The sequence below is a fragment of the Eurytemora carolleeae genome, unplaced genomic scaffold (assembly GCF_000591075.1).
Source record: "Eurytemora carolleeae unplaced genomic scaffold, Eaff_2.0 scaffold58, whole genome shotgun sequence".
Lineage (NCBI taxonomy): Eukaryota > Metazoa > Arthropoda > Copepoda > Calanoida > Temoridae > Eurytemora > Eurytemora carolleeae.
Window position 1 is genome coordinate 219,002 of NW_019396025.1, and position 72,089 is coordinate 291,090.

Here is a 72,089-nt window from a genome sequence, read left to right on the forward strand (position 1 = left end):
TTTTTTACTTCCTCTGTAAGCTGATTTTTAAAACAAAGAAACAAAATTCCTATAGAAAATTCTTTGTTTAGTTAATACTCAGACTTTCTGCACATCCAAATTCCAAGCATTTATTACGTAAATTTCTTTGCGGATTTTAAGAAAATTAGAATGTGAAATTCAGTTATATACTTTTTGTTTGTCATTATATTGTATTTCTATTATCATAAAACAGCTGTTATGTCAATTTAAATTGATATCAAACGGACAATTGGAAAAATTATATAAAATGCAAAACATAATTCTGAATTATTGACAAATGTTGACAAATCAATGAGAAATGAGCCAGTTTTCAATAAAATTAAATATTAAATTTAACATGATTCATGAAAAAAATTATTGAAAATTTTGCAACAGAATTCAAATTTTCCAGCTTCCCGGTTTCTCTATCTACAGATGTACTTAAATTGTACAAATAAATTAAAAAGAATTAATGTCACATTCTTCATCATTTATTTTATACTGCAGACATTTCAAAATTAAATTGAGCTACGTCGCTAAACAACCTATTTCCGGTTCAAATTTGAACCACCGATTCAAAGTTAAGGATTCAGGAAGGATATGAATCGGTGATTTATATTTGAACCTGCGATAGGCAATTCAGCAAATTCAATAAATAATAAATAAAGACCTTTTATTACTTTCTTTTTCTTACAGTTAATGTTCCTTGGAACTGCAAAGTTGATTCTTTCTTTAGAAAATTATCTAGTAATAATTCAAAGTCTCATGTCATAGAAATGGAAATAGGACGCAAAATTTAAATCTTTTATGTTTTCAATAATAACTCCTAAAATTGAAGAGTTGTTAAAAAGAATAAAACTGTTTTGAAATTTTAACATGACAAAGTAAATTTGGTTTTCTCATTCTTGTGCATAAAATCAAAACTAGAAGCGCTACGAGGTCACAAAGTTGTTCCAGTGATGTCACATAAATTATATTTTATCCTATTGCAATGTATACTGTAAATATTGTCTGTCACACTGAACAGTAAATACGAAAAGGCAATATATTTTAGCCCATGCGGAGAAATAAGTGTTATACAATTCTCACAGAGTTTTCGATGGGTAGATCTGATGCATGAGCATTAGGATTTCTGCAGTGTGGCACTATCTGTGTCATTTCTGGGGTTGTATTTATGTATTCATATTAAATCTGTAAACTGGAAAATTAAGTAATTAAAATAGAAATTACAATGTTCTTGTAACTTTGTAATTATTTATGGGACCAAGTGCACCAACAAAACACTTTTGATGACATCAATACCATTTTTTAAAATCCACTCCAAATTATGAAATCTGACCTTTTAGTTAGAACAAGATTGTTAGGAGTTATTACAAGATTGGTTGGAGTTAGAACAAGATTGTTTGGAGTTATGACAAGATTGGAATTATGACAAGATGGTTTTGAGTTATGACAAGATTGTTTGGAGTTAGGACAAGATTGAAATTATCACTTTTGCATTGCGGCTTGGTTGGCGGTTATATGTTATTAATGGACCCTTGCATGGGTCCAGTGCCAAGGGGCACTGGACCCATGCATTAAGGGGGTCCAGTGCCCCTTTTCGGTGGCACTTTTATTTATTATTATAGAAAATTTATCCTTTTATTTTTAATTTCTAATTATGCGAATTCTTTGCACAACCGGATTTTAATTTTGTTTGTACAGGTGATCTGCTCCAGCCACTTCAGAGTTCCATCAGTCCGGACCTTTTGAAGAAAAAGAAAATATGGTCTGTCATCGGCTTATAATTATTAAAATTTAAACTTAAACTGGCTTTATTTTATCTTTAGTAATGTTTCGGTCTATTTGAAATACTCCAACTGGTTGTACTTTTATTATTAACAATTTTTAAATCCAATTGATTACTAAGAAGAACCTAGGATGATCATTTTAGGAAAGAATTTTGAGGAGCAAGTTTTTTGTGAATATGACTGCTTTAATGGGGACTTCTTATTACACCAGTTGTGAGTCTTAAAGAGCCAGGAGCTGCTGACCATAGCAGTAATGAATGGGATGTGGGGTTCAATCTGGTCCTGTCCACATTTAGGACTTTGTCCTAGGAACTAATTACTTTAGTAATGGTTTTAACAATGAGCTATTATAAAAAAGATGGTTTGAAGTTAGAGCAAGATTGTTTGGAGTTTTGACAAGACTGTTAGGAGTTATGACAAGATTGTTTGAAGTTATGACAAGATTGTTTGGAGTTAGGACAAGATTGTTTGGAGTTATGACAAGACTGTTTTGAGTTATGACAAGATTGTTTGGAGTTAGAACAAGATTGGAGTTATGACAAGATTGTTTGAAGTTTGAACAAGATTGTTTGGAGTTAGGACAAGATTGCTTGGAGTTAGAACAAGATTGTTTGGAGTTATGAAAAGATTGTTTAGAGTTAGAACAAGATTGGAGTTATGACAAGATGGTTTGGAGTTAAGACAAGATTGTTTGAAGTTAGAACACGAATGTTTGGAGTTAGGACAAGGTTGTTTGGAGTAAAAACAAGAATGTTTGGAGTTAGAACAAGATTGTTTGGAGTTAGAACAAAATTGTTTGGAGTTAGAAAAAAATTGTTTGGAGTTAGAACAAGATTGTTTGGAGTTATGACAAGATTGTTTGGGGTTAGAATAAGATTGGAGTTATGACAAGATGGTTTGGAGTTAAGACAAGATGGTTTGGAGTTAAGACAAGAATGTTTGGAGTTGACAAGATTGTTTGGAGTTAGAACAAGATTGTTAGGAGTTATGACAAGATTGGTTGGAGTTAGAACAAGATTGTTTGGAGTTATGACAAGATTTTTGGAGTTATGACAGGATTGGAATTATGACAAGATGGTTTAGAGTTATAACAAGATTGTTTGGAGTTAGGACAAGATTGGAACTATAAAAAAGATGGTTTGGAGTTAGAGCAAGATTGTTTGAAGTTATGACAAGATTGTTTGGAGTTAGGACAAGATTGTTTGGAGTTATGACAAGACTGTTTTGAGTTATGACAAGATTGTTTGGAGTTATGACAAGATTGGTTGGATTTAGAACAAGATTGATTGGAGTTATGACAAGATTGGAATTATGACAAGATGGTTTGGAGTTAGAGCAAGATTGTTTGGAGTTATGACAAGACTGTTTGGAGTTATGACAAGATTGTTTGGAGTTATGACAAGATTGTTTGGAGTTATGACAAGATTTTTGGAGTTATGACAAGATTTTTTGGAGTTATGACAAGATTGTTTTGAGTTAGGACAAGATTGTTTTGAGTTATGACAAGACTGATTGGAGTTATGGCAAGATTGTTTGGAGTTAGAACAAGATTGAAGTTATGACAAGATGGTTTGGAGCCACAGCTTGATGGAGATATAGGAAGGATTGTTTGGAGTTAGGAAAGATATTTTGGAACTCAAAACAACCAACCCTGGTTAGGCGGGTCCAAACTGCATAGTAAATTGTGATTGCTTATTTGTAATATCTCATGCTTTGTAGTTGAATAAAAATATGAAAAAAAATATGAAATAGGAATTAGAAAAAGCCATTTTGGAGCTAGAGAAATGTTGGTCGTAATTTTGACGGGATTGTGAGGCGTTTTAAGAAGTTTAAGATATTTGACTTGTGGTTGGCCAGGACAGAGTTGTTTGGAATTTAAAACAAGGTAGTTTGGAATTAGATTGAGTATGGACTTGAGTTTGAATGAATTCTGTGTTTCATTAAGAATTAGAAATGTGTGTCAAGTGTGCTGCTTAACTTGAATATTCTAATCTATAAAGACTGCCTGACGAGCGGGGAAGGCAGGCGGCTATTAGCCACACCATTTTCCCCTTCCATGCCACGTATTAAATTGTTTGTCTTCCGCAGCCATAAGCCACGACCGTTCGGTCTTCCATGCCATAACATTTCCAATGATGTAAACTCTTCTATATAAAATGTAAGACAGTTTATCAACTGAACACACAATTCATGATCTTTGATTAACTTCTAAAATTTCTTAAAGGCTGCATCTTCCGCGTAATGCGGCTGGATTTTTGAAAATCGCAAATTCAATGCACTAAATTTATCATTTGAAAACGTAAAAATTGCCGGTAAACTCAAATGGCATGGCATGGAAGACCGCACGGTTGTGGCTTATGACTGACGGAAGACAAACAATTTAATATGTGGCATGGAAGGTAAACACGTTGTGGCTTATGCCCGCCTACCTTCCCTCCCTCGTCTGACTTGCCGAATCCAAGCATCTTTCTAAGCATCTGATGCAAATATTTATTTAGTTTAGAATTTGTCTGGTATGACGTAAACGTACTTTTACATCATTTCCAACTAAACGTCGTGATAACAAGTTAAATCAACTCTAGGTTTAGGATCAAAGTCTTTACCCCCCCCCCCTGTCTTAGTTTGGGCTACAGTTCTTTTTTAAGGGGGTGTGGGGCGATATTTGGAAACATATAAGGAAATGCTTGTTAAAAATCAAAAAGAAATCACGTAAATCTATCAGTTTTCCCAAAACTTGTATGAATAGTCAGTGTATCCCTGTTCTGAAGAATTGGGATCAAACAACTTTTAGTGAACCTTATTTTTCAATAGGATTTCGCATAGCTATTTTTTTACATCAATGTTAGTTGCTGTCAATTATAAACCAGTGAAGTAACCGAGCCACGTTCTGTCAATATTCCAGAAAGCTGTGACTTTCCATCACAGATTGACCCTTTAAACATAATTTTTTGTCGGTATATACATTATATGCATGTTATCACATGTTATCGACGTTTAACACTTTTTTCTCCTTTTTGCAAACCCGTTTTTTTCACCTCAATAATTTTCTTTATTTTCTTTTTTCTTTCTTTTTCATTTCTCCAGGTGCCTGTTTAGATGCGGGCCTGATTTTATTATATAAAATATGATATGTCTGAAGTTTTATTGTTACGGCCATTTTATAGTGCGTGAATAAAGTAATGCATCCTCCGACTTAATTTTATCTCTTTTCAAAACCTTTTTAAAAACAAATATAACTTTACTGTTAGTGACTTAATCTAAAAGACGACCCATTCATTCCTTTTCTGAACTCTATCACCCTGGTCTCCTGTATCAACCCTTTCATAAACCCTAACTTCCTGGTACCCCTAAACCAATCCTGACCCTACCCCCTGGTCCTCTGAACCAACTCTGAACTTAAACCCCTGACTCCATTGAACCAACCTTGAACCCTACCCCCTGGTCCCTCTGAACCAGAACCCCACCCCCTGGTCCTACTGAACAATACCCTATTGCCCCTTGAGTCCCTGCCCCTTGCTCTGCTCAGAAACCCGTCCGACCCCACGGACTTAAACCCCTGCTGGGAACTGGTTAAACAAAACAATATTTTCAAATTGAAATGCAACACAGATATCCTTTTTAAATATATCCCCAGGACAGGGGGAGGGACAGGAGGGGAGGGGTAGGGACAGGAGGGGAGGAATGAATAAGAGGGGTGGGGACTGCAGAGCTAGGGGATAAATACATTAGCCCAACCGTCAGGCACTTTTTGCCCAGTTCTCTTCTGGGTCTGTAGGAGGTATACAAGGGGGGAACCTTTTGTTGCTTTTTTCACATCTAGTCAACGGTTCAAGTCAAGCAGGGAGGGTTGGAGGACTGAGAGGGGAGGGGATGGGGGGGAAATGTACGTGGGATAAAATGGAAGTAGATAATAGATATTAAAAAATAAAGAAAGAGTAAATATTAGAAAAATGAACAAATTATAAAGTTTCTTCAACGATGTCATGAATGGGTGTTCAAAATTACCGCAGACAATTGTAAACTGAACTAACTCTAATTGCAGGTTTAGAACTGATTGCAAACTTAAACTCCAATATTCTTGGTTTAGGTTTAAGTTACTGTTCACAAAATCCGGATAAAAACGAGGGTTTTCTCTTATGTTTGTTACTCCTTTCTTGGGGAAAAGATATAATGTTTTGCACAGTCATAAAAGTAAAACACTTGAAATAAACATTTTCTATTTCTGTTTTTAGGTTTACTTTTCTCGGGAATAATTTTTATTTTTTACAACCTTTTGAATTTTGAATTTTAGTAACTTTTGAAATCAATTAATTTCTACCTTAAAGGGAGTGTTAGCGCAATTTCAAGTGATACTCCGTGCAAAGATGGCAATGTCCGATTTTCAAGAGTACACTTTAAAAGTTATGTCTGATTTATAAATCAAGTATGAATTATATATCAATGTTTTAGTTTCGTTAAACTGTATATTTTCATTTGTGGCTCTGTGACAGCGCATTTATTGTTAACAAGAACCAATAAAGAAACTCACAAAAATAATCATTTTTCGAGTCAGAAAAACGACGGTATCTCCCACATTTTTGACGAAGAGGTTTCAAGGGAACCATTGTAAATCGTAAATTGCCATCTTTGCATGGAGGGTCAATTGAAAACACAATTACAATCCCTTTAAAATTAATGTGCATTCTCCTTCCTCCCGAAAACAAAATAATCTCACAAAAAGGAGATGATTAATTTGGTGTACTGTCCCTTTATTCGATAATACTCTGTATGTAAACTGTACAACTTGCCCAACTGTACAATATATCAAAGTTTACATGAGCCCGAAACTTAAGAGGTATCGTCATAAAACCCAGTATTGAAAACCCGGTTTCATGGTTAGGCAGTTTTGTACATATCATTATTTCTGTTCAGAAATTTTTATTCTATTTGGTTCTTTTTGAGTTTCCTAGTTTCTTAAATAAAAATCTACACAAATTTGTATGTTTTCTAGTTTCTTAAATAAGAAACGAAACTCAACAACACTGTCTTAAATTTCTGGTTCAATGGAAAATAAGATTTTCTTTTCTTTAGATTTTAAAGATGACAGAGTAATTCAATATTTCGATAATTTGGATTTTATCTTAAAAATTAAATTTGGGAGAAAGCTCTTAGTATTTTAGTTGAACCCAGAGTTCTAAGAACTTAATATTTATCATTAAAATAATAAAACAAGACATTCGTATATATATATGTTGCGTATAGCCGGCCAACTGGCTGGACCGATTTTTTTTTTTTTTTTTTTTTTGGGGGGGGGGGGGTGTTATAGGCCAACAAAAATTTGAATTTTTTTTCCAAATTATTTTTCAATTTTATTTCCACACGCAACGCCGGGCCCTTCAGCTAGTTTTTAATAAAAATTGTTTGAAATTGTTTTAATAATCAAGCGTATGTTTAATTTTCATTTTATTATAATATTTAAATGCTCTTTTGATCCAAATTTTAAACCACTCGACTCAGATAGTATGAAACTTAAGTAAAAATTATTATTTTACTATTTAATATTTAGATTTGAATATGTTTTCACTTTGTTTAATTATAAATTTACCCTCATTTTTTTCGTAATTGTTCAAAATACCAGAAAAAATAAAAATTTATTTAATCAGTACATATGATCATCAATATTTCGAATTTTTTAAAAACAGTGTTACCACAAAAATGAAATATTGATGTCAACCTAATAATATTTGAATTATAAGATCTGTTGTATGTGTAATATGGTCTTTTGCTTAAAATAAATCCTTTAACGGTGTAATAATGCTTCAGAAGTATGTATTTAATGATTTGTCAAAGCATGATCAACAAGTTTAAAGTTGTAGTTAAAAAAGGAAGATGGGAACTAAATCCAAGAGTGTGTGTGTGTTGAGCAGGTGTCAGTTTAAAGTTCCCCTAGTTTCACATCATGTATTATACAGGGTGTCCCAATAAACATGTGAATTCAGTGACGGATTCGATATCGTCTTTTTAAACAATTCTTTGATTTAGTACAGTGATACCCACTGAGAAAGCTGTAATCTGTTAGAGTTTCGTCTGCTATGTTCACCTTTTGTTTGTTTATGTTTTGACTGCATAAGGGGGTACTTAGTAATACAAGAAAATTGTAGTACATAAACAGATTAAACTTGTCCGTCTTCACTGTTCATCTTGCGGAGACATAGACACATCTTTACAGTCTTTTACCTTTTTCATAAAATAAACTTTAGCAGACATAATAATATTATGGCTTTTGAAATTAGGTATTACAATGCTAATTCATAACAAATACGATATCGAATTCGTCACTGAATTCCCATGTTTTTATGGACACCCTGTATATATGCTATCAGCTGTTTTTAAGTACTAACAACATTACAAAAAATCTTTATGCATTTAAACTTTTTGATATTTTTGTTATCAGGAATTTTACACAGTGAAAAAAAGGTGGCGACATTTATTTTTGACAAGCAACAGTATGCTGCAGCGAAATTTGACAAAAAAACAGCATGCTGCAGCTAAAGTTTACAAATAACACATGTTGCAGTTAAAATTGACTAATAGCATGCTGCAGCTAAAGTTGACAAACAACAGCATGCTGCAGCTAAAATTGACAAACAACAGCATGCTGCAGCGAAAGTTCACAGCAACAGCATGCTGAAGCTAAATTAAAGTTGACAAACAAAAGCATGCTGCAGCTAAAGTTGACAAACAAAAACATGCTGCAGCTAAAGTTGACAAACAGCAGTATGCTGCAGCTAAAGTTGACAAACAGCAGCATGCTGCAGCTAAAGTTCACAAACAACAGCATGCTGCAGTTAAAGTTGACAAGCAATAGCATGCTGCAGCGAAATTTGACAAACAACAGCATGCTGCAGCTAAAGTTGACAAATAACACATGCTGCAGCTAAAATTGACAAACAACAGCATGCTGCAGCGAAAGTTCACAACAACAGCATGCTGAAGCAAAAGCTGACAAACAACAGCATGCTGCAGCTAAAGTTGACAAACAACAGGATGCTGCAGCAAAAGTTGACAAACAATAGCATGCTGCAGCTAAAGTTGACAAACAACTGCATGCTGCAGCAAAAGCTGACAAACAACAGCATGCTATAGCAAACCACTCAATGTACTGCAGCTAAAGCAGAAAAAGCATGCTGTACAGTTTGTGTAACAGAACAGATAAAAAACTTTAATGAAATATCAATTTTGATGCATTTTTTCAAATAAATATCTACCCACGTAACCCTCTTTAACTATTACTCCGTAAAAAAGCTTTTATTTACAAAAATTACTCTTCCGCGAAATCTCTTTTGCTCAGAAAACATTTACATATGAAAGCATAATATACGGACATCAAATTCTCATATACAGTGATTAAAAAGTTTATGTGTTAAAGATTTTGTGTGCTTCTTTTCTCATGTTGTAAACTTACCTTAAATAATCAGAATAATTTTTATGTAAAAAAACCTAAATTTGACGTCAAAAATTCAAATACCTACAAGTTTAAACATTTTCTAATTCTGTTTGATTTAAGTAACTTTTCAAAGGTTAAAATTTTTATCATCTTGCAGTTTAGTGAACGATGAAAATTAAATTTTTTTGGCTACAATATGCAAAATAGGAAACATAATTATTTTTCCCTTTCCGCTCATTTTGCAGAGTCCCTTCCCGTTCTCTCTACCCTACTTTCCTGCTTTCGATTTATCGTAAAACACTATTTGTATTTGTTTTGTTTAACTTATTTGTTTAACTTATTCTATTCTTATGACTTTGCATAACTTTTGAAAACTTGCTGAAGAACAAATGCAAAATATATTTTTCTTTAAAACTTTGTCAAATTTATAAATAAGATAAACATTAAGTGAACAGGTTAAGGACTTAAATAAGAACATTTACTGATATAGCGCCGATTGAAGGATTCACAACTCTAATTGGATAATGAGAAAGATAGAAAGATAGAAAGATAGATATAACCGCCATACTATTTCTATTGGTTCAGAATAGTCAACCAACCAACCCTGATTGGATCAGGCGCTAATGGCATACATGAGTGACTAGTCACCGTAGTAAAATTCGATTCCGATAATTTATTTCTTGTTTTCTTCCCGCGGTGTGTTAAATTAAAAACTTTTCTTACAAAGTTAAAATTGAATGATAAACGATCTCTCATTCGTCAATTGTTTAGAGGTTAGACCAATAAGAAATCAGTTAATCAGCGTTAGTTAATACATATCAATGTTTACAAATATACTGAATTAAACTTCCAAATTCAATGGTTTTTATTTAACTATTGATCTAAAGCTCAACTTAATGTCATTCAAAAGTTTTATGCTTAAAAATATCAACACTCAATTAAGTTTGATAGCGTTTGATCCATTGTGAGAAGGATGCCATTATAAAAATGCCAAAATGTCGTGATTTTTATTTTCTCATTTATTGATTTATTTGACGGATTCTCATTGTACAAAATAATATTCTTTTTAGCTTTTTATCTTAATTCAATAGAACTGGTTATTATAAACAAGGGAGTACATGAAACAGCTTTAACTAACTAAACCTTAATTATAAATAATTAATAATATTTTTAAGGGTCTTTGTTACAATATCATAGCCGTGGCATTCTGATTTTCCAGACGTAAGCAATATTTTAAGCTTAGGTTAAATGACGTATAAGCGTAGGTTAAATGACGTACCTTCATCTCTCACAAATGAGTTTTAAAATGAAAACATAAAGAAAAGATTAACGGCGCCTTTTTAAATTTTAAATTTAATTCGTTTAAGAAAAGGTCTGTAGATGGGGGAGCCACGAGGTCATCAAGTTATACCAGTAATGTGGTATAAATTTGACTTCTCCCTCCCTCGCTAGTTTACAGCATTAAAAACTTTAATATCATTTTTTTAAGCGAATTAATATTCAAAATAAACATTTTTTACTCTAATCCTTGTAATACATATCAACAGAGTTATTTGAATTTTTTTTAGTTTAATTACAAAACAGTGAATTCATATCATTAATTCTATAAATAGAATTGTTTTATGTAGGTCTGCTTAAAAGTCCCTCTGTAACTTGAAATGAACAGGATTGAAGGTCACATGTTTTATGCTTATATATTTCAAAATGTTTTTGAAAAATGCTTTTTTTTACAATTTGGGAATTTTTGATTTTCATATTTTTTACAAATTTTTTCATGGGTATCTTTAATCACTTTATTTAACTGTGTTGCATTTGCTGCATTTTAGCCCCCCCCCCCCCGGCCCTGAAAGGCTATTACGCAGTTCTGAACATAGCTGATAAAGCATTTTTTTATTTCTCATTAAGTTCTTTATACTGGATGTACGCAGAAATTAGTTTTTTCCTTGATCTGATTCAACTGCATTAAGATTCATGTAAAAAATATTTAATGTTAAAGGGAGTGCTCGCGAAAAATGAATGAGGTTATAGGCTTGCGGCGAAAAATAAGCGCTTTTGATCGCTACTAATCTTACTTCCATAAGGAGAAAATTGTTTAAAACGACTCATGCTGAAGAATGTAGCTTCCATACAAATTCAGAAAGTTGCAACACTCAACTCGGATCGTAAAATAATCAATTTAATTCCAAACAAATCATTTAGATATTACAAACAATAGTCATTGATTATTCGTATATAGTTAAAATCTCATAATAATTTTGATTTAAAAAAAAAAAATATTTCGCTTGCGCTGGATTTTCGAACATTACTGGAAAATATGAAAATGTCGTCTTCATTATAAAAAAACCTGAAAACAGGAATAAATGTTTTCAAAAGTAATTATCAGATCCTAAAAAATAACAAAAAAATATTATGAAATATCAACTATATACGAAAGCGTATAAAAAATATCAATGATTATTGGTAATTTTTAGTTGTTCTATTCAGTTCACTTTCTATATTGTTATTAACAATTATTCAACGATTGATTGATTGATTGATTATCGTTTATTTCTTTATACCTTATAATTTATTCAAATATTTAAAAAATGGAAGAGGTTGCAGCAATTATTGATAATTTTTATCTTAAACAACGCTAATTCAAACATGGTTATGAACAAGGTGTATTGTATACAAACAGTCAAAATAAAATCCAAATGTTGCAATTTTCAGAATGAATTGCATTTTCTCCTTAATTTTTACATCAAACTGCAGAGTAATGTTTAATTTGAAAGCGACAAAAATGTCTAAACCAGATGTATTGGTGGTTGAAACCACAATGTAAACAATAAATATTAGAATATCAGTATCTTTTATGAAAGTTTTTAAGTTTTCCTAACTTAAATTTTATTTTTTGGTATATGTATTATTTGTTTACTTTACTTTACTTACATAATTACTCAATCATTGTCATCTCTAACCTTTGTAAAAAAAGTATGCATTTTTCAGAATTACACGGAGGGCTTTGTTAAAATAGCTTTAAGCTATATCCAGGCTTACTTACAAAATAATTGCATTATTTCGTTGGAACTTTTGTAGCATCATGATTCTTGAACACTTGACCTCGATATCCATTGTGGGCACCATTAAATTTGATGATAAAAGTGTAATTGACGTGCGATACCGAATAAGAGTTAAAGTAATCCGTAAATCTGAACAAGATGGAAATAAATTCCAGTTTTTTGATTTTTTAAGGGAAAAAAATCGATTTTTTTCCTTTTTTACCCTTCGGGTAGCCATGGGTTTCCTCAAAAAATGTCAGCCGATTCGGTCTAGCCGTTTGGCCAGCTATACCTGGCACATATATATGCTTTATTATATAGATAGATAGATAGATAGATAGATAGATAGATAGATAGGTGAACAGATCACGGGCAGCCGTAGTACATTTTATTTCCGAGCCGGGTCAGCCTTTCCGTTCCCATGCAGTTTGTACTGTACCTAGTTCTATGGACAGGACTAGCCGGTGCAACAAGGTTGACGTGGTCAGACTTTATGATTCATAAAGGTTGAATTTACTTTTACTAAAGGGGCAGAGGTGAGTGAGATAAATAAAACAAAAAATAAAATCTCAGCAAAGGAATAAAGTGCCTGAAACTAGGATTTTCGAATCAGACTATCAATTCTGTTGGAGCAAATAATCTTATTTTGAAAATCAAAGGTGTACATCATCAGGTTACAAAGATATAGCGATAGGAAAAACTCAATTTCTTTGTAAAAACGTGAAAACTGCAGTCAAAAATAATTTTCCACATTAAACCATGTGTTTGCATTTCATAAAAAAACAATATCTGAGTTTGACATATTTGCATTCATGGAAAAAATGCACTTATACTTCTCCAAACGATCAAGTAAACATTTTATCTATCTTACTGTGCACGATAAACTCTGTAAAATGCAATTCAATGGTTGCACTTTTCTTAACATAAATAAGTCTAGAATAGCTTAGCACTGCAGTTCATATATCAATGTTAATGCATTTTTTAATTATGGAGTGCAAATAATGCATTCTTAAAGAATACATCGAAAACTGCGTAGGATAAAGACCAACTCTGCATTATACCGGTTTTTTGGTATCGTAAATTTGTTTAAATCGTAAATTCTTTCAGGAATTTTTTATAAAAGTAATTTTTCTTGACATTTAAATACCATTATTTTATATCGTAAATGTTGTGTGATCTAACAAGGTCCTTGTCAGAGATAATTGCATGAGTTGCACTGATATAAAAAGAAATTCTGAAATGTCATTTAAAAGTATCTTTAAAATCATTTTTAGTACAGGGGCCCGCCCATTACCTTTACCGATCCGGTTAAAAGTAGAGTCTTAACTTTAAAACTTATATTTCACACATTCAATGTAGATTTTTTGTATTTGCTATATTATACTTTTTGTCGGGCGATGTATTCTAAATATTTCAGTAAAAATGTCTCTTACGCCATTGTTGACGTATTTTGAATGAGAGATTAAAATATGACTCAAAATATTCCGATTCAGACAGGATTTACTCCGATACAGACAGGATTTACTCCGATACAGACAGGATTGACTCCGATATACAGATAGGATTTACTCCGATACAGACAGGATTTACTCCGATACAGAAAGGATTTACTCCGATACAGACAGGATTTACTCCGATATACAGACAGGATTTACTCCGATACAGACAGGATTTACTCCGATATACAGATAGGATTTACTCCGATACAGACAGGATTTACTCCGATGCAGAAAGGATTTACTCCGATACAAACAGGATTTACTCCGATATACAGATAGGATTTACTCCGATACAGACAGGATTTACTCCGATACAGACAGGATTTACTCCGAGACAGACAGGATTTACTCCGATGCAGAGTTTTACACCATCACGTCTGTAAACCACAGGGATCCAAAGGTTGCTGTCTCGCAAAAATTAATGAGAATTTTGTAAAGTAATCCTTTAAAACTAAGGTTAAATCAAGTGCTTATATATCCAAAATAAACATGTCCAGGGCTACAAAAGAGTAAAAGTGAGTCAGTCGGACCAATACACCACTTTAAACGGTGGAACTATCTGATCCTCCCGTTTAGGTGGTTTTATACCATCTAATCCTCCCGATTAGATGGTTTTATATCATCTAATCCTCCCGATTAGATGGTTTTATACTATCTAATCCTCCCATTTAGATGGTTTTATACTATCTAATCCTCCCGATTAGATGGTTTTATACTCTCTAATCCTCCCGATTAGATGGTTTTATACTATCTAATCCTCCCGATTAGATGGTTTTATACTATCTAATCCTCCCGATTAGATGGTTTTATATCTAATCCTCCCATTTAGATGGTTTTATACTCTCTAATCCTCCCGATTAGATGGTTTTATACTATCTAATCCTCCCGTGTAGATGGTTTTATTCTATCTAATCCTCCCGTTTACATGGTTTTATACTATTCAATCCTCCGTTTATATGGTTCTTTTGTATAAATATACCTCCCGTTTACATGGTTCCACGTTGCCATCTAATCCTCCCGTTGATATAGTTCTATGGTGCTACATAATCCTCCCGTTTATATGGTTCCATATTGCTGTATAATCTTCTCGTTTATATGGTTCCATAATGCTACATAATTCTCCCGTTTATATGGTTCCATGTTGCTGTATAATCTTCCCGTTTATATGGTTCCATAATGCTACTCCTCCCGTTTATATGGTTCCATATTGCTGTATAATCTTCTCGTTTATATGGTTCCATAATGCTACATAATTCTCCCGTTTATATGGTTCCATGTTGCTGTATAATCTTCCCGTTTATATGGTTCCATAATGCTACATAATTCTCTCGTTTATATGGTTCCATATTGCTATCTAATCCTCCCATTTATATGGTTCCATGTTGCTACATAATTCTCTAGTTTATACACGTTAGTTCCATGGTAGAAGTAAATATTTCCATTTACTTATAGCGCCGATTGAAGGATTCATTACTCTAATTGGATAATGAGATAGAACGATAGATGATACCGTCATACTATTTCTATTGGTTCAGAGTATACAACAAACACATGCCTGAACCCTGATTGGATCACGCGCTAATGGACCCGGCATACAGGAGTGTATAGGGTTCCATGTTGTTACATAGTTCTCTAGTTTATATGGTTCCATATTGCTAAATAATCCTCCCGTTTATATGGTTCCATGTTGCATGCTTTATGATCCTCCCGTTTATATGGTTCCATGTTGCATGCTTTATAATCCTCCCTTTAATATAGTTCCATTTTGCTAAATAATCCTCTAGTTTATATGATTCCATGTTGTTAAATAATCCTCTAGTTTATATGTTGTTAAATTATTCTCTAGTTTTTATGGTTCCATGTTACTATATCGTCTCCCGTTAATATATTTTTTTCTTTTTTTCTAGATAGACAGATAGACGCATATACAGATAGACACATATTCAGATGGACACATAAACAGATAGACGCATAGGCAGATAGACACATAGACATATAGACGCACAGACATAAAGACGCACAGACATAAAGACGCATAGATAGATAAACACATAGACAGATAGACACATAGATAGAAAATAGATAGAAAATAGAATTTTAAGAAGGAAAATATAGTTGATAATTTATTTATATTTTTTAAAATGTCATTTCTCAATTTCAAAATGTCAATTGCAGTTGGCACTATTCACTGTTATACATAATAATCGTTAGAAATCAAAAGTATCCTCGTCGAAAAATCATTCTTAATTTGAAAGGCTGTATAGCAAAAATATTAATATTATTATGATAATTAAATAAAAATTTCAAAATGTATGTAAATGTTTATCTTATTTGTCCAGAGGTCAGAACTTGTGTGTAGAGTATCGTTGATCTTGAAACTTGATCTCAATATCCAAGTTGGGCAGTTTTAAATTTTGTGATCAATGCTTGATCCCTCAATTAATGTTTATTAAAGAGGAATTAAATTAATCCGTTGATCTGCATAAGATAGACATCAAAGCTTGATCCCGAGATTCACAATACAACAGTTCTGACTTAAATACTTAGCGTCCCAAATCATATTAGATTATCTCCAATCTTTAACACCAAAATAAACCCTAAATAAATTCTTATATAAGCCTTATGTTATTTTTTAAAATGATTCATTCTAATGAAATTTCTAATTAGTCCCGAAAATCGTAATTTAGATCCGCTCTCGGTCTAATATGATGTGGGACACCCTGTACATTAAGGTTTAATGTTCATAAGATTGGAGTCTTGGAGGTAACTTTTCAAATATTTAGATATAAAACAGATCAATATCAATATACTTAAATTGTCGACTCTACAACTACGCAGTTTTTTTTTGGATAAAAGCAATCGATTATTCCGGCTCTCATGAACATATTTCGGTCCCTAAGAACATATTCCGGCCCTCAGGAACATATTTCGGTCCCTAAGAACATATTCCGGCCCTCAGGAACATATTCCGGCACTCAGGAACATTTTCGGCCCTCAGGAACATATTCCGGCACCCAGGAACATATTCCGGCACCTCAAGAACATATTCCGGCCCTCTGGAACATATTCCGGCCCTCTCAAGAACATATTCCGGCCCTCAAGAACATAGTCTGGCCCTCAGGAATATATTTCGACCCTCAGGAACATATTCCGGCCCTCTCAAGAACATATTCCGGCCCTCAAGAACATATTCCGGCCCTCAGGAACATATTCCGGCCCTTAAGAACATGTTACGACCATTAAGAACATATTCAGGCCCTCAAGAACATAGTCTGGCCCTCAGGAATATATTCCGACCCTCAGGAACATATTCCGGCCCTCAAGAACATATTCTGGACCTCAGAAACATATTCCGGGCCTCAGGAACATATTCCGGCCCTCAAGAACATAGTCTGGCCCTCAGGAATATATTCCGACCCTCAGGAACATATTCCGGCCCTCAAGAACATAGTCTGGCCCTCAGGAACATATTACGACCCTCAGGAACATATTCCGGCCCTCAAGAACATATTCCGGCCCTTAAGAACATGTTACGACCATTAAGAACATATTCAGGCCATCAAGAACATAGTCTGGCCCTCAGGAATATATTCCGACCCTCAGGAACATATTCCGGCCCTCAAGAACATAATCTGGACCTCAGAAACATATTCCGGCCCTCAGGAACATATTCCGACCTTCAGGAACATATTTTGGCACTCAAGAACATTTCCTGCCCTCAGGAACATATTCCGGCCCTCAAGATCATAGTCTGGCCCTCAGGAACAAATTCCGGCTCTCAGAAACATATTCCGGCACTCAGGAACATTTCCGGCCACAAGGAACATATTCCGGCACTCAGAAATATATTCCGTCCCATTAAAACATATTACGGCCCTGAAGAACATAGTCTGGCCCTCAGGAATATATTTCGGTCCTCAGGAACATATTCCGGCCCCCAAGAACATATTCCGGCCCTCAGGAACATATACCAGCCCTCAAGAACATATTCTGGCACTAAGAAACATATTCTGGCACTAAGAAACATATTCCGGCCCTCAGAAACATATTCCGGCCCTTAAGAACATATTCCGGCCCTCAGGAATTTTTCCGAAACCCAAGAACATATTCCTGCCCTCAGGAACATAATTCCGGCGCCCAAGAACATATTCCAGCCCTCAGGAACATATTCTGGCCCTTAGGAACACTTATTCTGACCCTCAGGAACAATTATTCCAGCCGTCAGGAACATATTCCAGCCCTCAGGAACATATTCCTGTAAAATATGCTTTGTTGTCCTCCTGATCGACTCCTAAAATCGATGTTTACGCTTGTTATCTAGAAAAGGATTACCAATCCCTTTATATATATTACTGGTTCACGCGCGAACCACGAACATTTTGTTTGCCCCCCCCCCCTAAACATTTCTAGGGGGACAAGAAAAATGTGTATTATACTCAAACATTAAAAAATCTAACGTTACAAACCGGATATTAAGTAAGTTAACACATCTGATATGAAATAAAAAAAGAAATCGATTCTGGTTAATATAAATCACAATATTACTTAATTTACAATTTACATATACATAAATATATATTCATTATTCATCCATAAATCAAATATGTACATTGTACTCAGACACTGACAAGAAATGCCTTTCATTAAAAAATCATGACTTTAAATGCAAAATATTTTTTTTAATATGACACATCACACAATATTTGCGGTGAACATGTAGTTGTACTACAAGTATTAAAGCTTTATCATAATAAGTGGCAGAACTTATAGTGAAAATATCTAAAAATACTCAATAAACCCCCTTTCCCAGGAATTCATGAATTGCTAAATTGCAAAACAGGCTTTCCCCCATCCCTACAGGGGGGCAAGCCTTCTTAAGAGAGGGGCATGCCCCCCTTAATCAGGCTAGGGGGGCCTTGCCCCCTTGCCCCCCCCCTAGTTGCGCGCCTGCAGGTCCGTTGCAAAATTAAAACTAGATGAATAATTTAGCAAAAAAAAATGTTTTTCACATTTTTTAAATACCGCAAGCCAGGAGGACATGAATCATGTGATATCATTTTTATTCAAATAACTAAACATATATTTGTAATATCTACCATATCTAGCTTGTCCGAAATATATATTTCTAGGCTCTTCTGTTTCAATTGTAAACATTTTCTCTTTGTGTACAGTGTAAAATTATAAAAAAAATTCTTAGATTTTTTAAATTTAATAACAATCAAATTTTGCTGGAGGCAAATTCTTTAAATTTTGATTAAACCTTCCCTAAAGTTACGTGATGTACAACAGTACTACACAAAATTTGGTCCCGATCGGTTCAGCCGTTTTGACGTTTATTGAATACAAACAGACAGACAGACACCCAGAGCCCAAAACTTAAGACAGGGTATTGTTATGAAAACCAGTTTTAAAACCCGGGTTTTACGAATGGGGTTAGGCAGTTTTGTGGATATCAATATTTTTGTTTATGAAATATTTTTTTATTTATTTTCTTTATATTCTCCATTTTTGTTGAATCTCTTAAATCAAAATCTATAAAATATTAAGACCCCAAAAAGGAAACTCGAGAGTTTCGTTCAATGATACTCTTTTAAATTTTGGGCTCAGACAAGCAAAGTATATACATAGATTATTATTATTTTACTTCGTTGTACTGTGTGAACCGTGAGTAAAATTTAAATAAAGGGTGTGCCCAAATAGATTATCAAGTACAATAGGTGGCAACAGAGAAATGGATCAATTATACATGACGTCACAAGTGTCAATTATAACAAGGAAAACGAAATTTTCTCACATAATTTGACATGTTTTTCAAGATTAAATAAAAAAAATGTAAAAACAAAAAATAAATAACACAAAAAATTGCACCTTTTTTCACTCTATAAGGTTTTTATTCTAAAACTATCACTATTATTAATAATTTTGTCGGACACAAAAACTGAGTTGACACTTGTGATGTAAGAATACAGCTGTACTGAGAGTGTACAAATACTACGTTGTCATCTATTGTACTTAACAATCTATCTTTCACATAAAAAATCAATTAAATATTCTGGTTATAGAAAACTATTATGTGAATTATGAAAATTTTAAAAATGAATTGCTTTAATCCTCCTCGGATACTAAAGTAACACTGATGTACGCAGAGAATACGCAACAGCGATTAACTTTCCTAGCCTTATTACCTTGGGTGTGCCTAAACAATGTCTGCAGTACGGGGTGCTCAAAGAACACAGAATACAGGGCGTGGCAAATATGAACTTATCTTCGGCTAAAATGCTGCCAAGGTATTGTTGATATGTTTGAACTCAGGGGCGTATTTAGGAATTTCTCCGGGGGGGGGGCTGTTTTTTATGGGGAGGGTTTCATTTCATTCCCCATTGTAGCCCAAAAACCCTCTGGAAACCATTGATTTCGCTGAACCACGGGGGCTGAGGCCCAATGACCCCTCCCGTGAATACGCCTCTGCTGTGTGCACTGTATACTGTGTGCGTGCACAGAAACAATGAATTTATAAAAATGATTTCAGACCGTGGTTTTTAATCCCATGTATTTTTACGCGCGGATAGTCATGTCTCTTGTTTACAGCATACAAAAATACGCAACATTGTCTTTAAAGTACTTAATATCCTGATCTACTTACCGTTATGCAAACTTGTGCTTGAAAAGTTAAAGCAGCTATTAATTCAAAAGGGGGGGGGGGCTGCCCAGGTAGTATGTTTTTGCAGTGCCACTCCCATTTTTGACACTATTACCTTTATTTTTTTATTTAAAGAGAAAAAGTAATGTAAAGAATGTTTTTCAAAATTTTTCTTTTTAATTTCATATTAGATTGGGTACGGTCGAAAGGCGACCAGTTGATGTTAAAAAATCTAAAAATAGCCCATAAGTTTCTTGTTAATTAAACTAAAGATCTAAACTTTGTGCAGTACAGTGACAGAACAAAATATGGCACTGTAACATATTTTTTTTGAGTTAACAAGCACTCTATTAATTATCTCCTCCGTGCATTTAATCTTGTAGCTCTGGGCTTCAGGAAACTTGAAGTGCAATTGCAAAACCAACATATTCAAATAAACTTGTTTTTTCTCAAGTTAAAAAATGCATTTCAAAATTAAGTGCATTGAATAGAAATTAAAGCTCATACCATTTTTTTAAACTCTTGTCATGCCCGGGCCCCTGGACAAATAGAACTCTTATCATGCTCGGGCCCCTGGACAAATAGAACTCTTATCATGCCCGGGCCCCTGGACAAATAGAACTCTTATCATTCCCGGGCCCCTAGACAAATAGAACTCTTATCATTCCCGGTCCCCTGGACAAATGGCTTTAAATTGACTGTAACTTGTAAACCTATAATTTCAAGTGACCCTTCAGGCAAAGATGGCATTACCCGATTCACAATAATACCCTTTAAAGCTTTACTCTTGAGTAATAACAATACAGATAAAACACTAGATGTCGTCATTCAATATTAATGTGGAAGATATTGTCGTTTTTCTAGGTTCAAAAGTGTTGAACTCTGATAATGTTTTTCTGCACTAGAAATGCGCAAGGCTAAATACACTTTTGTAGAGAACCCGAAATTAGAAATAATAAACACTGATATCTAATTCATACTTGACCAGTAAAGCCATAGATTAATAACAATACAGTTAGAACACAAGATGTCGTCTTTTCAAGATTTAATATATGAATTGCCTCTACAAAAGTCTTGCGCATTTCTGGCGCAGAAAAACATTATCAGAGTTCAACACTTTTGAACCTAGAAAAACGACAATGTCTTCTACATTATTATATATATGTTACTTCTCATGAGTATTATAATATATATTTCATTTAAGTCCTTTTCTGGCAATCAAGGACAGAGGGACTTAGATGAGAAAAACTATTATGGATTATGAACCTAGAGATAGTCAAGTTTACTGCCAGGAACAACAATTACTACCTAGGACTACACAGACATACGATTAAGGGATTTTATATTGGACAAATATGACTAGTGGATGAATTACAAAAAAATGACATAGACTGTAATAGGGGACTTTATATACATAGTCAACATGACAAAGAACAAGCACAAGAACAAGCCATGGATATTACAAGAATTTGGTATATCTTTGAGCACAGAGCCAACCCTTCAACAATTAAAAAAAGCTTTTTTTTAACTCAACTCCTGAAAACAGCGCTTTCTTTTTGAAAATTTGTTTAGCCCCCTTTCCTCTTTACCCCCACACCAAAAAAAACCATCCAAATTCTAAACACTAAATCGCCCCCCCCCCCTCACAAAAAGTGCTATTTGCGCCACTGAAACTTGTGAATGGTACATTACCATCTTTGAATGGAGGGTCACTTGAAATAACGCTTACATCCCCTTTAAACTGTACATTTTATTTCGAGAAAAATACACTGCACTACACAGTATGAAACGTGCAAAACCTAGTTTTGCCAACAATTTGGGTAATTGCAATTGTATTTCTTTTTGTACTTCTGGTAGAACAATCTTTAAAAACACACGAATATTTTCAATAGCGCTGAGGGATACATGTAGAAACCTCAGAAAAGAAAATTAAGTTTTCCAAACCAGATTTTATCAATTTATACTGTTTTAAGTTTCAGTCTCTACTCTCTAAGCACAATAAAACAGTACACAAGTACTCAGCACAAACGTACTTATAGTTTATTTTCAGTGATAAAGTCATAACCAAATCAAAGGTCAAATTTTGATGCAAGACAAGTTAGATAATCTATTTTTTTCAAAAAAATAGTTTTTGCTGTAATATTCAAATAATACAGAGGGTCCCATTTAAACTTTAGACAAAGCAAAACAAAACCCATGAACTCTTCACTCTTCAGGAACTAATACTCTTTATCTCTAAGTTACTTTTTCAGAGGACGCATGATTGGAAATAATCAATTTTTAATTCTAAAAACTAAATATTTGTCGTATGAAATCGTTTTTGTACAATCAATCTCCAAAATGCATTATGATACAAAACTTTATGTTCAATAGAACATTTTGTTTCAAGGGAACTACAGAGTTTCCTTAATTTAGCTTATTTTCTAATCTTCATGTCTTAGCATCCTTATATGTCATGATCTTTTGATATTTTAAACTACTATAAACTACTATAAACAAATTATTAAAGTTTTGAAATATTAAAAGGATCACCAGTTTATAAAAGATGTAGGGATTAGAAAATTAGAGTTTGTAGCGAAAGTTAAGTTCCTTTTTTGTTTGAAACCTGATTTGGTCTTGCAAATTTGTTTTGTAGATTTCAGATTAATAAGATGGTTACTAAGCGATACCTTGCAGCTTTAGGGAAGACGATATTTATAAGTTACTTTGCATCCTTAACCCTCTCTTACAGCTTTATTTACAAGTGTATCTCTTAAACAACTTATATACTGACAATATGGTCAGAAAAAAGTGAAAACCCTAATGTTAAGAAAAGATTTGTTCTTTTGATGTTTCAAGAATATTTTGTACAATATCCATGTGTAAGCTAACATGGATATTTTGTACAATATCCATGTGTAAGCTAACATGGATATTTTGTACAATATCCATGTGTAAGCTAACATGGATATTTTGTACAATATCCATGTGTAAGCTAACATGGATATTTTGTACAATATCCATGTGTAAGCTAACATGGATATTTTGTACAATATCCATGTGTAAGCTAACATGGATATTTTGTACAATATCCATGTGTAAGCTAACATGGATATTTTGTACAATATCCATGTGTAAGCTAACATGGATATTTTGTACAATATCCATGTGTAAGCTAACNGGGGGGGGGCAAAAAACGTATGCTAGGACGGACGCTTTTTTCTCCTAAAGTTAAACCCAAAACTGTCTTCTCTCAGGAATTATAATTCTATCTGTACTTGGAGTATTGATCGTCAGGAAAATTTCAAATGAAAAATAAATTTGTTGTCTTCATTTTTTTTGTATAAACACATAATTTTTTTAAAAAATTTAATATATATCTTGTTTTTTAATAGTTAAGAATTGTTGTGCATTATCTTTCTCAAACAGGATTTTAAAGAGATGTAAAGAAAACAAAACTTATATCAGCTCTTTCTTTTGTTCACTTTTAACTTTTATTCAATTTTGATGGAATTTATCACACCTAATATTTCCCGTTGAAGGGTGATTAAGTGACTTTATCGCCCTACAACAAAGTGAAAAAGTATTTTTTTACCCTGCTATTCAAATTTCAAATTTCATACTCAATTTTTCTCTTTGTAGGGTGATAAAGTTACTTAATCACCCTACAACAGGGTGATTAAGTAACTTTATCTACCTGCTTTCAAATAATTTGAGTAAAATTGAATAAAAAAATTTATGTTTTTGAAATGGGTATCATGCGTGCAAAAAAGTTTTTGCTGAAATTTTTAACTTTTCTAGTTTGTTTTCGATCAAAATAAACGAACGTAGTGCGGTATGAAAATACTTTTATTTTGATCTTAAGCAAACTTATAGAAAAGTTAAAAATTTCAGCAAAAAATAATATTAAGAGAATATTTTGATCTCACATAAAATGTTCGTGATTTTCTCATTAAATTTTTTCCCCCATAAATTTTTTAATTTTTTTTTTAAATAAGAACATTTTTAAAATTAAAATTGAAATGTTAATTTAGTTACCTGGAGATAATAAACATGGACAGGTGAAATTTTTAATTCATTTATTATATTGTTATTTTTGAGAAAAAATTGGAAATTGGTAGTTTTTTTATGGACCTGTGTGTAATAAACATCCGACTTTGATAAAAAAAATAAACAATTGAGTTTTGGGAAAATTTGAAGTTCTAATTAACCTTGTGTATTATGTAAAACGTCCCAGGCTACACTCTCGATGTTTATAGAAAACAAATATTTTTTTGAGAGAATATTTCTTTCTTGCTTCGAGTCAAATAAAAAATGATCCGAAAAACCTAAATTTAATTATAACATGAATATTTTAAATTTTTTTCAATTATTTTTTTACATTTTTGTTCAATGAAATTCCATAAAAATATGAATTTAATTTAATTTTATGTTAAATTCATCGGGTTATTCAAAAATTAGTTAGCGCTGGTTAAATATTTTTTGATTTGTAACCAACATGACTTTTTATTCTAAACACAATTTTTTCTTTTTACTTTTTCTTGTTTTTGTTTGTCTAAATTCAATGAATTTAATCAAGGATTCAACCCATTCTTTATTTTTTGATTTTCAAAGGAAACCGTTATTCAAAATTTATTTGTTGACATTTTCTTATACAACTGAAGAAAATAAAATACAATCGCAATATTGTTATTATTATAACGGATAGGAAACCTAATATTGTTATTATTATAACGGATAGTAAACCTATATTGTTATTATTATAACGGATAGCAAACCTAATATTGTTATTATTATAACGGATAGTAAACCTAATATTGTTATTACTATAACGGATAGCAAACCTAATATTGTTATTATACTATAACGGATAGCAAACCTAATATTGTTGTTATTATAACGGATAGCAAACCTAATATTGTTATTATTATAACGGATAGCAAACCTAATATTGTTATTATTAAACGGATAGTAAACCTAATATTGTTATTATTATAACGGATAGCAAACCTAATATTGTTATTATTATAACGGATAGCAAACCTAATATTGTTATTATTATAATGGATAGCAAACCTAATATTTTCATCATTATAACGGATAGCAAACCTAATATTATTATTACTATAACGAATAGCAAACCTAATATTCTCATTATTATAACGGATAGCAAATCTAATATTGTTATTAGTATAACGGATAGCAAACCTAACATTTTTTATTAATATAACGGATAGCAAACCTAATATTTTTTATTAATATAACGGATAGCAAACCTAATATTTCTATCACTATAACAGATAGCAAACCTAATATTGTTATTACTATAACGAATAGCAAACCTAATATTTTTTATCAATATAACGGATAGCAAACCTAATATTTTTGTTACTATAACGGATAGCAAACCTAATATTGTTATTATTATAACGGATAGCAAACCTAATATTGTTATTATTATAACGGATAGTAAACCTAATATTGTTATTATTATTATTATAACGGATAGCAAACCTAATATTGTTATTATTAAACGGATAGTAAACCTAATATTGTTATTATTATAACGGATAGCAAACCTAATATTGTTATTATTATAACGGATAGTAAACCTAATATTAATATTGTTATTATTATAACGGATAGCAAACCTAATATTGTTATTATTATAACGGATAGTAAACCTAGTTTAAAATGACATGCCATGCAATTGCAGGATTTCTGAATAAACCACTGTTAATAGTCTGAATACTGTTTCATAAGGACAGAATAGTTGCGGCCTGCTTTAACCAGAAAACTGAATTTCTCGTGGTCGTTATATTCTTTAAAGCATGAAATGGCGCTATTTCCAAAGACATGTGCCTGGAATGATTTTTAAAGCTGAATCAGTATCATCATTCTTTTAAAATAGAATTTAAAAAGTCCTGAGAATTTATTCATTCAACTAGATGCCATTCATTTTACATTAAAATAAAACATAATCATAAAAACTCCATTGTTAGGTATCTTATAGAAGAAGAGGTTTGTGGAGTAGAATCATGCTTTGTTCAGCTAGGGAGTAGGTAAGTAATTAAGCAAAATATTTTACAAACAGAAAACGACATTTTAAAACCACACGCATTTGGTTTGAAGACGACATTTATTATCTCGTATTTCAGATGTCTGAGGTGCACAAATCCTAAACTACCTCGGAAAGTACAGAAAAGATCTCTTACATCTGTGCAACCTTTACCACCAACTGTAATAGATCAACAAGGGGTACATTTTTTTTATGAATTTTACCTATTTATTGATTTTTTAAATTTTTATGTTTGAGAATTGTTTTATTTTTGCTGATATCTTAATTTATTTTAGTTTATAATTATAAACTAAGTTTCGTTAAAGATGGTGGACACGTTTTTAATTTGAAAATGTTTGAAAATGAAGATACGTGGTTTTAAAGTGTACTTTGGGTTTATGAAAGAAAAGATACGTAGTTTTAAAGTTTACTTTAGGTTACCGAAACCAAGAAAAGATAAATTTTTCTTAATTAATTAAGATCTGTAGCCATAGAAAATGAAGCGAAAATACGAAAAATCGTCCAAAAATTATCTTGAATTGATCACTAATCCTTAAGCATTAATTTAATTCCTTGATAAGTACAATAAAATACAATATATCAAGATTTAAGATAGAAGACGACTTTTTGTTTAGTGTCAGATGTTAACTCATTGTCTAAAGCAGTGTAATCACGGGCTGGAAAATATATGCAGTGAAACTGAAAAACGAGCAGCGAGTCCTCCAATATTCTTGGGTAAAATAATTATTAACATTGGTCGGATTAGATAGTTTTTCACATCACAGACCACCCTTCCTTCTCTTTATCCCCCGTCTCAAAGGTTTTTTTTGAAATGTAGAACAATTAACCTTGGTTGGTTACTCTGTCAGGCAAAGTTTTGAATTTCTTAATTCTTTATCCCAAAAAATTTTCTTTTCTTTTTGTGTACTACATCCTCCATAATATTGTGTACTACATCCTCCATAATATTGTGTAGACCACTGTATTAAAAGTTTATAATCCTTCAGTTTAGCATCATAGTAGAAGTCAGGTTAAGATTCAAACCTTGTAGAAAACTTTTTCGATTAGGAAAATTATTTCCAAAACTCGCCAGAATTGTTGCAGAGGCCTCAAGGCTTCAGTTCCCAGAATACAAGGGGGGGGGGGGGGGGGTACGAAATAAAGTAAGACCTTTCCTATTACCTCTAAATTTATTTTTACAAAATAATGGAGATCGTTATAGCTTTACTTTTAGGGTCTTGTTAATACCGGAAATAATTTTTCCATGAATTAGAAAACAGAATTTTTAAAATATTTTGGTTGGTCATATTTTTCATAATATTCACAAAAAAGCATATAAACATTTGCCTTAACACAATACACATTTTCTTGAAATTAAATGAAAAATTAGTTTCTTTCGGATCCCTGGAGCTGTGGGTTTGTAAGTCTGTTTGTCAAATTATGATTGATGAAATGGCAGGTTTCTTGAGTTGGCACTAGCAGGCAACATTAGTTGCGGGGGAAGTATCAATGATGGATTTCAGAGATTCATTTTATCATCTTTATTTTAGAATCTTTAGGAACTTTTTTTCTTTTTTTTCGTGCAGAAATTCATGGAAAACAAATATTAGCCTTAAAGGAACTCTATTTAAAGACATAGCCTTTTTACAACAGTACCATTAACTAATTTATTTGATGAATGATTAAGAAATCCATGTTTTAACCTTGAATATACATTATTTTTAAACGGTTTCTTTACAAAAGAGACCTGGGGATTTCTTCTACAGAAACAATGAAGGATCTTATCAGAACTTTACCATCTTTCAACCTAGAAAAACGGCGATATCTTTCACAATATTGATCAAACAATTTTTAGAATTATTTATTACTAAAGTTTTTTTGTTTAACACCAATTGTTGGCGCTAGTACCAACTATGTAGATAGATATACGAACTCTATCTTTACAATTTGGCTGTGAATTAATGACAAAGTTTATACGAAATGTTTGGATTTTAAGGTAAAAAGAAATCCTCTTTTCCTTGTATATTATAGAGTGAATTTATTTCAACGTTCCTGGCTTTTTTAAAACTTCTCCGACAGTTTCTTAAACATAGTTTATTTTATTTTTTAATGTAAACTTTCTCTTTTAAGATGATGATGAGCCGATGTGTGAAGATGACCGTCCCCGTATTCTCGGGCATGCTGGAGGAGATCCTGTCCGGGCATGCGAGAACACGGTAGAGGCCACCAGGGCAGGTCTTGAGGCTGGTATGGAGGCTGTTCATATTGATATCTCAATATCCAAGGACAAGATTCCGTTCCTTTGGAGAGATCATGATCCAAGGTAAATTAAATTTTATGAAGAGATTGTTCACTAAATAGAAAATGCACTAAAATCCCCAACTTTTGGAAAATCTTTTCTCTCAATTTTGCTGCTGGAAGGGCCAGAAACCCCGATAATATTTGTCAGCATAATTCGACATCTAGTGGATTTTATAGATATATATTTCATACAGGGGATAACAAATCTATTTTGTATTTTGTCCTTATAAAACAAGTGAATCATGATTAATTATTTTTGATCATAACGGTTCATTACACTGAAAGTACTCTTTTTTAGCTAATCCTGAAACCAAGAGTTAACCATGCGTTAGAACTTTTGTCACCTTGAGTTTAGTATCGTAAATCTTGAACGTTAGATCTTGATATCTAATGTGGGAGCTTTTAAATTTGAGAATAAATGCTTGATTAATTAATGTTATTTCTACAAGGATTTGAAAACCACAGGATATCAAACAGAAATTTAGTAAGAAAAAACTACCTAGAATATATATTTTTAAAGCTTTAATTTGAATAATAAATAAAATTACACATTACCCCAAGCATTGCACACTGAAGAAATAATGCTCTCCATATTTTTTGAAATTGTTTTAAATGTCAATCATGTCAATCATCTATTGTATTGACTAAGTTTACTCTCTATAATTCTTTATCCTCTAAGTTCTATTCGTACAAATGATATAAAACTCTGGATTAGAATTGTTATGGTTCAAGTCATTTCCCAAATTTGTTAGGCAATTTTCTTAAGTACTTATGCAAATTCTTTCTTCATAAAAGTTGAAGGAATGAATATTTTTCTCTAAAATATTATACTTTTAGGTCTTTAACTTCACGTCTCCGTCAGATGGGAAGTTATGGTGTGATGGGCTGCAGACCAGCATTCAATCTTCAATCCGTAGTTCCAGCCCATCAGCTTACCTGGGAAAAAATACAGGTTCCCACCCCCCTTTATCCATCTCATCAGCTTACTTGGAATAAGATACATGTACCCCCCCTTTATCCAACCCATCAGCTCACCTGGGATACAATATAGGTAACCCCGCACCTTCATCCATCCCAGCAGCTCACCTGGGATGCAATATAGGTAACCCCCCCCCCCCTTCATCCATCCTATCAGCTCACCTGGGATATAATATAGGTAACCCCCCCCCTTCATCCATCCTATCATACTACTGTATATGTTTAGTCTGATTGGTTCTATGTGAATACTACCACAAATCTACGTAATCACAACAATACTATCGTCAATTTCCAGGTATTATAAACTTTAGTTTTTAAATGATCATTGTAAATTTTCATTTTCAAAATTATAAATTTTTATCAATTATGTCTTATGATTGAACTGTTCTATACAGTTGTAAATAATTTTTTATTTGAATTATCCAGTGTTGCAGACTTAAAAATACTATTGGTAAACAGCATTTTATTCTTTTCTATGCTATGATATAAAAAACTGAGAGGGATTGAGAATGTTTATGTATTTATACATGTATTCTGATCTAGGATTGGGTTAAGGGGGTAGGGGTTGACCTGAAGAGGATAGAAAAGGTTTGGTTGGAGTTTAGAATGCCAAGGTAATGTTACTTATGCTTTACAAGAATTCATTTATTGTATTTTATTGTATTTTCTTAAACAGTATAATATTTTAGTACAAGTGCAAAAAAAGAAAAGTATTTGTAGTGTGGTCTTTTCTTTACAAAATTTACTTTATTAGCTGGAAACCTAGAATTTTTCTGTAGGAAACTCACGATATCGATTGCTTGATTCCGATTTCCACTGTGAGTACTTTTATTTTTAGAATCAATGTTTAATCTCTTCAATTGCTGTAATCCCTTCAGGGTAAAATTATACTGCAAATATAAAATAAAGATTAGATTAGTCTGATCGAGCATTAATCTTGATATCCACAATACAAGAGTTCTCAGCTTTGTTAATTTTTCGACGATTTGGGGTTTTTTCATTTCTCTCTTGAATCAAGAACTCATCAGTTCGTAGAAATTTATCAGATAATAAAGAGTTAATCACTTTAGAAATTATATTATTGGGAAACTGCAACTGTAGTTTTTAATTAAAGAGTCAGCGTCGAAGATTTAATTTATCTGGTTGAGAATGTTTGTTTAAAAGGAAAGGATTACAATTAAATAGAATTAGAAGTTTTTACATTTTGCATTCTAACAGTTCCTTTGTAATAAATAAAGTAACAACCCCATCATCTTTGAAACCTGAACATACATATATGCATATATATTTCATTATCGTCCCCTTACCATGTTATCGGCCAGTTTAATCTTTTTAATCTTTACCTGTATCATTAAATACAAAATAAAGTTAGTTGAATATGAACTCTGTTTATTCCCGGACAGTTCTTGATAGAGAGTATAGTGTTTGATACAGTTGTGTGTGGATTGAAACACATTTAAAGAGAAAGGTTTTTTTTTACAAAAGTGGTGGCTGGGGTGAGACCTATGAACCTTAGTTTAAAGGCCACGGACTCCAAGGAAGAAAAGTACAATGAGAACCTGGTTTAACAGGATAATAAGAGATACCCTAGAAGGAGAAACTGTGTCAGAAGATACAGTAACAGTGCAGAGACGAGTTAAGACTGCAGATAGCGAAAGTGTTACAGTGGACAGTTTTAGAGGATACCCTAGTTTACCTAGTGAGAAATCAGATACAGAATCAGATATGTAAGAAGCGGGAGAAACAGGTGGAAACCATCCATCCACACAGTTTGATCTCATAATGCAAAAGATGAAGCAAGTGAAGTTGCAAACCAGAGCAATGGAGTTGCAAGCCCAAGGTAGGGATGTGGAAACGGAAACATTGTGGAAAGAGATGCAAACAGTGAAAAGTAAAAACAAAAGTAAGTCATTCCTGACATGTGGGAAAATATTGTGACACCAGAAACCCATGATCCCATTACAATAGGATCATCGATCATAGAGCAGAGTAATAAGATAGATGGGACGCAAGGATACACGGAGCAACTTAATGAATTAGTTACAGCTTGGAGGGCAAACTGGAATATGTACATTAAAATAAGTAAATCTGAGGGAAGTATTCAGAAAAGAACACTGAACTTTGTCGGGGGTGCTCCCAAATATAGTGGAAACCCAGAGAAAGTGTCCGCAATGTGCAAGAATTTGAAACTCTATTGTTTAACCATGGTTGTTTAACGATCCCAAGACAAGCAGTGAAAAGGATACTGTTGGCATGCATCACATGATCAGCTAGACAAGAGATATGCTGTTACATCCTACAGGGTTAAGATTTGAGAACTATGAGACAGGAGTGTTTTTCATGGAGCTGTTGAAGAAATTCTCACAAGAGAAAGACGAGGAAAGCCGTAAACAGGAATACCTAGCCAGGAAGCAGGGAACAAATGAAGATCCAAGGAAATATTTTACTGACAAGTTGAGGTAATGAGTACAAGCATAAACACCAAAAAAGAGGAGCCTGGTAGAATCTAAGAATTCAATGCTCATGGGACTGTACCATGCAGAGCTGTAGAAAATATGCCTATTTTTTCTGCCTAAGGAGCTGCAACTTGAAAACGAGATGAAGGCACTACTGGATCACCAGTTGGTCAACTTGAGAATGTACAACACAGACCCCAGGGCCCCATGATCTGGCTGGATTAAGAAGCACATATAGTTTTGAGACAGGGGAAACAACACAAAATCAGATGAGATGTGGAAAACAGGACAAGTTCCCATGGATGAAAACACAATGTAGACTGGAGATGGCTGTTTCTTCTGCAAGAAAACTGGTCATCAGAAGAAAGATTGCAGAATGGAAGAAGAATCCAAACCAGAAGATATGAAGTACCAACTGGAAGCCTATCTCCTATTACAACTGTGGGAAAGCAGGACATATTTTAAGGGAGGAAGAGGCGACGGAAATCTAGGGGGCAGAAGAATGGCGGAAATGGAACAATCCTTGGTGGATATGAAAGAGATGTTCAAGAAGATGGCACGTTTTTTTCAAAGAGAGTTCCAACAGCCAACAGCTGGCAACTCTAGAGATGAAGAAACATAATTCTGTGAATAAGAATAATTGTGAATTAATAAACGTTTCAAATCATTCAAATGTCCGACCTTTTAATCCTGAGTTAATAGGAATTTTAAGACCTCAAGGCAAGTAAAAAAAGAAAGTGATTAGTTGGGAAGAGGATTTAATTATGAACTTGGAACAATATGAATAAGATGTTCATGGTTTAGCATTAGTAGATACAGGATATCTAGTGAAGGATAGTATCCAAGGAATTCTGGGAAATGATTGATGGAAAAATGTCAGGAAAGAGCAATGCTTGTGTGGGCACAGCAGAGAAAGGAGGGAAAGGACTCCCGAGTATTAGGGAAAGGAGAAAAGATTAAGTTTTATCTACATGGGTTAGATCGAGTTTTTGAATTGGATCCCATTGTAATAAATAGGGTTAAATCATGCAGCGAATTTTGGCATGTAATTCTTGTTGCAACAAGAAGTGTCCATTTCCTGATCAGACCAAGAAGCAAAATTGGTGACTGGATGTGTAGGTCAGGAAAGATTAACCCGGTAATGGAATGTGACAGGCACTCCATACCCATTTATGAACAAGGAAAAGAGGATAGATAAGGTGGGAAAGAAGAACATGCAAGTAATCCCTTCCTACTGGAAAGCACAGAAGCCCCCCTACTTTGAATAATATACCAGAAGTAAAAGAGAGAAGATTGTGCCAAATTAGTGAAAATAAGAGTAAAGGGAGATTGGAGAGGCAAGGGATTTATAAAATCCATGCCACCAGAAAAACAAGAATCAGGCCAAAAATTAGTACTTCCCGAAAAAGCTATATATATATATAGAGAGAGTATCATGCAGATGAAGAAGTAGAACTATGTGCAGGTTGGAGACTAGGGAAAGTCCACAGCTTATATATTGACAAAGAAGCTTGGCTCAGAGAGGAATTGAGAGGTGGAAGTTAAACAGAAGTGGGAGAGGATGAAGATGAAATGCCATCAAAAAATGTGAGCTCAATGCAATCCATGTGTTTGTTTGTGAGAACTTGTCTACTCCTTCTCTCCAACCTTTGTATTGGTTCTTCAAAAGGATGACAAATATTTTACTTTGCAGTTAGGAGCTCGGTGAAAAAAGGTTTCAAAAGACAGACTCAAACCAATAATCTCAACCAAGGTTATAGTTCCACAAGTCCCTCTAACCAGAGGACATCCTCAGTGGCTCCTCTGGATTGTTCTCAGCGCCCTGCAGCTCCTCCTCAGGTTAGGTTCAGTTCTCTGCTTTCTCCACCTCGCCCTCCGCCTAGTTCTCTGTCCTCCCCTCCAGGTTCTCAGGTTCATAGAAAAAACCTTCCTAGAGTGGCCAGACAACCAACTACAGCTTCATCTCCTTGTCAACCTTGTAGATGATGCTTGGGGGACCTCTATAGCAGAGCTAAAAATGACCTTCGTAGACTGACCTAGCTTTATTCGACAATTTATCATGTGATACTGTTTCCAATTACAGTCTTTTTCTTTACATATGTTTCATGAATAAACGTTCACTAACTTTTGATCTAGCCTTAACTCCTTTTTAAAGAAATAAAAATGTTACTTGAACAAAGTATAAAATATAAATAAAGTTTACTCTTTAAAGTTTAACAGGAAAGTTTTCTTTTTTTCTTAGAGTTAACAAATTGAATAACAATTCTTTTTCTCAGAAAAATTAAATTGAATTCAAATTCTCCAATTTCAATTCTTGCCAAATGCACATTACACAGTTTAAATTCAACAAATATTAATATCATTTTTCAATATTTTCTTGAAGTAAAGATGTTTCACCAACGTTCAATCAGAAGATAAAAATAAATATCTTTATAAAGAAAACTGAACTAGATATTTACAATCAATGATCTTGCCAGGCTAAATTTCTTTCATAAAACATGCTTTAGGTCGACTCTACACTGAGTATAGGGTTTCCAGGAATCGATTGATTCTCTTGCGCAACAGTTTCGTGTTTTTGCACGAAATGACCTTTTTTGCAGAAAATTTTGCATCAATATCATACCGAAATGAATCATCTTTTTTTGCACAAAATTGCGCATGTATACAAATTTAAGTCATAATTTTTGCATGATTTTGTGTATGTTCATAGTTTTTGCACATAATTGGGAAATGCTCATGATTATCAAAAATTTGAATTTCAAAGTTGCAGTTTTTTTTTTCTTAAATAATAATCACATTATTATCATATTCAAAGTTTAGACACTGTTAAAATTTTGGTTACTTTCATGAATAAAATTTGTCATGATAAATATGTTTTGAGAAAACGCTAAAAAGGTGCCACTGGAGGTGCGTCTCACTCAGTCTTACTGATAAGTGATGACATCTTTGTATTGATCTATAGCAATGTATACATTTCTCTTCTTAGTATGTCTGCTTGTTTGTTAACAATCTCCGTCAGCTAAACCAAATTGTCTTATATTTGTGTAGAAGAAACCTTGAGTGATTAATTCATTCATTTCCTGAAATTGTTTCTCGAAATTTAACGAAATAGCTCGAAATAACGAAATAGCTCGAAATAACGAAATAGGTTGAAATAAAATAGCAGGAAACGACAAATTACGCCAAGACAAAGATTTTCTTCGGAAATTTTGATAATTAGATTTTGAGCTCCAATGCAAAATTCTATACAAATTTTGCCCAATCTTTACTCCAAACGTAAAAACATCTTTACGCAATTATTGCACGATTTTCGCGCAACAAATTCGATTGGAAACCCCAACTGGATAGCCTGACTGGACAGTACGACTGAATGCATAAACAGTACCTGTTGTACTGGCATGGGTCATGGAACAAACATGAAATTACAGCAGGTTTTGCACAATTTGTAAAGGGTTTGTAAAGAGTTTTGAAATAATGCAGTATACTTGCATAGCACTTTTTACATTTACATTCACATATTTACAGTAGTTAAATAATAGTATACTAGAGTATACTCCACATAGAAATTATAGAGTTTACTCCGCCATATTTACAGTGTAGTTAAATAATAGTATACTACAGTATACTCCACCATATTTACAGTGTACTTAAATAATAGAAATGATTAGGGTATACTCCTCGATATTTACAGTGTAGTTAAATAATAGTAATAATAGAGTTTACTCCGCCATATTTACAGTGTTGTCAAATTATAGTATACTAGAGTATACTCCACTTTATTTACAGTGTAGTTAAATAATAGTATACTAGAGTATACTCCACCATATTTACAGTTTAGTTAAATAATAGAAATAATTAGGGTTTACTCCACGATATTTACAGTGTAGTTAAATAATAGAAATAATAGAGTTTTCTCCACGATATTTACAGTGTAGTTAAATAATAGAAATAATAGAGTTTACTCCGCCATATTTACAGTGTAGTTAAATAATAGTAATAATAGAGTTTACTCCGCCATATTTACAGTGTAGTTTAATCGTAATAGTACAGGACAGTATACGTAATTTCAACTGACCATCAGTTTATGGCATGTCCGATTTACAACGGTAACCTTTAAACAAAATATCCTTATTTGTCTAGCTAAAATTTGATTAATTTCAATTCTTGTTTCTTTATATATGTGCATTAATTACACTCTATAAATTGAGGATCACTTGAAATTACGTCTACAGTTCCTTAAACTATTTAAAGAGAGTTCCTGTATTCCTCCATCCTTGAAGTCTGGAGACTGGCAACTACTGCAGGAATTCAGCACAAACTTTTCTTTAAACTCAATCAATATGGAAAGGTATGCTTTTTAGTCTTAACGTTTTTCTCTATGGGCAATTATTATGTTGTTAGGTTCTTTCCCAAAAGCTTTTCCCCAAGTGGCAACTTCCCAACTGTGCACTTTCCCAAGTGGAAACTTCCAAAGTATATCTTAGCCGCAGCGCTCGGTCCCCTAGTCTGTTCTAGCCGTAGCGCCTCCCCCCCCCAATGCAGCCTGTGGCGCCACTGTAGGTCTAAACTAATCTTGCACAATGCACATTTGGGAAGTTGTTACTTGGGAAGTTGTCAATTGGGATATGTCACTTGGGAAATTGTCAATTGGGAAAATACCTAACACCATTATTATCTTACAAAAAAGCTCTGCGCTAAACAAATTTGAATTTTTTTTCAAACTAACTTTTTTCTTCAAAAATTCAGTTTTTTTCTCCTAAAATCGCAATTTTTTATATTCAAAATTCACCGGGCAACGCCTGGCACTTCAACTTGTTATTTTTTAAGTTTTATAATATTATTGTTTATTTTCCTATAAGAGGGGGAAGGAGGTTAAAGATGTTTGCAATCAATGATATATGAAGAGAACAAGTTAAACTCATTTGAAGTGATTAGTTCAATAGTTTTCATCTCCAAATTCCAAATAATTGTTGAATCGGATTCTTTGTAAATATTTTTTCTTCTTGATTTAGGTCGTGTTCGATCAACCTATCACTCTGGTGGGAGGAATAGAAGTTTCAATCCAAAAGGAAAATTCAAACATTTAGATTTCAAATCAGATCTAACACAGTTCCGGTCTTATTTTTTCAAGCTTTGGTTGTTTGTTTCAATATGTTTTTTATTGTCTTATAATGATGGACTGGTTGTTTCTAAATATGCGTGTACTCGACGGGACCCTCTATTTCGATTCACAATGGTACTCTAAATAGCTTTGCTTTCGAAACAGTTTATCTTAAAGTGTGGTTTCTATACAAAAGTGGCCACATTCCCCCTCTTTAAATGAAGAGTCAATCTTCAAAGCTAAAACTTATCAAAGCTTAAAAAGAAGAATAATTTGTCCTCGAGTAAACGATATGTTACTAAATAGATTCCTATAGATTTACAGTGTATCTGAATTTTCTTAGTATCTTTATGTTTTTCAAAGTGGTGTTTATTTGTTTGATTTTGTCTCATATTGTTTTTGGTCTATAATTATTGTTTGTTTCATAATGGTTTTTATAAAATACAATTTTGTTTGTTATAATGGTGTGTTTGTATATTTCATGAGGTTGTTTGTTTCATAATGGTTTATTTAAATACAATTTTGCTTGTTATAATGGTGTGTTTGTATATTTCGTGAGGTTGTTTGTTTCATAATGGTTTATTTAAATACAATTTTGCTTGTTATAATGGTGTGTTTGTTTATTTCATGAGGTTTGTTTCATAACGTTTTTTCGGTCTCATTATATTTGTTTGTTTCAATCTTCAGCTTTCATTGTCCGAAAGAAATTCTATCGTGTACTTTCTAAAGGAGGTAAGCGTTAAACAATGATATAAGCTCATGTATCAAGTTTATTTTCTGTACAACGTAAAATGTACATATCCTTGCACATGCACATGACACCAACGTCCAACAGTACATGCAAGTTACAGTATTTGGAAGCCATCCTAGGATTTCATGTAACTGTAAATGTAAATGTTAAAAAAGAAAAATTTTGGATTTTTAGGAAGAATTTTAAACTTAATAATGTTAAAAGTTTAACTTGATTTCTTATTTTGTGTCGGAACTTTTTAATTCCTACTAAACATCAAGTTTTTTCCTCAAGCTAATTGGCAAGTTTCTCTTCGGTTGGGTATCTATTATCTATACTGCAGAGGTTTCTCTTCGGTTGGGTATCTATTATCTATACTGCAGAGGTTTACTATAGGTTTCTCTTCGGTTGGGTATCTATTATCTATACTGCAGAGGTTTACTATAGGTTTCTCTTCGGTTGGGTATCTATTATCTATACTGCAGAGGTTTCTCTTCGGTTGGGTATCTATTATCTATACTGCAGAGGTTTACTAAAGGTTTCTCTTCGGTTGGGTATCTATTATCTATACTGCAGAGGTTTACTATAGGTTTCTCTTCGGTTGGGTATCTATTATCTATACTGCAGAGGTTTACTATAGGTTTCTAGTTTTTGCACAGTTTGTAAATTTTCCTCATTGGCAAAAGAAATTTGCATGGAAAAAGTTGTCATTATTTATTTGTTAAAACCCACCAATTCAAATAGAAAAATCCGCGAATCCTTGAATTTTTTTTAAAAATCTCATCTCTGAAAACAGGAAGCTTGCAAATTTTTTTTTATGATTTAGAAAAAAGGGGGAATAGAAAGCTAAATTTAAAGCATAAACTTTTCTTAAAACATAGGAACAATATATGCACAATTGATCTTTGAAAAGAGTGTAAATTACGGAATGGTCATTTTTGTCAATATTTCAATATTCACTACGATTTTAACAGTGGTAAAATATTAATTAATTTACGATCAAAAATTTTAAATATAATTCTTTGTTTCTGTACATTTAATTGATTTTTTTTTCTGTTTAGATAGAAAAGGGGGATGCCAGGGGAGATGTTTTTATTTTAAACAGGTAGGTTTATAATGTTTCTTGTTAAGATTATTTTTTATTTTAATATTTTTGTTAAATATCATATTTGATAGTTATCCACCGAATTTGTATTAAGATATAAGTATAAAAGAGAAAATATTAAATTTCTATTATATATTTACAAATATATAACTGAACTATATTTTTTTTACCAAGAGCGGGTACGTGTTCTTTTGTGATTTTTTTGTTATTAATCCTGATCTTAACAATTTTTTTTTATTTTAAAGTTGAATCACCAACATGTCTGCTTTTTTACAATATGAAAAATTTCGACTCTGCAGAAGAATCAGGCCTTAACAAAAAGCAACTCAGTTCTTTGAAGAGTTTGAAAACCCAACGTCGTCTAAATCTTTTGCCTGAATTGACAGTTTCAAAGTACATTTTCAGCTAAAACATTAAGTTTTACTTATGTTAAACTTCTCAGTTTTTGAGTGGCCCTCTTGGATGCCCCCCCCCCCCCTAAAAAGGGAAAAATGGCTAAAATGTAATATTCAACATTTCACTGATCCATGTTTAAAAGATTGTTACCTCTTCTTTTACAGAAAGGGTTTCCATCTTCTTTCGGATCAATAAAAAAACAAAACCCTTCCAGAATCTGTTAAAAATGATAAATCATTCCTTTTGTAAATTAAGGGCGCAACCTTTCTTAACCGAATTAAGAATAAATCTACCTAATAAATTCTACACAAAGCTCGGTGTGACTTGCTGAAAAGTTTTACGGAAAGATTATTCTGGAGCTGAAATCTTTAGAATTGTGGATATCGAGATTACTATGCTTTTCTCCTCTATTTATTATGAAATTTTGCGGCAATAATTGAGATAACTTTCAGTGGTCGGAATCCAGCATGCAGGGATAACCAAAAGAGAGGATTAAGAAAAAAGTTTCCACAGCGGATACAGAGATCTATCAATCGGAATAAAAGGGGATCCAATACAAGAGTTTTTAGCTCGGATCAATTCCATTTGGAATAATATTCCTTTAAGCTTTTTTCATCGAGTCACAGCAATAAGGCCCTAGAGGGTTACTTTCTTTTAAAATCGGTTCAGGAAGATACCGCTCCAATCGTTAATCGTTCTTAGCAGCTTCAGGACAGGTTCCGTAGACCTTAACGGAATCAAATTGGCCCAGAATAAATTATAAACCCCAAATTAATCTAATACTGTTAAAGTGAGGATGAAGCTGTTTACACTCTTCTATCTGAAAATAATTCTTCCTCAGTCTCCGCTCTATATAAAGGTAAATATGGCAACACCGCAAAGTTGGTCCAGTCTGAATAGTTTATGTATAATTTTTATGTCTGTGTAAATGTGTGGAACTATATATATCATATATGAAGATTAAGTAAATCAAAGATGAATAATTTATTTTTTTTATTCTTTAACGATATCAAACATTTTGTAACGATTTTTTATTTAAATTTTTAGAGCTGAAAGCTAAAGTTGATCCTTCAAACCTTGATCTGAAAGGGATAAACTTTGAAGTAAAAACAATGGATTCCTTAGGTAGGATATGTGATGTTTTTCCCTTATAGTCTCTTCTTAGATACTATTTCCTTTTTCCCGAAATCTTTCAGCTTAAACCGTAGGGAAACATCTAACTATCTCTCCCACGACCTGGAGATCACAAAACCAGTGGCTCCTACAAATGTTTAAAAGAAAGAGACTATAAGAAAAATAATCTAGTTGAGTTTTGATAAATAGGTCTTTGCTAAATGGGTTTTTATTTATAAACCCCCGACCCGACTGAATATGTAAACAGTTTTACAGGTATATATAGTCCAGAACAGCAGAACATCTGGCAATACATAATTGTGATGTTTGCGCAGTCGCATTTACTCATTTTTCAAAAAAAGTAAAAAAATCTTTAGTTTACATAGATGACATTAAAACTAGCTTTTAAAATGGCGCCATTACTTTTTCTGATTTTGTAAACTTGAATTTTCTATATTTTATCCATGTATAAAGTTCAGTTGGTGATCACTGACAAAGTCGGATAAAACGCTGGATAATTTTCCAACCTTGATATTCTTAAAGCTTTCAACACACCTGACAAAATCATTCAGAATGTCAAGGATAATTTTCACTTTAGTACATATTGCCGAAGTTGGGAGTTTTTGTATTGTATATCTAGTTAAAGGGACTGTACGCATAATTTCAAGGGACTCTCCTAGCAAAGATGGCAATACTCGATTCACAACGGTACCCTTGAAAGCTTTGTCTGACCAAGTATGAATTTGATATCCATGTTCTTGTTTCTTTAAACTATTTATTCTTATTTGGGGCTTCTCTGCAAAAGTGACTTTTGCATTTCTTACTTTATAAGAAACAATTGAGAAATTATCAGACCAATGCACTTGCACATTTTTATCAGATTAAAGTTTCAAGGGTACTGTTGTAAATCGGGCATTGCTATCTATGCATGGATGCTCACTTGAAATTACGCTTACAGTCCCTTTAAGTTCAGGATATCAGCGGCTTAGCTTTCCCGGATTAAATACAAAAATTACCAACTCTGGAAAATATATAAAGGTGTGTTGTTTATTATTATCACCAAAATCTGAAAATAAATTAACTGTTTTTTCTCTTCTGTTTAGTTGAAAATGTGAGGAATGTAATTAATTCTCGTGATAAATTAACCAGGGATAATTGTAATCCTTCCTACACTCAGGTTAAGCCTCTTTTTATAAATGTTTTTGTCAATATTTTTAATACAGATGGCCGGGGGCCCCCCCCCCCCTTCCCCCCCCCCTCCTCGTTAAAAATGGAAAGACTGTCTAGACATGGTAGATGAGCTGAAAGTGCAGTATTCTAGAGAGTTATTTCAGGATTCTTGAGGCCTATGACTAAATAGCTAATTAGTTTACTGTAGCATTTTTGTAACGTTTATCATCGTCGTAAATAAAAAATTTAAAAAAACGATTCTCAAAATCATCCCATCAGAATGGACAATACAGTCGGATTTTAAAGATTGTATTTGTGTTCTTGCTGAACAATTATACACAGTAAAAAAGTCACAAATGAATCCTGAATTTTCTCTCCAAAACTGTTCTTTCTGCTCAACTAACATGTCTTGCCAGTCTCTCCCTTTAGGCGTCAAATAGGATACGTATAGTTATGTAATTATTTCACATTTTGTAGTCGATCTTTAAATAAAAAAGTTTTAAAAAATTGATGCATTAGAACAAAAAATTCGACGACTTATTGAATCGCCAGGGGGAAGTTGAACTGACTGAGCATTTTTAAAAACCTGTTTTGATCTGTTAAATACCAAGTTTTAAGCATAATTCGTCCTAAACCCTCTTCTCCGATTTATGATCACTCCCTTTATTAAAGGTTGCCGCCTGGACGGTGAATAACCGTGAGATTGCTCATCAGCTGGTTTGTCTTCACATAGATTATATAATCACAGATTATCCAGGTAGAATCATAGATTATATAATCACAGATTATCCAGGTAGAATCATAGATTATTACAGATTATCAATGTAAACTTCCAAGTTTATCATAATATTAGAATTTAAGAAGAAGTATTTTAGATTTAAGATTTAACTCAAAAGTTGTATTTTAACATTTTAACATTTCAAATCGTCTTAACATTTCATACTCAAATGAATAAAAAAAAAATCTTTCATTTTCCCATTTTCTTGTATATGCAATACGCAATAAGCATACCTTGTCTGTATATTTGTTTATCTCAGCTATATAAAAATTACCAACTTCAAACAACTTGAAAAATTTAACAGATTTTTATGTTTTCCTTAGCGCATTTCCAAAATTTGAGAAAAATATTGCATTTTTAAACATTTCCTGGGTTTTGTAGGATCCCGAAAACCTTAAGGTTATTTGGTTCAACCACTTTAACGTTACCTTGATACATACTAACAGCTAATTATGCGTATATACATGAAATACAACCAAAATATTTGAAATTATAATATTATTATAAAGATTTATTCACACACAAAGATATAAATACATATATAAATGGTGTAGTTAAAATTTGTTTAAATAAATTTTTTTTTTTTTTTTTTTTTTTTTTAANTAATTAAGCAGTCAGAGCTGAAGTCAAATAATGCATCACTTTTCATTGCTTTCATTTTATTTAGTGCATCTTTGACTGACTGGCTGTTAACTTTATTTATATCATCCTGTAATCCATGATGAACTCTTTCTTGTATATTTTGCTGCACTTTATCAAAATCTTCTCCTAGAGTATGCTGGGAGTACAGATTTTCATAGATTTCTTGAAAGTGATTTGCAATATTCTGGGCCCCAACTTCTCCATCTATACAATTTGAAATTGTTGTATTTTGTCCCCGGAATTTCTTAATTTCTTTGAATATATCACCTCCTCCATTGAGCAATTTTTGAGTAAATTTATCTTGAAGTAATTGACTTTTGGCTCTCTTTAATCTTCTTATAGAATATTTATACTGCATGTGAGCATTTCGCTGCAAAATAAACAGTTCTCCCTCTCTTGGCCTCCCAGCTGCTTGCCAAACACCAAACCAGAACTTACTTTCAGCCTGATATGGTTTTACATATTCATTCCAACCTAAGATCCCTTTTGATTTTTCATTTGCCAGTCCTCCTGATTTTGGTAGGCACAACTTTGCTGCATTATCTATAGCTTCACATATTCCAGTAGCATACTCATCAATACTGGCATCATGATTCTGACAATGGAGAGTGTAGCAAAGGTTGCATTCCTGTGGTAAGCCTAGAGTATTAAGTCTTGTATCTAGATTATCTCTATAATATACTTGCTGCTCTAAAGATGCTTTATTATTATTATTGGAATATTTGACTAGAACGGGTTGACCGGTTTGCTGATTGTGCCTTGAGGTTAAAACAAGACAACTGTCCAGCGGTAAATATTTAAATTTATAAATTTTGTTTATAATAGGAATCTGTTTCATGCAAAAAGATCGCCGTTAAATACAGAAAATCCTTATTTTAATTAATTTAGCTTATATAAGAGTACGGCAGAGAAAGTGCTTTTACTTTTAGTGTTTAAAAGAAGCTATAGCGTAATTTCAAGCGATCCTTCAAGGAAAGATGGCAATGCCCGATTTACAATGGTACCCTTCAGGGGCGGATACAGGATTTATACGAGAGGGGTGCTAGATTTATGTCGGAACAAAAACATCCAAATTTAGGAACAAAATTTTTTTAAATATAGATATTTTTCCTGTTTTGCACTAGGTTTTCTTTCCCTTAAGTGCTATTGTGGAGCTATTCTGAAATCTGAGGGGGCTACGGGGGCGACATCAGGGGGACGCGAGGGTCCTGCCTCCCCCCTGTATCCGCCCGTGGTACCCTTAATAGCTTTGTCTTAACAAGTCTGAATTTATGTTTTTGTTTAAAAAAGTGACTTGCGCATTTCTTGCTTATAATTGAAACAAAGGAGAAATTATTAGAACTAAACACTTTAAGAGGTAGGAAAACAACGTCATTTTCATCAGTTTTGGTGGGATTGAGTTTTCAAGGGTACTGTTGTAAATCTTCCATTGCCATTCTTGCATGGAGGGTCACTTAAACAATACCCTAACAGGGCTATTTTCTTTATTTGACTATACAACGATAGAATGTTCTTCCAAAGTAACTCATCAAGATTAAATTGTTTATTTTTTTCTCCTAGTTTTGTGGTCTAATTACATTAGAGGCTCAGTATGAGACCAGTGTAATGTTCCTTTGTCATTTGTAAATTTACAACCTTTATGTAAATTGTCATTTACACATAAATTGTAATTTGAATATAATTTATTAGAAATGTAGACGTTTATGGATGAAAATGTACAAGTAACTGAAGGATTTGTAAATTGTAAATGCATAAGCGTATAATGACAATAATTTATTATTGACTAAACTAATTTCTAAATTGTAAATTGTAAATTGTAAATTGTAAATTGTAAATGCCTAAGCATATAATGGCAATAGTTTATTATTTACTAAACTAATTTGTAAATTGTAAATTGTAAATGCCTAAGCGTATAATGGCAATCGTTTTTTTTTGACTAAACTAATTTGTAAATTGTAAATTATAAATTGTAAATTGTAAATTGTAAATTGTAAATGCCTTAGCGTATAATGATAATAATTTATTATTGACTAAACTAATTTCTAAATTGTAAATTGTAAATTGTAAATGCCTTAGCATATAATAGCAATAATTTCTAAATTGTAAATTGTAAATTGTAAATGCCATAGCATGGCAATAGTTTTTTATTGACTAAACTAATTTGTAAATTGTAAATTGTAAATTGTAAATTGTAAATGCCTAAGTGTATAATGACATTATTTCAATATTGAATAAACTAACTTGTAGATTGTAAATTGTAAATTCTAAGTTGTAAATTGTAAATTGTGAATGCCGAAGTGTATGATGCCATTATTTTAATATTTAATAAACTTATTTGTAAATTGTAAATTGTAAATTGTGAATGCTTAAGTGTATATTGACGTAACTAATGTCATTATTGTGTAAATTGTAAATACCTAACTGTGCAATGACATTATTTTAATATTAATTAAACTAATTTGTAAATTGTAAATTGTAAATTGTAAAATTGTAAACTGTAAAATTGTTAATGTATGGGACATTAGTTTCAAAACTAACACTTGGCCCATTTCCCAACATTGAGAGTTAGAAATTGGCACAAATTGAAAGACGGGGTTTTTGGAATTCCGGCCCATATCCAGAGCAAATGTCGATAGTAAAAACTATAACCATGCATTTTATTAAACATGACGAGGACAACAATTCCCATTTTCAAACTTTTTTTTAAATCAAAATTATAATAGGAGTTCTTCTTATATTAAATCTCTTGACCGTTTTTAAGACAATGTCAGGTATTCCATTTTCAAACATATCCTGAATTTGAAACATTGTCACGTTTTCGAGACAAAACCTACTTTTCTGTTTTTTAGTATAATCCACAATCCAAAACAAAACTAATTTTTATAACTTACAAAATAAATCACTAAAAACTAAAATTATCTTATGAAGCTAAATCAACCGTTAAATTAGAGAATATCGATGATTTATTTTCAAGCATTTTAAACAAACAGTTTCCCGCATTTCTACAGGTTGTCCCAATAAACATGGGAATTCAGCGACGAATTCGATATCGTCTTTTTTAATAAGTTTTTGATTTAGTATAACGATACCTACTGAGAAAGTTGTAATCTGTATGAGTTTCGTCTGGTATGTTCACATTTTGTTTGTTTATGTTTTGACTGCATACGGTTGTACTTAGTATAGACACATCTTTATAGCCATTTACCGCTTTCATAAAATAAACTCTAGCAGACATAATAATATTATGATTTTTGAAATTAGGTATTACAATACTAATTCATAACAAAGACGATATCGAATTCGTCACTGAATTCCCATGTTTATTGGGACACCCTGTAGTTAAATCTATATTGTAAGAACAAGTGATATTACTATTTTCATTTCTCAATGCTGTAATGATTTTTAAATTATAAAAGAACAGTTTGTTTTTATTTACTATTTATATTTTACCTTATCAAAAATCCTTTTTGTGACGTAAGTGCGTAAATGCTTAAAAATTGGCATTAATACGAATTTCGGTAATTGTCTGAAAACTAGGATATGTTCCGAAAACGCAAGTCGCAACATGAGCTGAATCCGGTAATTGTTTCAAAATAGGGATATGTTCGAAAATGAAATCAAGAATCATCAAAAACTAATTCTTACACCTTATTATTATTTTAAAATTGACATTTATTGTTTCAATATTTAGTTTTAGCCATTTTTTATAAAATATATGGTGTAATTTTGTTCTACTCGTCTTGGATTTAAAGATATATACTCTTGAAAAAGATAACTTTGCAGAATTCTAACACTCGAGTGTTAGAAATTGGCCAAATCCAGAATATGTGTGTATATTTATGATAATATCATCATACAATTTACAGTTTTGTTTAATAAAATTAGATAAAAACCGCTTTTATGTTTGCCAACGTTAAAATAAGTATTGTTGATACTTATGCATTTATTATTATTTACTCAAGCATTTACGATTAAGAATTTACAATTTACAAATTATTTTTGCCGACTTAAAAAAATCTTGGGTGATACACAATATGCATTTACAATTTACAATTTACAATTTACAAATTATTTTTGCCGACTTAAAAAAAACATGGGTGATACATATGCAATATGCATTTACAAATTACAATTTACAAATTATTTTTGCCGACTCAAAAAAAATATTGATGATACTTGGGCATTTACAATTTACAATTTACAAAACAAAAAAATAATCGCAGTTTACACTAATGCATTTTCAATTATCTGTTAATAATTCAAAAAATATAAATGTTTATTTTTCAATCTATTCACGTATGAAATATCAATTTACATAAAGGTTGTAAATTTACAAATGACAAAGGAACATTAAACACATATACACTGGTCTCATATCGTGCCTGGTATCTCTAATTAACTTATCGAAATATCAACATGGTTCTATCGTATTAGAGTTTTTTGCTGTACATAACTTACAAAGTAAATCGTTTAGATTAAATTTATTAAAGAATTAAAGTATGTTTATTTGTTCTCCTAGTTCTGTGGCCGGATATATTTACCTGTGTGTGGGTCTGATGGCACTACTTATAGTAATGAGTGTATGATGAGGTGGGAAAACAAACTGGAAATTTATGTCTCAAGGGACAACATAATGTCCCATGGGACAACATCATGTCCCTAAAATAATTTATTCTGTTGGCTATTAGTGAAACAAGTTTATTAAAATAAGATCGACTATTATATCATATCTGTTCGGTTCCATAGTAGTAAACCTATCGTGTAAGAATTCCCATTATTACACGGTTCAGGAGGAACAATTTTAATATTGTTCGCTTACTAGCGTTTAAGAATGCTTATTCTTACACTGAAGNNNNCAAAATCATAAGAAATTAATAAACAAACAAACTAAACTAAGGAAACAATCGCACCACATGCATTACTTTCAAATTAAGAACCAATTTTTACTTATGAAATTTGAAACAGTCGGATTTCACCAGAAATATCTTTTACTATAATTTCTTGGGTATGTGCCCATGGAACCTCACAAATATGATATAATAATAATCTTATGAGGATAAAAATGTAATAATGAAATTCTTAAACTCGATGAACTAATCTTGATGCATTCTTTAACTCAGGCCTGCGGCCTTCGTTAAAGAATACATCAAGATTAGTTCATCTCGTTTAAGAATTTCCATTATTACATTTTTTTCCTCATAAGATTATCATATTATAATTTTTAATATCTGGATTATATCAAATTTAATTCGGGATCAGCGTATACCCCTTTCATTTTTTGGGAACTCTCCCTTTAATATTTGAATTTATGGTTTACTGCAGCTTCTACAATATGTGTCATTATCATGCTGAAAGTTACTAATCTTCAAGGAAGTTTAAAGTTCTTTTTAATTCACTTGATAGTTTCAAAGTTTCATCATTAAATCCGCGTTATGTTTTTTTGCATATTGATTTCTGATAAAACTGTATTTTTTTTCTTTAGATTTCATGCTTGTGAGACAAAAGAGATAATTACTTTGGTGCATAATGGCAGGCAAGTTTTATAATAAGGGATTTTTTCCTAAAAATAGACAACTAACTTCTCCGTTTCTTTCTCAATACAACAGTTGGTTGCAATGTAAATAAACAAAAGAGAACATTCTTTATTTTGGAAGTGATATTTTTTAAAGCAACAATCAACCAATTATCTCTATATATAAAGTAGTAATCTCAGTTTGTCTGTCTTCGATGTCCGATTCTAACTCATGAATTTCTGGACCGATTTGCCTCAAATTTTGATTGTGCAACTTGGGTATAATCCCACGGGAATATTATTAGCTTGGTTTAAAAGTTCTAAATTGACTGGGGTTGAGTTTAAACGGCGAGTTTAGGTTTCCAGGCAAAGCCGAGTTTCCAAGCTATTAAATCATACTTAAGCCCTAGATATAGAGTGTTTGTTTTTCGAGATAAAACCTAAGCATATCCATTGTCAATGTTTTTTTTTAGTTTGAACGGTAAACTTTTTTTAATTGAATACTTTTTAAGTGAGAGGAAATGTTTTTAAATGTAAAGCCTTATTTTTTTTTTTTTTTTGTATTGTTTAGGTGTCAAGAACAACTAAATACAAGGTACAAGATTAATGGAAGCTAATTTCGATTGATTATATTTCAACAATAAGATTTACTTCAAAAGTTGTTTTTATTATAGTTGGGAATCGGTATGGATATCTATTATAAACCTTGCTTGTCTGTCTGCTTGCACGTTTTCATTTAATAAACGTAAAACGGCTGAACCAATTTGGCGCAATTTTTTTCTGGGACCTCACTTGATTCCAGAGAAGGTTTATCGATGCTTAAAATGACAGAAAGTTGTCTCCAAAATTTTTTATTTTCGTAAAATTTTAAAAATTTGTCAGCTCTAAAAAGTGGAGAAAATCATTATCATTTTGAGTGACTATGAAGCCGACATTTTTGTAATTTAAGCGCAAGCAGAGTAACTAACCTTAATAAACAAAATTGTTCACAACCTAGCCAACCTTACCGTTTAAAATGTCCCTGCAAGAGCCACATTGTTTCATATTTTCTAACTCCAAAAATCATAATTTTTTTCAAGAATTTTTAATGTACATTTTAAATGTTTTGAATTCAGTGGGATGAATATCAATTTTCTTCCGTAAAATTGAGAGTAATAATTATAATTATTAATATAATTATAAATGACCCATAACTGCTTTACTAACGGAAAAAAGTAATTTTTGAGTGATTTTACCTTCAACAATCAACAATGGTAAGAAATTAAAACTGATTCTATTAACCTCAGTTTGATCAGACAACGAGTAGGGAACCCTGTTTATGAAAAATCTGAAGGAAACCCTGGAAATTTTTTAGTCCCTAATAATAAAGAAGGTAAACAAGTGTGATGGATTCTTTTTTTCTTTTAAAGGGAGGGTTCGTGATAAGATGAAAGGGAGGGTTCGTGATAAGATGAAAGGGAGAAAATGAAAGGGGTAAAACTGAAAATTGTTCAATTTATCAAAAAAAATTAAAATCAATCTCACATTTACTTTTAAAATATATGGACAATCTTTCAATAAAAGTTTTATCCCTGTCAAGAAGTCGCGAGAAGATCAGCTGCTGCATTGTTGAAACCTGCAGGAGAGAAGACGACATTTGCAGAGAACACCCGAGGAGTAGACCAAACTAAGACGACATATATTCATGATAAAGGAATGAGGGATGAATCGTATTTATTTGTGTGTGTTTATATGTTGCGATTTTTTTTTATGGATTTAACTGTTTCCATTAATGGGACTGTTTCCATTACAAGGACTGTTAATGGGACTGTTTCCATTAAAGGGACTGTTAAAGGGACTGTTAAAGGGACTGTTAAAGGGACTGTTTCCATTAAAGGGACTGTTAAAGGGACTGTTTCCATTAAAGGGACTGTTTCCTTTAAAGGGACTGTTTTCATTAAAGGTTTGACTGTTTCCATTAAAGGTTTGACTTTTTTCCATTAAAGAGACTGTTTCCATTAAAGAGACTGTTTCTATGAAAGGAACTGAAGGGACTGTTTCCATTAAAGGCTTGACTGTTTCAATTAAGTTTCAAGTGACCCTCCATTTAAGGAGGGCCCTGCCCAAAAGTTAACCCTTAAATCTTTTTCTGATCTATAATGTTGAAGGTATCGTCGTTTAACCTATTCCTCCAATTTCCACTAAAGAGGAATCTTCTTCATTCTTAATTAGAAGAAGCCTTTGCGAATCGTACATTCCACTAGAGGGTCACGTGACGTCTACAGTCCCTTTTCAACTTACATTTTCTTAACAGTAATATTTAAAATTATGTTTTTATATTTCATTTTTATTTTGCATTGATAAAAATATCACCCTTAAAATTCGATAGAGTTCGCAACCAATACTTATAAAGATTTAGATTTAGGTGAGAAGTTGTTTTTTTTAACCATTAACTTTTTAAAATTTATTTCTTTTAAAAAAATTTTTCTTCTTAAATTATGGGGTTTAAACCCTACAAAACAGTATATTTTAACCGTTAAGTTAGTTTTGTTAGATTGCAATGAAGAATCAAATAAACGACGCTTTTTTAAAATCTTATTTTTCTTTATGCTTTAAACTCATCGACAAAAGAGGGATATGAGTAAATTAATTAAATTAGGTCTAAAATTAACAAAATTTTAAAACTTTATTTATATTCATTAAATTAGAACTAAATGTGTTAGGCTGAAATATTATATTTTTTTTCTGTTCAGATACTGAACTTCTCTGTGATTTCTCCTTTTGTCGAGGGGAACAGGTAGAGGATGGTAGAAGGGGGGGGGGCGAAAACAGGGGGAGGTAATAAAACGGGGAGGGGGGGGTTGGGTGGGGATTTACATAATATATAAACTGCAATTTTCTTTTAATATCTTTACTATCAAAATTCCTAAAAACCGATCGAATCAAAATTTGTTGGCCAGACTGGGCGACATTTAAAAATGTTGGCGGGAAAAAAGGCGACATTACGGTTTTTGAAAATCCACCAATTTAAAAAGAAAATCCGGGAACATTTATGTTCATTTAAATACAATGAAAAAAATGGAGGCTTGAAAATCAACAGTTTAAAGCTCGTTGAATATTTTACAAGAAAAAGTGTATATACTAGTAATATAACTCATGTTTCGTATCAAAGGTATTTTAAATCCATTGAATTAGCTTGGATTAAACATTATATAATTATTTCAGGGCTATAATCCAGTTTGTGGGAAGAATGGATTAACCTATGATAATCAGTGTTCTCTTCTACAAACAAAGTAATGGAAAAAAGTATCTAAGGGGTTATCATTACCTGTTGTATAATTAAGTATTAACTGAAAGTTTCATTTTTTTCCATAAGGAGAGAAATGCATTTTTAATGTTTTTAATGATTTTGTGATTTGTTTTATTATCTTGTCCTTTTTATAACATATTCCTGTTTTGGTTATTTTTATTTGCTTTGTGATAAAAACATATTTTTCATTTAAACTTTGATACAGAAAATGTAATGGTATTACTAGGAACTAAATCGTAGATTCTGTGGAGTCCTATAAAGAATGCCAATTCAACGAGAGTCTTGAAATATGAAGTTACTTATCACTGAGTTTGAGCGCAAACCCGACGTTGAAATACATCAATTTGTGTGGTTTCGTTTTGAGAATAGTTTTTTTTAAATATTGAATAACGACGACAAAAAATGTATCACAAATTTGACAGTAAAGTAAATAGTTTAGGAACAAGTTGAGAAAAAGTTAACTCTTATCATCGAAAATAAGTAAGCTATTCAGTTAATAGTTTCTGTAATCTCTTCACAAACATTTTCTGTAGATTTTCTGGAATTTTTATTGAAAAGACGACATTTGGAGAATTTGTTGAAATCTGCGAACAAATTCGCAAAGAAGAAGAAATTTAATATCATGATGAAAAAAAATAATTGGTTCTAGCATTTATTTATTGATAAATTTTTGTTGAGAAATATGTTTTTAAGCATCTAATTAGTTTTCTGTAGAACTTTCGATGGATTTTTCGTCGTCGTTTTTTTATAATTAAAAAAAACCAATTCTCAAAACGTACCCACTCAAATTGATGATTTTGAACGTCGATTTTGCGCTCAAACCAGGGGGCGGAAACGTCATGTGTGTGTGTCTGTACCAAAAGAGTGTGTGTCAGTTTACTGTACCAAAGGTTTGTACTGTAGGTTTATACAGTACGTAAGAATCTCGGGATTTGTACAGTCTAGGAGAGTACATTTGTTTATTGTTAATTGTTTACTTAAACATATGTTTAATATACATGTAATATATTATTTACATATTTAAGTCAACACTATAAAGCCAAATTTTCATGCAAAGAATATAATTTTATTAAAGTTTACAATAAACTACTCGTTATTCAAAAATTATAATCGACGACATTGTTCTACAATTTCCTTGACTGTAGTCATGTTGTGTGTTTGTACCAGAAGAGTTTGTGTCAGTTTACTGTACTGGTCTGCAAAGCAGTGCGACTGGCTTTCTCTTGCCGGACCAGCGCCATTTCCTTTCCCTTTATTCCTGTTCCCTGGCTCAAACTCAGTGATTATATATCATGGAAACCGTTTTATATGTCTCAAATGTTCCTTAAATACCTCATTTTCAGTTAAACTATACCATAACTTGCCGGTCACTCCCTTTAAAATGATCCCCCAGTTAAAGAGTTGCATGTCTGATTCATAACTGCAGTACCCTGTACACTTTTATCTGGTTAAAATGATTCGGAAGATATCGTTAATTTTGCCTGACCACTTATTACAGAAAAACCAAAATAGAAAATTATCAATTTTTAGATAGAAAATCTTTTACATTTTTGCTCAACTGATGCCGTTATTAAACAGTCTAGTAACTATATTAGATTGAGGGTTTCTTGAAATTACGTTAAAGTAATTTTAATTAAGATGTTATGGAGAACAAGTACATCTGGATTATGAAGGGTCTTGTAAAACTACTCCTTGTACTGAGAACTGTAGTGAGATGGAGTTACCAGTTTGTGGGACAGATAGGTACATTTCCAATTACATGGTTTACATGCCTGACATGGTGTTGGGTAGCTTCCAAAGGCATTTTTCCAAGGGACAATTCCCCAAGTGGCAGCTTTCAAAATGTGCAATTTCCTATTTGGCAACTTCCCATAGGTTAGGATATGCCTTCTCATGGGAGTGGGTACAAAACGCCCAAAAACAAAAATCCCAATAACAAAACGCCCAATGGAACAAAACAGTAACACCCAATTACAAAACGCCCAATGTTACAAAACGCCCAATGTTACAAAACGCCCAATGTTACAAAACGCTCAATTGCAAAACATCCAACGCTACAAAACGTCCAGTTGTTTGTCTGTGAAAAAAAGACAGTAATGGATTTCTCTGTATGTGTTAGACTAATAGTTTTGTGTGTTTTAAACGTTTTTACTTATAACTTATTTACGTCTAAAAGACAAAGTAAGGATTATCTTTGACTGTTCAGATCACAACACAGTATACATTCTGCAGTATGGAATTTTTTCTACAACTTGACATTATATTTCCAATTGTTTTAAATAACAACATAGTTAATTGATGCCCCTAATATCAGTCAATCAACATTTGAGATCCTATTAGATTGAATTATATGGACCTCTGCCTAGTTTTTAGATGTTTTTTTTTTCTCTTTCAAAGTATCACATGTTCAGGTTGACCTACAGAAACACCTGCTGCCTAGAGTGTTGATGTCTCCAGTAAATAATGTTTAGATTGACCTACTGGAACACCTGCTGCATAGAGCGTTGATATCTCCAGTATACAATGTTTAGGTTGACCTACAGGAACACCTGCTGCATAGAGCATTGAAATTTCCAGTAAATAATGTTTAGGTTGACCTACAGGAACACCTGCTGCATAGAGCATCGATATCTCCAGTATATAATGTATAGGTTGACTTACAGGAACACCTGCTGCATAGAGCATTGATATTTCCAGTAAATAATGTTTAGATTAACCTACAGGAACACCTGCTGCATAGAGCATTGATATCTCCAGTAAATAATGTTTCGATTAACCTACAGGAACACCTGATGCATAGAGCATTGGTATTTCCAGTAAATAATGTTTAGGTTAACCTACAGGAACACCTGCTGCCTAGAGTGTTGATATCTCCAGTAAATAATGTTTAGGTTGACCTACAGGAACACCTGCTGCATAGAGCATTGATATTTCCAGTAAATAATGTTTAGATTGACCTACAGAAACACTTGCTGCATAGAGCATTGATATCTCCGCATATAATGTTTAGGTTGACCTACAGGAACACCTGCTGCATAGAGCGTTGATATCTCCGCATATAATGTTTAGGTTGACCTACAGAAACACCTGCTGCTTAGAGCGAGCTAGCTGTCTTGATAAAGATGATAAAGGAGATGAAATACACGTCTGGCATAGAGGGGTCTGTGGGGATTGTACTTTTATTTGTACAAGGTAAATAAACGTACTGCACAGTGGACTTTGTATCTTTATATTGCATGATTTTGAACTTACTTGCTTTCTAGCTCAGGTCCCAGTATTATACCATCTAGTACATATACTGTATTATGTACCACATAGAATAATGTGTAATAAATAGAATTTACTTAAGTTGTCGGTGTTGTATTGTACTTTATTGTTTCAAACTAGTTAATCCCTCCAGCTCACTTATACTATTGTACCAACCCCTCCAGCTCACTTATACTATTGTACCATGGGTATTCATCATTGTTCCAATTCTACTGTATATTGTACTGTACTCGAAATTAATGTTCTATCAACTGTAAATTGTACTCCAGGGAATTCTGTCCTGTTTGTGGAGCTAAAAATAAAATCTACGAACTATGTATTTAATTGAATGTATGTATATTGTACAACATACTTAACATTGTAGATTGGGTGTATATTGTACTACGTACTCAACATTGTTTTATGTACTGTATATTGTACTGTACTGCAGTGAGTTTCGTCCTGTTTGTGGATCTAACAATAAACGTTTAACCAACCTATGTACTTCATTGCCTGTATTTTTTTACAACGTACTCAACATTACTGTCCAATGTACTGTAAATTGTACTATACCGCAGGGAGTTCCGTCCTGTTTCTGAATCTAACAATAATAGATTAACCAACCTATGTACTTCATTGCCTGTATTTTGTACAGCGTACTCAACATAATGTTTAATGTACTGTATATTGTACTGTACTGCAGCGAGTTTCGCCCTGTTTCTGAATCTAACAATGATAGATTAAACAACCTATATAGGTAGTGAATATTATATAACGTACTCTTAAATTGTTCTATGTACTGTAAATTGTACTATACTGCAGTGAGTTCCGCCCTGTTTCTGAATCTAACACTGATAGATTAACCAACCTATATAGGTAATAGGTAGTGAATATTGTATAACGTACTCTTTAATTTTTCTATGTACTGTAAATTGTACTGTACTGCAGGGAGTTCCGTCCTGTTTCTGAATCTAACAATGATAGATTAACCAACCTATATAGGTAGTGAATATTGTATAACGTACTCTTAAATTGTTCTATCTACTGTAAATTGTACTGTACTGCAGAAGTTTCGTCCTGTTTGTGGGTCTAACAATAAAAGTTAAACCAACCTTTGTACGACGTACCTAGTTCAGTGAATATTGTACTAAGTCCTCAACATTGTTCTATGTACTGTATAGAGTAAATCGTACTACATACTCAACATTAATGTTCTATGTACTGTATAATGTACTGTACTGCAGGGAGTTCCGTCCTGTTTGTGGGTCTAACAATAAAAGCTACGCCAACCTATGTACAATGGAGGAACAAACTTGTCGAGACAATACTCCAGTTTGGTGAGTTCCTTAAAGAAATGATTTATTCTATAATACAGTTAAAGTTCCCTTTTGTAGACTTAAAATTGGAAACAGAATGACTCAATCTATTATCTTACAAAACCTTTTTATCATATCAATATCACTCAAATCTAGATTACTGTTTTATAGGTAGTCTTAATTACCATTTAAGTCAGTAAATAACAAATTATAAATGTTTGTCACCTTTTCCTCTAATAAATTGTGAAACCTAAGATCTTGTTGATTTCCAGGTGGATGCATGAAGGTAGATGCAAAGGTGACTCAAATAAATCTGAAAATCTACCAGAAAATACTGGGAACTCGTATATTAAACCAATCACCCAATCAACCGAAAACTATCAACCTATCTCCCAATCCTACAATTCTGCTACTCATGCGCCATCTTTTAAACCATTCCCCCCACCCTTGCAATCCAACCCACCTGGATACCAATCACCTCCCCTGGCTCTACCCTCACAGCCCAACCAACCCCAAGATCAACCATCTCCACCACCCTCTCAATCCAATCCACCGGGATATAAACCATCTCCCCCACCCTTGCAATCCAACACACTTGGATACAAACCATCTCCCCCACCCTCTCAACCCAACCTACTTGGATATCAACCATCCCCTTCACCCTCTCAATCTAATTCACCCGGATATAAACCATCTCCTCAAATCATGCATCCTATTCCTAACTCATCCGGAAACCTACCATTATCCCCATCCAATCAACCTTTAATACCCGGATATCAACCACCGATCCCCTCCTATCAAACAACCTCTTCAAACAATCAATTATCACCTTCATCATATCAACCAACCCCAATCAATAATCAACCATCTCACTCATATCAACAAACCCATTCTAACTATCAACAACCTGCCTCATTTCAATCAATCCCATCAAATAATCAACCATCATCTTCCTCCTTAAAACCAAACCCAATCAATAATCAACCATCAACCTCACACCAATCATCACCCTCGTATCAACCAAACCAATCCAACATTCAACCATTATCTTCAAATCAACCAACCCCTTCCAATAATAAACCATCATCTCTCTCATATCAACCAAACCCATCCATTAATCAACCGAAACCCCCCTCATATCAACCAAATCCCCCCTCTCATCAAGCAAACCTTCCATCCTTCCATCAGTTTCCCCAACCCTATACAACTACTAGGGTTCCTGGACACTCCAATACAGATAATATGAAAACAGTCGAGAAGAAATATCTCCAGCCTATCCGACCAGAAGTCGAAGAGAAAGACGACATTTTTGATGAGTTTCTGGATAATTTCAACTCTATTATCGATTGAATATGTATTGACTAATTTTTAATATATTTTATCCCTAGTTGTTGAAATTTTCATTACCATAATATTAAGCCTTCTTTAGTCAAAGTTTCTGTGAATGACTATACGACATTTAATTACGTTTCTTTTTATTTGATTGATATGAGGGTTTTTGGATTCGACGCTTGCATAACAACAAAAGTAATTCTATATAACATTTTTGGTGATGTTTTGAATCCATGGAAAATAAACATCACTGGAAAAGAATGGAAATTGGAATATACGAAACTGATGAACTTTTCGAATGTCGTCTTCCAACTAATTAGAATTAAGTGTAACGTTACGTCGGTCCGACGAGGGAGGGAGTCCAGAGTTCCTCAAATAGTAATCACCGCCACCCAAATCTGTTTTGCGGCAAGCGCACTCCTCAATTGGTAATCTCCACCACCTCAAATAGTAATCACCGTAAAATTTTGTTTTTGTGATTTGAATTTAATGCACTTTTAACACAATTTTCGACATCTATCGGGGTTTTATGGCATCTGTATTGACTTAAACTAAATTTTCTAATTATTTTCAGATTTTTTTGGTCAACAAAAACTGAGAATCAAGGCACAGTTCATTTTAGCCGAATCTTAGATCCAATTGGCCACTTTAATGACTGCATTTCATGATTGGCGTCAAGATACAAAAAAGGTCGGGCTGCCTGTTTACTAAAAATTATCTCATCGCGCACAAAGTAATATCCATCTCCATTTAAAGGATATTTTCAAAAAACCTTTACAGTGTTTAGATTTTTGTATTAGCCAACTCGAGTTCAACATCTACAACAAAACTAATTATATGCATAGAAAGGACTTAAAATTTACTAAAAATTATCTCATCGCGCCCAAAGTAATATCAATCTTCATTTAAAAGATATTTTCAAAAAACCTTTAGTGTTTAGATTTTTGTATTTGCCTACTCGAGTTCAACATCTACAAAAAAACTAACTATATACATAGAAAGAACATAAAATTTTGAAAAATTAGTCTCATCACACCAACTACGGAAAATGAAGTATTAAGTCCACTAATAATGGGTTAAAGTTTCCTCTCTATATAAGGAGTTTAAAACAACATTCAGAGGAAAATGCCGCAAACATTCTTAAAGCGAAACTTGAAACTAAAAAACGTAATATATTTCTAGCACTTAGTGTGGCATATTTATTGATTTATTTTCGAAACTAAGGAGCAATAAAGAAAGCTTCAGCAATATTGTACACCATAGGGCCATTAAAAGAGGTCAATATGGTCTTATTTTTAAGAAATAAACGATTTAATTTTATGCTTTTTTGGGGTGATTACTATTTGAGGTGGTGGAGATTACCATTTGAGGAGCGCGCTTGCCGCAAAACAGATTTGGGTGGCGGTGATTACTATTTGAGGAACTCTGGACTCCCTCCCTCGTCCGACAGCATTTGAACTGCGGATCTTGATAGTATGTACAGTGGACACTTAAAGGATCTTGCTGTTCCCGTTATGATGATGATAATTTTTCCGATTAAACAATCATATAATGAAAAAAACACAGATTTTTTTGAGTTCGGTAAATATTGCGGCCAAGTCCAATGTTTTATAAAAGGAAAATGCTAAATGGGCACGTAAATGTTTATTCTAACCCCTCCCCCCTCTATTTACATCTTATATTGACCGTTTTCCCCTATTCGACCGAATTTTTCTCATATCATGGCTGTTCTTCCAGTTTGTTTTCTGACTGAAATCGTTCAATGAATTTATAGATAAGACAATTGTGGAGGGAGTATCTTTTATTTATAACTTTCTAATTGAACAAAGTGAATCTTGACTATAATATTTAATTATATTATATTATAATATTGAATTATAAAATGTCCGAGAGTGAGTTTACTGTGTATCGTCTACGATGGTATATCTTAGGAATATATTCTCTCTTTGCTAGTTCTCAGGTTAAGATAATAAATCAAATATTAAAACGACAATAATTTTGAAACAAGGGAAGTTCAAGAAGAATATAAATATTTCCTTCATTTTTGGCTCAGGCAAAGATTTCAAGGATAACGTTGTGAATCGGGTTCGGTTAACTCTTTAAATGTAAAATCATTTGAAATTACACCAGTATTGTCCCTTATTAAGTTAATTAAGTGGATCTCCCAATAATGAGCACCGATACAAACTGATCACTGGTTTATCAAGTTTGAGATTAATCTGGATTATATAAAGAATGCTATTTCCAGGGAGGACTTCAGCATAGATAGTACTCTTTGCGTTCCGGAAACCCCTCTAGAAACTTATAAATTTCACTGATCCTTGGGGGTTGTGAGCCCCCATAGCCCTCTTCCCTTCTGGTGCCCCTGAACTCCATGCTTAGTAGAAAAAAAGACGACTGTTTGACTCATTTTTTATCTTAAATATGAAACAAATCACTGTGCAGTGTGCATCGTATCACATTCACAAACCCAACTCACTTAATAAGTGGATTCAATAAGTGTCGTCTTCCTAAACAACAGTTGTATGGGTATCAAGAAGAGTTCTTTGCACTTAGTGACTTATTCAAAATTCATTTAACTTGAATATTGTCTAGGCCTGTATTTTTAATACCTGGGGTCCAATAGCACAGTCTGCAAAGGCAGGGTTCGGTTGGTCTGAAGCATCAGTTGCTTGGACAAATAATATTCAGATTATAGTCAGCATGCTTAGGTAGGTATACAGGGTGACGAACCAAATATTATTGGAGTTTAGCCAAAGAGAATAGAATATATATTAGAAGGGAATTTAGAGAATCTCTCGGTATGATTTTTTTTCAGTCCCTTTCAGCCTGAAAGGGAGTTCAAAGTGTACAAATCATGTAAATGTTCTCAAATTATATGCAGTGGAGTACATTAATACAGTATGTTCCCTAGACTATCTATTTCAATTTCGAATTTTTTTTGAACTGTTAAATAAACTTTATAATTAATTAGGTGAATAAAAAACATCATTTGATTTATAGTTATAACGGAAAATCATCGTTTGTAAAGTGAAAGGCATAGAGTCTATGTTCAATGATAATTGGTCAATTATGAAACCAGCCTATTTATAGATTTTCTATAAAATTTTGTTCCAGGGCCCAAAAGGTTAAATAGCATAAATATGTGAAGTACACCCGCAGTATGGAAACAGTACAACAAAATGGCCGTTTTACACTTTTTTTCTAGTAAATTCCTCTCTAATATATATTCTATTCTCTTTGAGTTTAGCACTTTCCTAGAAGAGGATCATTTATTTGGCGTACTATTCCAGCTTGTCTTACAGAGACTGTAATTGTACTGTACATCTTGCTCTAGCTGGTTAAAGGTCGGCTCGGTACATAGTCTGTATGTGTACTGTACAGCTTGCTCTGGCTGGTTAAAGGTCGGCTCGGTACATAGTCTGTATGTGTACTGTACAGCTTGCTCTGGCTGGTTTAAAGTCAGCAACCCGGTTCTTGAAATGAACAGGAGTTTACGGTGGTTGAGTCATATTTCATTTTATAAATCATAAATAAATGACAAAAAGTGTTTTAACAAAGAGTTATTAAGAATTTCAAAATGGGGTTGATTCTTCAATTTTTTCTTTACTTTTTGGTCTTTGGGTGGCGTTCAGAAGCCTGATGTTTCACTTTAGAAATATAAGCCTGCAGCATATCCGTAGTTCTTGAAAATATTTTGAAACTGTCAAAAAAACAATATGTTTCTTTCACGTTCTGTTCTCTAGACGGAAATGACGTCACATCCAATAATTGCGGAAAATGTTCAAAATTAATGAAAATATTTAATGCAGTGATTGGCGATTAAATTATTACACTCAAGACGCCATTTTATCAATAATGACTTAATTCCTCACAGTCGACAAAAAGAAGCTCATGTTAATACTTTCTAAGTTAAACTGTTCAACAGCTGCGATATAAATCAAAATTGAAATCAAAAGTCGGCTTCATTGTATTGAGATAATCACCTACAACTGCAGCTTGTTAAATTTGAAGGTGCAAACATGACAGAACACAGTCCATAAAATTTCATAAATCCATAAAACTTTATAAATCCATAAAATTTCATAAATCCATAAAATTTTATAAATCTATAATATTTCATAAATCCATGAAATTCCATAAATCCATAAAATTTCACAAATCCATAAAATTTGCCGAACGATTATCATGCTGATTAAAAGACGTAATTTCTTGTTTTTAAATGAAATTTGTTGTTGAATAATTAATTGTATCCAGAATCAAGAGTTTTTTCACGCGATATTACAGAATTGTAGATTTGTTCATACTTTAGTGGTAATATGATCAGAGCTAATAACTTAAGAATTGTGGATATCGAGATCAATTTTTGATCTCCTCTTTTTAGTTATCTCTTCACTTTGTTTCCTGGAAATTGTGTAAAATTCAACCAATAGAGTGGCGGATCCAAATCCCGAACAGCCAATTAGAAGCCGAGAAATTTTGAAATTTTGCCCACGAAATCAATGAGCGAACTCTTATTGGTGGAATCCAGTCTGGATATTCAAAATGAGAGGATTAAGCAAAAAGTGTCAATTGTGTCAACGGTGGATAAATAGATTTAGTAATCGGAATAAGGTATCCAATTCTAAAGTTTTCAGCTCTGTGTCCGAATTTAATTAATTTAACCCACGTCTCAAATCCCCCCAAACCGGTTTTAATTGACCACCGGCTTAAATCTTGAAAAATTTAATACAAATTTAAGTCGAACCAACCATATTTGAGCCGCGGCTTTAATTCTTTAAATTCGGCCTCTGGTGTTTCAGACCAAAGTGAATCACTTTGGTTTCAGACTGTGTGTTTTATAATTTTTTGTCTACACAAGTTCAGATTATTCATTTCCCAGTGTTCCCGCTAGCTATGCAGTGTTCCAGAAGCTTGGTTTGCGAAGTACTGTAGTCTGGAGTGGGTCTGGAGCTCTTGCTCTAGGAACTTTATTAAGATGTGTCTCAATGGATCCACAGATTCTGAAGATAACCAGGAACTAGATTTAATTAATACCAGGAAGTAATTGATCCGCGTAGACGTAGTTGAACCACTTATATTGTTTTCCGGTTCAAGTTGAAGTACGTATTCATGGTTTAACTACAGGGTTACCCGCATAGGATGAGACTCCAGAGATGACTGTACGGAACTAGTATACTGTTTGTTTCCTAATATTCATGTTCACTGCAAAGTGCAACTATAGACTTTAAGACAGAGAACTTATTCTATCCTTGAAATCGTCATATCTTAAGTAGGCTGGGCAAAGTTCCGTTAACGAAACGGAGGTTTTGAAAATTAACGGAAGTGTCCGTTAACGAACGGCAAAAACCGTTAATTTTTAAATCGTTAACGCAACGGATTAACGGCTTTTGAAAGAAAATAATTAACGGTGAAAAAAGAAAACGAAACAGATTTTGATTTTAAAAACGGTGAATTTCATTATTCTTATTGAAACTGCATGTCGTCTTCTGTGTTCACAATTGTTAAGATTTCATAAACCGATTTTTTTGGCATGTCGTCTTCTGTGTTGTTAAGATTTCATAAACCGCTAACGAAATTTTGTTTGCCACTTCGCGCCATTAATACTGTGATAGACCGTTAACGGCGCGAAAGTACCATTAACGATTGATGAAAATTGAGGTCATTAACTAATGGTTATCTAAGATTTTATTTTAAAAACGGTTTGAACTAACCGTTAACGAAACGGCTTGGAATGTGTCTGCAGCCCTAATCTAGCGTTTCAAGTCATTTTTACAGTCTAATTCTTTGTGGATAACCCTGTATACTTTATCCTGTTTATTGCATCTGATCCTAGTTTTATCTGCAGCGGGTTGAACGGTTGGTCCAGGGACCAAACTTAATGATTTGGAGAGGTAGCTGAACTACACATACTATTCAAATCCTGAATTACCGATTCAAATTCTCATGAATCATTATCTGTGAATCCGTTGTTCAGGATTTGAACCGGCGGTAAGTAGATCAGCGACCTCTTTTCAATTCATTAAATGCGGTCCCAGTATTATGATTGAGGGAACATTGACGGTGCTCAGCGCCCGCTGGTTTCCACCAGGAGAGAGAACTACAGGGAGGACCAATAAACAAATCATACAGTTATAACATTTAAAAGCCTTTTTAGATATTCAGTATAATTTCTTATTCTTAAACCCATTTTGAGTCTGACATGCTACCATATAAACGGAGAGCTAGCTGTTATGAATTACGTCTACATTCCCTTTTACTTATTTTATTGGGACTCTCTCTACAGCTACTGGTATAATTATTGGAACTCAGATGGCAGGATTGATTCCGCCATCTTTACTTTTTCCTCGCCTAGTAACAGATCCAGGTTCGGAAGACGACATTATCATTTTAAATAAAAAAACGAAGTAAAATAAAAAAAAAAATTAAAATTGCTTTTTTAGACATTGTAGCACTTATCAAGGTTCAATTTTTTTAACATTTTTGGAACAATTCCGGTCGATTTATTTCAATTGTAATTGTTATTTATCAAAATAGTTACTAAAATATATATCTATCTATCTACATATTTAGAGGTATGTAGCACAACAATTTATGAAGTCAGACATTTTTAGTTGGTTGGGTTTATGAATTTGAATTAAACCGTATTATGGAGTTTCATTGGGGTCTTGAAAAAATGAAAATCTGCTAAACAAATCTATGAAATGCCTAGTTATTTTGGAAGAATGGCAAGACCTTAGTCTATACAATCAAGAAAGTACCATAAAAAATGGCCATAAAAACTTTATGACTATGTCTTTAAATGGAATTTCAGCGCAAATATATCACCACGCTTTAATCATTTTATCAATATTCTTACTTATTTTTGTGTGATTGTAAAGTAAACCCTTATTCTAATCTGTTGAAAAAAATGTAAATGCAATGAAAAATATTCCTTAAACTTATCACAATGGTTCTTAATCAATTTTCCACAGAGTCAAAATGACAAATTTCAAACTATTCTTACTTCTTTGTATATATACAATGTACATACATACCTCTAATTGACTTCAATCGATCGTCTAAAAGAGCATTTTTTTAGCGACACCCTGTATATATTAGAACTAATTGTTTTCTTTAATTAAAACGATTTCAGACTCTGTTGTGGATTTGAAGAGTAAAACCCTGTCTGAGACAATACAAGGTTACCAACAAAGGTTGAGGCTTCAGAGACGACTGTACGAAACTTTTACTGTCTGTTTCTTTATATTCATGTTTCCATGCAACTGTAAACTTGATTTTTTCTTTGCCAAATCATTAAATCATCCAATAATTATATTAAACACAGATTACTTCACTCAACCTTGAAATGTTTATATTTCAAGATTTTCAGGTCGTCTCTACAGTCTCATCCTTTATGTGTAACCCTGTGTACAAGGCGAAGTGTCAACCATACTGTACTGCGAGGCGGGGTTAGTCTTTCTTCTGTTCCTGATCATGGTTCTGTACTTCCCAGATAGTCCTCCTTCTCCACCCTCAGTTACTGCAACTGTTAAACGACAGAATTTTATGAAAGGAATCCGACATATACTCACAAATCCAAAGAATGTAATAGCAGGTAAGCCATTTAGAAATACTACCAATGACAGTTCTATTTATCGAAAACTATGAAAGAATTCAAAGCATTGCTCATGAGCAGCTCACTTTGCATCTCTTTATTATGATTACTGTTACGAATTCTAAAAAACAAAACAAAAACAAGAAGAGAAAGTTTAAAAGGTTTTATCAGAATATTATGATGTATTTAAGATTTTCCCATTAGAATTATATCTGCATTTTTGCACTTTTAAGGTTTACAAAAATGTAAAAGAAAGGACTATGCGAATGAAACATCAAATTGTGTTAATTTTTAACAATTTAAACATGTTTGGCTATAACTAGTTCAGCGTGCCCCTAGGTCTTGCCTTTGCTTGTGTGACAGTTCCCATGATGTGGATTACCGTGGTCAACCAGAATCTTCAACCATTCGGTCTTAGTCAGGTTGGAGTCAAGCTTATTTTGGTGAGCAATCCCTTTACATCATAAAACTAATTTAGATTGAGACTGGATATATTGGAACTTCAATAATTGGGATTTCTTTTATTCTCAACATTCTTAACTCCAGGCTAGGGTTTCCATAGAATGGACCAAAACAAAAAATTCTCTGAAATGTCCAAGTCAAAAAATTTCGCGAAATTTAAAGTTTTTTCTATAAATCTACAAGCCTTTGCTGGGACTGATACTTCCTATAATATTGTTCTTGATCGAGCATATTACACAGAAAATGTTTGCAAAAATTTACATACAGGGTGTCCCACGAAACATGAAAGTAGCAAGACGACTTGAAGGTCGTCATTGGTCGTCTGGCTTTTTGTGCTTTTAATATGAAGAACTTTTTAAAGATTTTGACAATTTTGGTTTTATTTAATAAATTTAAATCTGAATAAAATTCTTAATATCTCCGGTGATATTGACAGCATAAAAAGGCAGATCACATTTTGGAAATGGCAGGACTTTGATTATTTTGTTGTTGTTGTTTTAAGAAGAATAGACATTCAAAGCTTAAAGACGACTTTCGTCTTGCTACTGTCTTATATTATCGAAATTTTGGAAAATTAAAAAATGGAAAATTTTGAAATTCTACTTCAGGCTCTCTGATGTTTTCTACGGGAATCTGAAAACTGTAATTTCCTGTTTTTTAACATTAAGCCTCGGTTGTTCAGTATGGTTGGCGCTTATCTGCTTAAAGATAGGTAAATAGTAAAACTTTGTTTTAGCAAAGGGATTGTTCATGACTTTTCTTGTGACTACTAATTAACTAATAAAGAACAATAAGATTTATCCTATACCTGGCCTGGAGCAAACAAATTTTCAGAAATAAAAAATTGTGAAATTAGTTCGGACAAAGAAAGAATTTATTTTTATACAACTAACTATTGTTCAAAGTCAGTTTCAGGGTGAATTTTATCAAAGACGTGCTATGCAGGAAAAATCCTGCTAAAGCTCGGGACAAAATATAATCTAAAAAGACTTGAACCTTGATAAAGAGAAAAATTATGTCCAAAAACTGTTTAGCACTTCGAACCAAAATAATAGTGTTATAAATAGTATCTTATGAAATTTCAAATTTATTTCGAACAAAACAATTTTAGAAAATTATCTTCCAATAATTATTTTAGCATATGTTCTTGCTCTACACTTTTGCGCTGATAAAAAAGATTAATCATTTTTGAAATGTACTTACAATAACATATTTTTTTCGTTCTAGTTCACTTTATCCGAATATTTTTAGTTTCTGCTTCCAAACTCGGTATATTTGTCTCTTCAATATGTTCAATGGTTGCATTAAGATGTATAATTGCTCTGTTCTACGAGCTCCTCATGGAAATTAACTATCCGGCACCAGAATCTCTAGTTACCCTTGTCTGGGGTCAGGTACGGAAAACTCTGGAATAAGAAGACGACTTTTAAACTCAAGTTTTTCCTTGAAATAGCCCATTGAACATTAGACACACCAATTGTGCACTGGGAAAGACCCATTTGACTTAAAAAGTGATTTAATAAGTTATCACTTTTTGCTTTGTAACAACAGCAAATACACTTAATTATTACTTTATGCAGGTACTCTAAAAAATCCATAGCCTTTACCCTTGGGTACCCGGCTTAGTCTGAAACATTCACCTTTATAGATACTATATAATATATGTTCTTTAAAGTTCCAGGTGATTAGTAAACAAGTTAGGTTTCTTCCTTAACTGTTAAAATTTAGCGTCACATATTCAGAAATTAGACGAAATGTGTTTTATTTTATAAAAGTGATTTTCGGATTTATACTGCAGAAACAATTTAGGAAAATTGTGAGAAATTAACACTTTTCAAGAAAAAAAAATGACTTATATAAAGGATGAAAGGGTACCGGTGTGAACCGAATAAATGACACTATGCTGATAATATGTCAAGATATTCCTGAAGAACTCTTGAGAAAATCTTGGGAATAGTCCCAGCAAATTCCCAGGAATTGGTTCTCAATAACTTTTCTCTGATTTTCTCCGGTTATTCACTAGAATTGGTAACCAAAAATTCCCTGGAATTGGTTACAAGAAATTCCTTGGATAGGGTTATGAGAAATTCCTCAGAATCCTTACAAGAAATTTCACGGAACTGGATACGAGAAATTCCCAAGAATGGGTGACGAGAAATTCCTCGGAATTTTACCGGATTTTCCTGTGTAAGATTCCCGGGAATTTCCGCGCATTCCCAAGAAAGATTCCTGGAAATTTCCGCGGATTTTCCGCAAAGATTCCTGGGAATTACCGCAAAATTGTTATCTGGGAAATGGAGTTCATTTGAAAGAAATTAAGTCAATGGCCACAATATTTTACCCCCCAAAAATTTCCAGATTCATGAAATTTTAGCTTTTGTATGAGCTTTAAAACGGGCATAATTATTTGTCACGATTAGAAATAAAAGAATGATTAAATCAACCCTTTTTTGGCCCGAGACGACGTTTCCAATAAAATATTTGTGATTTTTGTAAAAATGTAAAAAATTTACAATTAATTCAATTAATACCCCACCACTTTCTGTATGGGAAGGAAATCCTTTGAAGCAAAAGGATGTTGAAAATACCAATAAACAGTTTAACAAAAAGGTTGGCGTTTGAAACTTAAATACTTAATACTGATTTGCAAACCTTTCAGCTATTGTTTAATTCCCAATTTTTTCATGTCTGCTTTTTTTTAATAAAAGTATTATAAAGATCATCTTTTCAAAGGTTGGACGAATTTTTGTCGCTGTTTTCCTCGGTATGTTTAGGTAAAATATTATTAACAATAATATCCTTTACGTTCTATAACCTTACTATTGTCAGTAAGAGTGATATTTAAAAGATAATCTAAATAATTATCCTTTGCAGCAACTTTTAAAGGAACTGAATTCTTGACACTAACTCTAATTTTCTCATCAATATATTTTGCAACCTGATTGTGTAAACCTTTGTTACTTTCAAACTAAGACGTTTATTTCTAACAGAATTAGTTGTTTGAATTTTTAAAGGGCTATGGTTTTGGGTTGCAAATATATAGGGATTTGAAAATTAGAGGTTGTGGCAAGAACTCAATTCCTTTCTGAACATTTTTAATCATAATTTAAACCCTCTAGCTCTATGTATTGCATATTATTTTTCGTTGTGTTTAGTGTAATAGATGGAGTGACTTGGATGAACTATTTTCTAGTAGGGTTCACGCTACTCCCACTCCTACTTCTACTCTCTGTTAGAATGGAGTACAATAGATCTGAGACGGATCAGGGAACCAGAAGTAGTACTCCCTCTCTCCTACAGGATTCATGAAAACCTACTTCTACTCCTACTCCTTCTCCTACATTCTAAGTACATTATAATCTGTATGTACTATGTACTATGTAGTCATGTTGAATTATAATAACTTAATCACTTATTAAATTAAATTGCAGAGCCATTTTTTTCTATTAAAACTATTAATTTCAAATTTTTATTTAAGCAAATAGAGGTTGAATTTGATGCCGATTAAAAGAAATGTTAAAAATAGGAAATTAAAAATCGGATATATCAAAAATTGTCAAATGCAGTCGACAGAAGTAAACTGGTTTCCCAATCTGTATCTTTAACTTTTCATAAACAACCTTTTTTAGAAAATTTAAGTAATTAACTTTCATATTAAAGAGATCGTTTTCTATGAATGACGATATTCTTTGAAGATGCGCTTACTAAGTTTTTAAAATATCTATCTATCTCATCTGGATTTCATTTGGTACAAAAGTACAAAGTTTCTGTTTTAACAATGGCGGCCGAACTAAGATTTACCGCCGAACAAAGAACTTTTATAAAATACATGTTTATCAAATTTTCGCATGTTAAAGTGACTCAAAGGGTTCAGATGATTCAGCAAATATTCTCTGGTAAATTTGAGTAATGTAAGATGAGTAATTTGAGGAGAGCAAGAGTTTTCAGAATTTCAGATTTGCACCTATCTTTTATTTCAACTTTTACGAGTGGGCCTATCTATGAGCATCTTCTCTTTTTACAATATAAAACAATAACAAAAATTCGCGGTTTTGTTAATATTTTTTCGCGCATTTTTTTTAACAAAAAAAACTTTTGACACAATTTTTTGTAATTTTGATCGTTCATAAACCTACCCTGCATGGGGCCATTTGAGGTTCCACATAAAATTTGGGCCCGATCGGTTCATCCGTTTTGACGTTTATTGAACACAAACACATTTTTACACCCTCATAAATGTTTCAAAGTTAGTAAAAATTAGATAAAAAACCTTCGTATATTTACAGAATCTCATAGGTTGATAGAAATACCATTTTATAATTAAATGCTCTAGGAGCTCTAGTGTTCCAAATAACTTGAGATTTTCAGTGACAATATTCAAAGATTGTACTTAATCCACTTTGCATTTTTCATGAACACAGTTTGATGTTTTTTTACTCGTGATTTTGTACCTTTAAAGTGACTGTAAGCGTAATTTCAAGTGACCTTTCATGCAAAGAAGGCAATGTCCGATTCACAACGGTACCCTTGAAACTTTCGTCTGATTAATAATAAGGATGACATTGTTGTTTTTTTATGTTTAAAATTGTTTAATTGTGATAATTTCTATATGTCATCCTGCGTAGAAATGCGTAAGTCACTTTGGAGAGAACCCACAAGTGGAAATAAATTTGATCCATTAATTCCATCAATTTGATAGAATTTTATAGGTTCTTGAGATTAATGGAATGATAAAAGGAAGGAGGAGGGCGGGGCGGGGGTTAGGGTGTCGGAGGGTGATAAATAGAGTGAGGAAGGAAAAACAGAGTGTTAGGAAGGAAAAATAGAGTGTTAAGGTAGAGGATGGAGTAGGATTGAATTAAGGAGCTGTTAGAGTAGGGAAACTTGGAGAAATTAAAGAATCTCAGTTTCATTTAAAGCCTAGTGAAATTCACAATCCCCAAAATACCTGGCTCCGATACTCCCCCTTTCCTTCCCCTATATTCAGCCCAGCAGGGCCACTGCATATATGCACTCAACTCCTTTCTCCCTCCTCCTCCTCCTGCACTGTTCCCAACTCCTGATAGTTCAGGTATACATTAGGAGATTTAGGGGTCTCCGACTCACCTTATTGACCTAACTTTGACCCTTAAAAGGAGCCCTAGCCTCCTTCCTGCACGCTGAAGGAGCTAAAGGAGGCTGAGATTTAAGGAGAAAAGAAAATCAGGAGAACTTTGAAAACTTCCCCGCTCCTTACAGTTCTACGCATAGGTAACTGAGAAAACTCAAGATTTGGGAGAGACGGACAGAATATTTATGTGTAGATTCGCGGGAATTTTAAAATTGCAAGTATCTCTATACTATATATGTAAATGTTACAGATACGAAATACAGAAATTGTTTATAAATAAACAAAAGTTAATTGAACAAAATCAATCATGTCGATATATATATATTGCTGTAACCAAATTAATTGATTTAATTTGATTTTAATTTTTTACAATATTTTCAATTAAAAAAGCGACTTTTTTTTAAATCGGGGCACACCCGGGCCCAGATTCACATACCCTGTTAAACCTTACAAATGTCTTAAACATATCGTTGTTTTCTCTCTGTTTATTTCTGTTCCCTGCTCAAAATTTGATGATTTCCAATTGTTACTTTTCTGTTAAAGCAGATTCATGCAAAACAAAGACAATTTAAGAAAATCTAAGGAATTCATTAACTGTTGGATGTTAGTCAAGTTTTTTCGACTTCATCGGGTTGGAAATCCAGGGTTTGTGTTAAAGACTCAATTCCTTTATTTACTTAAATACACACAATTGCAGATATTTTGTCGAACTATTTTTTTTATTATTTTTGCAAACTGATGGATATTTCAAAATAAACACAATAGTCTATAAGTTTTAAATATAAAAAGTTTACATCATTAGGTTGAAAAAATGTATGTATTATATAATTAGAGTTTGAATCTTGTTATCAGTTCTAATTACTATTTTGTTTCACTTTTTGTGTGTTCTCTCATCAAATCCTTGACTATTCTTTTAAGTTCTAATTCTAGTTGATCAGGATCATAAACCCTTTCCAGGTTCTCCCTAATACTGTTCTCCAGTACCTCCCTCTTCTCCTGGCCCTCATTTTCATCAAACCTAGAGA

At 32.8% G+C, this 72,089-nt stretch overlaps 2 protein-coding genes and 1 long non-coding RNA gene across 9 annotated transcripts in view; all 3 read left to right on the top strand.

The window, feature by feature from the left end:
• Window positions 1–1,808, top strand: part of LOC111710937 (uncharacterized) — a 2,726-nt gene extending 918 nt beyond the window's left edge. The window contains exon 2 of the long non-coding RNA XR_002767160.1: window positions 1,705–1,808. This is a non-coding gene — a long non-coding RNA (uncharacterized LOC111710937). The remainder of the gene's footprint in view (window positions 1–1,704) is intronic.
• Window positions 1,809–23,017: 21,209 nt separating this feature from the next.
• On the top strand, window positions 23,018–57,954 carry LOC111708868 (uncharacterized). Of its 7 annotated transcripts, XM_023482715.1 has the most exons (32): window positions 23,020–23,075; window positions 23,630–23,669; window positions 24,407–24,433; window positions 26,375–26,434; window positions 26,531–26,630; window positions 27,066–27,165; window positions 28,561–28,753; window positions 29,569–29,683; window positions 29,936–30,004; window positions 30,253–30,323; window positions 36,417–36,513; window positions 37,178–37,234; window positions 37,954–37,998; window positions 39,058–39,101; window positions 40,289–40,356; window positions 40,545–40,622; window positions 41,714–41,787; window positions 42,453–42,537; window positions 43,931–43,989; window positions 47,720–47,790; window positions 48,683–48,733; window positions 49,284–49,307; window positions 49,999–50,084; window positions 50,292–50,405; window positions 51,081–51,116; window positions 51,445–51,488; window positions 51,917–51,984; window positions 53,640–53,744; window positions 55,071–55,193; window positions 56,492–56,584; window positions 56,836–57,652; window positions 57,695–57,954. In XM_023482715.1, the coding sequence occupies exons 1-32, from the start codon at window positions 23,045–23,047 to the stop codon at window positions 57,911–57,913; spliced, it is 3,264 nt and encodes a 1,087-aa protein (XP_023338483.1). In that variant the 5' UTR covers window positions 23,020–23,044; the 3' UTR covers window positions 57,914–57,954. The 7 variants fall into 7 exon arrangements, with proteins under 7 accessions (XP_023338626.1, XP_023338554.1, XP_023338483.1 ...); XM_023482408.1 differs by having other exon boundaries at window positions 23,021–23,075; window positions 56,836–57,954; XM_023482484.1 differs by having other exon boundaries at window positions 23,021–23,075; window positions 50,008–50,084; window positions 56,836–57,954.
• Window positions 57,955–59,723: 1,769 nt separating this feature from the next.
• On the top strand, window positions 59,724–69,369 carry LOC111711251 (disrupted in renal carcinoma protein 2 homolog). Its single transcript, XM_023485589.1, has 14 exons — window positions 59,724–59,855; window positions 60,491–60,606; window positions 62,778–62,912; window positions 63,732–63,764; window positions 63,934–64,001; window positions 64,182–64,262; window positions 65,031–65,078; window positions 65,313–65,492; window positions 65,832–65,914; window positions 65,971–66,038; window positions 66,563–66,666; window positions 67,206–67,348; window positions 68,688–68,728; window positions 69,110–69,369. The coding sequence occupies exons 1-14, from the start codon at window positions 59,778–59,780 to the stop codon at window positions 69,261–69,263; spliced, it is 1,332 nt and encodes a 443-aa protein (XP_023341357.1). The 5' UTR covers window positions 59,724–59,777; the 3' UTR covers window positions 69,264–69,369.
• Window positions 69,370–72,089: the final 2,720 nt, after the last annotated feature.

Coding starts and splice junctions, on each gene's coding strand:
- LOC111708868 (XM_023482408.1), top strand. CDS start 23,045: ATGGTTACTAAGCGATACCTTGCAGCTTTAG. Junction 30,005..30,252: donor ATACTATCGTCAATTTCCAG/GTATTATAAACT, acceptor ATTCTGATCTAG/GATTGGGTTAAGGGGGTAGG. Junction 36,514..37,177: donor AACTCAATCAATATGGAAAG/GTATGCTTTTTA, acceptor TTCTTGATTTAG/GTCGTGTTCGATCAACCTAT.
- LOC111711251 (XM_023485589.1), top strand. CDS start 59,778: ATGTCCGAGAGTGAGTTTACTGTGTATCGTCTACGATGGTATATCTTA. Junction 62,913..63,731: donor CAGATTCTGAAGATAACCAG/GAACTAGATTTA, acceptor ATCTGATCCTAG/TTTTATCTGCAGCGGGTTGA. Junction 66,667..67,205: donor GCTTATCTGCTTAAAGATAG/GTAAATAGTAAA, acceptor GAATATTTTTAG/TTTCTGCTTCCAAACTCGGT.